Here is a 72,089-nt window from a genome sequence, read left to right as displayed (position 1 = left end):
TGTGAAAGACTAATACTGACTTAGAGAACCCAAAGATTCATTGGGATGCTGCAAACAACAACTCCAGCATGCACAGGCAGGACTGAAACCTCCTACCATCACCCGGGTACAACGACATACTAATGTACAAGCCAGTTTAACACTAAGGTAATGACAGAGCACCCTCTATTGGTGGAGGTTCTGCTTACACTGATCCCCACAAGATGGTGAGGTGTAACAGGGACAGAGACGGGTTCTAATTCTCCACACCATTACCTCAGCAGAGTTATGCTAGCATAAAAGTGGTGTAATCAGAGGTGAAAGTGGGCTGGTATGGGCCAGTATGGGATATCGGTAAGAAGTGGCCACCAGTATCGGCCCCTACACAGCCCATGTTAAAGTGCTGCTGAGGTAGTGCTTTAACATCACTGCCCCTTTTGCCCCCCGCACCCCAAGGACTGCTGACGGGAGGGCAAACGGGGCAGCTGCCCTGGGGCCTAGTGATTTAAAAGGGCCTGGGGCTTCTGGCTGCCGCTGCTGCCCCGGGCCCTTTAAAAAGCTGCTGGAGCCCTAGGTGGCGTGGGCCAGGCAGCCTGGAAGGGCTGGCTGGGGGAGGCTTACCACACGTCCTGGTTTTCCAGGACATTGCCTCTCTTTTGAGCCTCCGTCCTCTGTCTTGGAGGATTTTTCAAATAACAGGAAACATCCTGGAGCTTTGCAGAGCAGATGCTGTAACTCAGAAAGAGCCCTGATTGATCTGCTTCCTGACTGGTCCATTCCCCTGCAGCCACAGCTGCCAAATCCCACACACCCATATCCCAGGCTCTCAGCCCTGGGGTGGGGGTTCCCGCAGGAAGGTGCTAACTGATGGCTGGCGCTGTGTCTTGGGCTTGTGCCAGCCACGCTGCCACTGTAACAAGGAGCAACACTGCCCCTCAACTCAAGAGTGAGGTCCCAGGTACCACCTCCCACTACACACACAGCCCTCCAGCATTCCCACCCCCCATATCCCCACCAGCTCTCCCTCTGTCAGGGTTCCCTCCCCACTCTGAACTCTAGGGTACAGATGTGGGGACCAGCATGAAGGACCCCCTAAGCTTATTTCTACCAGTTTAGGTTAAAAACTCCTCCAGGCACAGATCCTTCCTTGTACTTTGGATTATGTAATGCTGCCATCACCAAGTGATTTAAACAAACGTTTAAGGAAGGGCACTTGGAGCCCTACCTTCCCCAACTATCCTCCCAAGCCCCTCCCCGCTTTTCCTGGGCTGGCTTGAGAACAATCCCCCTTTCCTGGGGAGGCTTGAGAATATATCCTCACTAATTGGTACAGGTGAACACAGTCCCAAACCTTTGGATCTTAAAACAATGAAAAATCAATCAGGTTCTCAAAAGAAGAATTTTAATTAAAGAAAAAAGGTGAAAGGAGTACCTCTGTAAGATTAGAATGGAAGATAATCTCACAGGCAATCAGATTCAAAACACAGATGGTTTCCCTCTACGTAAAACTTTAAAGTTACAAAAAGAAAACCAGCAAGACCCTCCCTCTCAGCACAGAGAAAATTCACAAGCCAAAATAAAAGTAAATCTAAGACATTTCCTTGCTAAATACTTACTAACTCTATAGGAGTTGGATTGCCTGCTTCAGCCGCCCAGAACCAAAGCCTCCTCCCCCCAAGATTTGAAAGTATCTTGTCCCCTTATTGGTCCTTTGGGTCAGGTGCCAGCCAGGTACTTGAGCTTCTTAACTCTTTACAGGTAAGAGGATTTGGTGCCTCTGGCCAGGAGGGATTTTATACTGTATACAGGAAGGTTGTTACCCTTCCTTTAATATTTATGGCACCCTTCCACTCCCCAGCAGTGTCCTCTTTTGGGGAACCCTAGGCCTAAGTAATTATACCTTTCGAAGTCTGTGGGTGTTGCAGTGGCTGATAGGATGCAGGAACTTTGTTGCAATTTGGGGATGGCAAAGTTCTAGGCTACAAAGGATTTAACTGATGCTTAAATCTCTCTGAAAATGACTTCCAGCACAGCTGCATATAAAACTGTCTTCATTTCAGCAATAAGCATGCCAGCCCAATGAAATCTCTCATTTCTCCTCCTTTTAGCTCATTTTATACCAGACCACCTACTAGCAAAATTATTGTTAGGAACCAACTTCCATCTACCAGAAAGAGCTGCTTTATGCAGTGGCAGATTAGCCACTGGGCCAAGGGGGTCTCTGCCCAAGGGCTCCAGCCCATTGGGGGACCCCTGGAAAAATGGGTGCCCTGCCCCCCAACCCACTCCCCCCACCTGGCACTCCTGCTGGGGAGTGGAGTTGGGGCCACTTGCTCTGGCCCACAAACCCCTAATCTGCCTCTGTGCTACTCATGCCAATCAATAGCCCTTGCTCCTACTGTTGCAGAATCACTCTAAGGTTGTTTGACACTTTGTTCATTACAGCTAGAACCCAGCCCCAACAGATGCCTCAGCTGCTATTTGAAATTCACTTTTTCCTGTTGGAGTGAGATAAATCTGTCAGTGTAGGGAGTGGAGCCCATGGAAATGTATAATGCTGAATAGCTTTTTCAGTTGTGCTGTAGGATTTCCAACTCATTAATCTTCCTCTTTGGACATCTTTAAGAGCGATTCAAAATAATTCTTTAATATAAGTACTTTCATATCTAATAGTAACAAGGAATATGGACACAGAACTAAAATGCCTCCTGGTAATATTCATCCCCTCTCTGCTTTCATGTGCTCCTACTTGATAATTAGCTTCAAGGACTCAGGTAAGATGATTGTGTATGAGATTAAAATATGCTCAGTTGAATTTATTATAATTTCAAATGGTTTGTAGGCATCATGTTATGTTGCAAATATAATGCAATGGACCCCCCCCCCCCGACTAATTTGTTTGTGTTTGCATAGTGCTTTGAAAACATAAATCAACAAGTAAGGGCCAAGTACATAAACACACTCTCCCCTTATAGCCTAGCCTGACACTACCCAAATCAGCAATAATAACTTAGGCCTTTACAATGTATGATACACACCCAGAATGAGGAACATGAGAAAAACGGATGTAGTATAACATGAAATAACAGGTGGTGCTATTTCTTTAAACATAAGGACTTTAGTGGTTGCACTATGCAGGCTCAGGATTCTCTGTGACAATATGTTGCACAGTATTGAAAACGAGGTCTTGTGTGGCATAGCAGGAAATCTGGGTCTAATAAGAGTGATCTGTTAAATTGGGGAATTGCTGTGGGGAATGGCCCTACCACCCTTCCAAAAAGTACCCAAAGCTGTGGTTAAAATGTAGCAATGCCAAAAATAGATGCAGTGGTTATAGTTAGAATGTATACTATGTAAAAATGGCACCTTCTTCCTAAGTAGATCTGGGGCCACATTCCATGCTCCTGTCATGCAGCCAGCCATGGAGGGTCACCTCCAGGAAAAAGAAGGAAAGAATTAATATATAGGTACAAAAAGAGGTGTAGGAGAAGAGGTGAAACTATAGGGCTAAATTCATCCAGGGGTTCCAGCAGCAAAGAATCCTCTAAGGGGCAGTTTTTTTGATAAAGCAGCTTCACTTCCCCTCGCCTGCTTAAAGTGAGTGGTGCTGGGCAGGGACGGGTCATAGAGGCCAGTCAAGATGCACTGATTCAGCCCATCCCCATAGCAACTTTTCCCAGTGGGGTTCCTAGGAAGCCCTGGATGTAATTTAAACCATCCACAAAGCAGCAACAAGGAAAGATGTGGCTGGTGTGTGAGACACTGTCAGCCTAAAAAATTACACTGCTCTCTGGATTTTATTTTTTAACATACCTTTGTTACAAGTGACACCTAAGATTCCTATAACTAAAGCAGGGGTCAGCAACCCTTGAGAAGGAGTGTGCCAAGTCTTCATTAATTTAAGGTTTCGTGTTCCAGTAAAAAGTTTCACGTGCCAGACCAGCAGTGTGGGCGGCAGACGGAACCCCAGACCGGCAGCAGGCTGAGCCACTCATCCATGCTGGCAGCAGGCTGAGTGGGACCGGCGGCCAGGACCCCAGACTGGCAGCGGGCTGAGCGACTCATCCTACTGCTGGTGTGGGGTTCTGTAATCCAGGCCGGCAGCGGGCTGAGTGGGGCTGGCGGCCAGGACCCCACACTGGCAGTGGGCTGAGCGACTCATCATACTGCTTGTGTGGGGTTCCGTAATCCAAGCCGGCAGCGGGCTGAGCGGGGCTGGCAGCTGGGACCCTGGCTGGCAGCAGCGTGCCACTAAAAATCAGCCCACGTGCAGCCTTTGGCACGCGTGCTGCAGATTGTCGACCCCTGAACTAAAGGAAGGACATTAGAGAAAAAATAGTCCTGCTCTTTATCTCAGTTGTGTATTTGACAGAGCTTTGTGTATAGTCAGTTTCATTGTTTCCTCTATATATTCTGTTAGGCCCTGCTCCAGCAAACACTTAAGCAATATGTAGCTTTACTCATCACCAGAGTAGTCCTATTGACTTCAACTATTTACTCAGTGGAATTGTTTCAATACCCCAAACTGTAAAATATTTGCAAGACTGAGGCCTTAGTTTCTCCTGCTGTTTGTGTGGCTTTTCAAACCGCAACAGGGAGAGAAAAACAGGTTAAAAAAATAGAAAAATGTGGTTCCAAAACCACAACAATTGGTAGGGTTGCTCATAGTCAGGTAACTGAAATTACTTTAAACTAATTGTTTTTTATGGCCAAGATTTCAAGTTGATTGTGTCCCTTTCCACTAATCACAGTGTTATAAAGCCTTCCCCTGCATTTACTTTTACCAAGCAGATTGTTTATAGAATGTTTTCTTGGCCAAACTAATGAGACAAGCATAAAGTATTTAAAGTAATCATTCTAAAAAGACTTTAAGGAATTTCCCTCCTTTCAGTTGTACCTTTCTTTTCAGGGTTTTTGTGATGCATTTTACATCTAATTCATTTAGAGGAGAGGGCTGAAGACCATATTTAAGTATGCTCGGTGGGATGGGATATAAATTCAGGACTTCATACTCACCTCAGTCCTTACCAGATTTCCCAGTTGTGTCACTGGGAGGTTTGCATAGGGATTAATAAGTGAATACAGCCATTATGTAGTAACTACTCTTTTATTAGTTATTCAGTATGTTACTGTCATGCTTAATACTCTGTGTAAACATAGGCCTCTGCTACTTCTGTCCTTTGTTTCTCTTTGTTTCTCTCCTTTTTTTCTATTTTTGTAAATCTCTTCAGTCCTTCCCTTTATATTTGCTTCCCTGCAGCAACTTCCAATTCCCATCCCTGTTCCTGTTCCATTCCCAAAAATGATCAGCAATGATCAGGGGCAGCTCTAGGTATTTTGCCACCCCAAGCATGGCAGACAGGCTGCCTTCAGCGGCTTGCCTGTGGGAGGTCCCTGGTCCCGCGGATTCGGCAGCGCACCTGCAGGAGGTCGGGCGAAGCTATGGGACCAGCGGACCTTCCACAGGCATGCCACCGAAGGCAACCTGCCTGCCGCCCTCCTGGCGACTGGCAGAGTGCCCCCCTTGTGGCTTGCTGCCCTAGGCACACACTTGGCATGCTGGTGCCTGGAGCTGCCTCTGGCAATGATACCAGTAATGGTGACAATGAAGTGTCCTCACTGCGCTTTAACGTTGCCTCAGGATTGAGATCAACAGGGTAAGGGTGGTTCACCCTCTGAATCACTATTTCAGGTGTCTGGACTCAAGCAGACACCATGACACTAGTAAGAAGAACAGAAGTACTTCTGGCACCTTAGAGACTGACAAATTTGTTTGAGCATGAGCTTTTGTGTACATGTTCTCCATTCTTGAAAGAGTCACTCTGCAGCCCTAGGGGCCTAGAAAGGTACTTTTCTTTTTTATAAGAAAGCTTAGATTCTGCAGAAGCTGAGTTCCAGTGTAGCCACATGATGCTAAGACCTTATGTACTGTTTGCCTCTTCAGAGCCACACTTGTAACCACAGCTGTGCCAGAATCCAAATACTTGCTGCCCATCCTCCCTCGCTGTCCTTCTGTAGTATTGTGACTTACTCACTAATCATTTCATCTGAATGAACACCCACCTCACTATTTTCTGGACCAGTATGTATATATTTTTAAAAACATCTCCATTTTTACATTTCTAAAGAGTTGTAAAGCATTCTGCTATCTCTAAAACCATCGTTCCCTCATCCCAAATCACAGTTGTTGTAATGCTGTGTGCCTCATGTGAGGGAAAGGACAGGGTTAGGGTTAGGGCATTCACAAAAGGTAAAACCAAGGGCAGCAATTTTCTCTTCCAAACAGCAAGGCAGATCTGTACTGAATACGCAAATCTTCTCATGGACATCTTTGGACCTTGTGTTTGCAGGCTGAAAGAAAAACACTCAGATCGAAGACCGGCAACGTGAGGAATTAGAGCACAGGATTAGGAGACAGGACAGTTGGTCTCTGTTTGGGATCATGTAACTGATTTACTCTCTGCCTCAGTTTACCCACCTGTGAAATAAAATACTGATTCATAAGCACTTTTTTGAAGCGTGCTGACACCTCTGGATGAAAAATAAGCGAAGCGTTATTACCGTATTGCCATTGTTTGTGAAACACTTCCTGTAGGACTGCACAGCCCTCAGTCTCCATACAGCCCCCCTCTCTCCTTATTCAGCAGGTCTCCATGATTCTGAAATGTGTAGTACTGCACTGTGGATAAATCAGATTGGAGAGAAGGCGTGTTAAGTGCTTTATAGCTATAAAGGACAAATTCCTTCCCTAAGGAATAGTTGTGACATTCCTGACTGGGGGGGAGGGGTGAGAGAGACAAAGCCTCGGCAGAGTCTCAGACACGGAGACCAAGGTGCAGAGTGTGTAACTGCCGTGGAGTGAGCAGACAACAAGGCGGGTCACTAAGGGCCCTGGGGCGGTGGGATACAGTGGAGAGAGAAGGGGATTTCCCGGCAAGTGACTAGCGCTGCACTGCAGCTACTGAAGGCGCTAATGGCCAGGGGGTGGCTGGCTGGCTGGGGTAACTATAACCCGCCTGGCTCGGTAGTTCCCCGCCTGCCGGGAAGGAGGCTGCGGAGGGGCCCGCGCGGTGCGATCAGCTGCCGGGGCAGGCTGGGGTCGGCTCCCCGCAGCAGCAGAGCGTCGCGCAGAGTCACCCCCCTCCGGCTGCTCCACTTCCCCTGCGCCCCCATTGTCTTGCCGAGCCCCGTTCTCCCCCCATGGACCCCTTCTGTTGCCATGGCGTCGCCTGCTTCTCCCATTCCTGGGGCGCCCCCTCACCCCGGTCCCGTGCACCCGCACAGCAGCCCCCCCCCCCCCCGCTGCACCCCGGCTCCCCGCTCCGCCGCAGGAGCGCCCCCAGCATCGCTCAGCGCCCCGAGCTCGCGCTCACCGCCCAGCCGGGGGCGCCCCTCACTACCCCTCACACGGGCTGTTTTCTCGCCTTGGTCTCTGTGGCGCAATCGGTTAGCGCGTTCGGCTGTTAACCGAAAGGTTGGTGGTTCGAGCCCACCCAGGGACGGCGGGTGGGGAGCGTTTTATTCTCGGGGGCTGCTACCCGCCGCGGTGCTGATTGCACGCGGGGAGGCTCGCTCTGCTCCCGGCCGGGCACTTTTTAGTGTAGCGGCTGGGCCGGGCTGGGAGCGCGACCGGACAGTGCCCCTCTGGCGGGCGCTGCGCTGCGCTCCCCCCACGGGGGAGGGGGGATCAATGCACACCCGGAGCTGGCACCCGCAGAGCCCCCCGCCCCCTCCCTGAACAGGCGGGGGGACCTTTGCTCAACAGCGAAAGTTTCCTGCCTCGCTAGCGAGCCTGTCCCAGCCGGGTCGCGGTGTCCTGTGTGCTCGGCGCTGTCAGCCTGGGGCGGGGCTGGGCGCTGTGGGAGCAGGAAGGCCACAGATACAGACACCGCATTAGGTAGCGTCTGTAGCCAGAGACCATATTCCTGCGCCTTCGGCAAACTCTGTCAAAAAAATAGAAGCCCCGAAACGCTAAGTCGTTTCTGCATCCAGCACTGAACAAACCTACACACCAAAGTATTAATAAGGCACAACCAGGCATGTAGGTAACGTGTAATAGAGACCACGGGAATGACTGAAGCCAGTCGGGTTTCCGTAGTGTAGTGGTTATCACGTTCGCCTAACACGCGAAAGGTCCCCGGTTCGAAACCGGGCGGAAACAGGTCGCTTTGTTTATTTTTTTTCTGACTCCCCTCCTGCATTTTCAGACTTAGAACACACCGCGCTGTGAAGTTCTCCTTTGAATTGTATCAATGATGAACTAAACATATGGCAGCTCTCCCTAAATTATAGTCCCAGGTTCCTTACCCTTGCAGCTGCTATGATAAATTCACATTTTTGTTAGGGTTTGGGGGCGGTAGGGAGTTTTCATTAAGCCTTTAATAGGGACTAAATTTTATCTACTACTCTGAAATGATCTTAATGTGGCCTATAGAGGGAAACCCTTTCGTTTTGGATTTGTCTTTCCACAAGCTGTCACACAAAAACCAGGCGGTGTTAACCCAATTTTAAAAAGAATTAAGTCAAGTTATTTAGTATGAATTGTAGGGTTTTTTCCAAATGGCATCAAACAGCAAAGAAACTTGAGCACAAAATTGAGCGGTCGTGCACCAAGTTTTCCCATTGCACAGGGCCCAGTCTTGTAGCAGATCATCCCGTAACAGTGGCATAGGCCTCTCACCATTTATAAGCATCGGGTTTCTTTGTTGTTACTTGAACAATCACTGATTTCATTTAAGCAAAATGTTGAAATGCAGCAAGGTGTGTTATATATCAGTTGCACAACTAGCTTTGCTGGAATCCCAAACATGTAACTTTCCCCATATACGACCATGGTTAAGCTAGGACCAAAAAATGTTCTTTTTAATTGTTTTGTTAAAAGTCATTTCAAAAACAGCTGAGATTGAAATGGTACTAGTATGGGTCTCCTTTTTAAAAAGACAAAAGCAAATACCAGCTCTACAGTCATTCTATGGTGCTTGGCATAATTTTCTGTAGTTGATTAATCTCTGCAGTGGAGGAAATGCTGCTCAGCTACACCCCAGGAGCCCAGTATAATGGAATTACCTGACCAGCTAATTGCTCTTGTACATTTTGAATTTGCCTATCTCCAGGCTGTGAACTTTCACTTAAAAAATTAAATCTCTGCTCTTATCATTAGGAAGATAACACACACAAGAAGAAATTAGTGTAAATTTAAGTAGTAATGTCTGCCTGACTCAGCAGACATTTTGGAATAACAGCCTTCAGAGAGAGAAACTCTCCCTAGCAGCAATTGTGTTTTAATCTGAAGCCTAATGTCAGTATTGACCATTTTATGGCAATTATTTCAGCAGATTCCCAGCCAATTAACTTAATTCCAGCTGGGTGTAGTGGAAGATACTGGAACTGAGGACAAAGGGAAAAATTGTTGCTACTGTATTATAGTTTACGGGGGAAAGCAGGGGGTAGGTATGAAAAACAAAAACAACTTTTCCTTAAATTTCAAGTCATCGCTTCAGGGGGAAGAGACAGACAACCAAAAATGTCAGCTGTTTCTAGGGTGCCAAAATCCACAGTTTACTTCCATTTATTTTGGGTACTGAGAATCCCAATTGTTCTCCCTCCCCCTCCCCCCCCAACCCACAGTACTGGCTACCTGAACAGAGAATTGAATAATTGAAAATTTGGAGATGATAAAAAATAAGTTGATTTTAATACAAAATCACACACAAAGGGATGCTGTACTGGGTAGGGGAGGAGAAAAGTATAGAGTAGTAGGAAGAATTGATACATACAGTATTGACAACCACACAGATTATACAATTATGAGGCAGGTGGGTCCCCCAACATCATGAGATTGGCTTCAGTAGCTATTTTAAATGTTGGGTTATTTTATTCTTCTGACATTTGAGCCTTTGGGTTACATTTGGGTCCTGTTTTCCAGCGTTCTCTGAAAGCATGAGCACTGGAAAGGCACTTTCTTAAAAGACAAAAACGGATAGTCTCACCAAACCCCAGGATTCCACAAACCAGTGCTTTAAGAAAAACACCAACTCTCACACTAAAACTGCAAGACATGGCAACATGTTGTAGGTACCTATAGATTATTAAATTTATGTTTGGTTCCCCTATCCCATTCTTCTTACACTACTAAGATGGGGGCAGGATTGTATCACTCCTCTCACCCTACCCTGCAGCACCATGCAAGACCTAGTTCCTCCAAGTTTTCACTACCATCAAGCCATTCCCTAAATAGGGGTGGGATTAGTAAACTCATCCTGAGCCTCTTGCTAGAGAAGGAAGAGAATTACACTAGGTGCATTTATTCTAAGCAGCCCCACTTACACTACTAGCACTAGCCTTCTGGGTATAACCCTTAAAAGGCCTCAGTGCACCTGGAATAACAGCCAGCCTATCTCAAGCCATCAAGCCAAGGGGGTAAATTGGGGGTCACCTGCCTCCATCAAAGCCAGTGAGTAAACTCCTGCTCTTTTATGTTCCCTCCCTATCATTTCACCTCCTCGTGACCAGCCCTTGGAACCTGCTATATGCACATGTATTGACTAGTCTCCATCCATACCCCACACAGGATAGTTTTAAAAAGTTAAATCTGTATGAAAAAACATGGAATGAGCTTGTTACACACACTGCAGACTTAAGCAGCCTTACGATTTTGGCAAACATATCCTCCCTTCTCTCTCCGAGTGTGTTGTCTCCCATGTTTAAACGTAACTTGTAAGCTCTTCAGAGCAGGGACTGAGTCTTAGTTGACTTTAAAACACCCTGTATGCGTTTGCAGTGCTTAATTTGTAATGAAATAAGTGCTGGGTCTTGAGCAATTTTGTTACATTCATAACTGATACAGCAAGCCCTGTGGGGCTGGGACTATGAACTGCCTAAACCTAGAGGTGCCGGGGCTCAGCCCTGGCAAAAATTAAGCACTGTAGAATTTATGGAACTGCGTACGTAATAATCGGCTTGGAAGGTAACCCGCTGTGCCCTTTTGGCACAACTGATTTACTGTGGGAACAGTGGCTAAGAGAATAGGGCCAGAGAGAGAGTGACTTTAAAGGCTGTGGGTTAGGGTACAGGCCTGGGAAGTGGAGGACCCAAGATTCAGTCCCCCTTCTCTCCTATTTAATTATTTATACCCAGTTGAGCAGCTTCACCAGAAGAGATTGAGACAGCCTCACATCACAATATCCCAGTAGTTACAGCACTCTTCTGCGAGTGGGGAGCCCCCTGTTCAACCCCTCCCCCAGCAGAGGGTGGAATTGAACCTGAGTCTCCCACATCCCAGGTGAGTGCTTGAGCCCTTGGGCTAAAAGCATAAAGTCAGAAGTGTTATTTGTGGATTTGTCCTGAAGGAGGTGGGTGCTTTCCTCGGTCTCACAAGAAACAAGAGTGCCTAAACCACCTGACTCCTTGAGAGAGATTGCCATCTATGGATCATAAGTAGCCTAGGCTTAGGCCAGGGATGAGCAAAATACAGCCCATGAGCTGGATCTGGGCTACCTACCATTTCTGTCCAGCCCACCAGGCTTTTTGGCTGCCCCCTCATGAGCTCTGGGCGGCTAAAAGTCCTGCTGCACAGCGGGGCGCTGCCATGGCCACACCCCCTCCTGAAGGCAGCCGGCTGCTGCTGGCATGGCTCTGTGCAGCCCTGGCGGCAGGAGGGAGGCCACGGCTCCATGCGATGCCCTCATCCCCAGCATCATCCTCACAGCTCCCAGTGGCCGGAAACCGGCAGTACTTGCGGATACAGGCAGCACATGGAGATTCATTGCCTCCCTCCTCCTAAGGGGTGCACAGAGATGTGCCAGCAGCAGTCGGCTGCTTCTGGGAGCAGCATGGGGCCACAGCTTGCAGGCAGCCTGCCTGAGCTCTGCTATGCTGCTGCCCAGTTGCCTGTGGTAAGCACCTCCTAGCCAGAGCCTGCACCTCACACCTCACCTCCCTGCCCCAGGTCAGAACCCCCTCCTGCAGCCAAACTCTCTCCTATATCCTGTACCAGCCTGGAGCTCCCTCCTGCACCCAAACTCCCTCCCAGAGCCTCACACCCCCTCCATTAATATAGTAGAAATATGTGGCCAGTAATGACTTAACCAAAATTTGTGGATTGGCCCCCCTGCAAAAATTATTGCCCACCCCTGGCTTAGGCACTTAACTCCGTGAAACAGGCAGGGCTTAAAATACACCCCTCTCAGCACTATCTCCCGTGGGTAGGTTAAGTGGGTCCCCTTGTAGCCTGCTGGCTTTTGTGCACTGCATTCTAAAGCACCTCTCCCCCCCGCATTCAAGCTGTGGGGACTGCAGTGTTGTTCCTGTGAGTTTCTAGGAGCCTAACTTTTAAGCAATGCAAGATTCACCCTGGCACAGCCTAGGTCCCTGACAAATCACAGACAGAAAATGTGGGTTCTCACTGGTGTCATACAGGGAGAACATTTGCTTCAAAATCCCAAATCACGATTATTTATTGTTCCACATATAGCATTAAGTGCTTGTGTAGAAAAGGTGGCTACGTGTCTGTTTCACAGTGATTGTTTTACACACCAATACATTTGAAGTTGTTTTGGAAGAACATGTTGTCTGTGATAATAATCAAAGGGCCCTCAATTGCAGAAAACTAGAAAAAAAACTAACCTGAAACAAAAAGGAGTGCAGCAACTACTGGACTCTAAGGTGGGGTTTTTTTGGGGGCGGGGGAGAAGATAGGGAAAAGAATGTTGTGTTTTTTTAACTTCAGAGCTTGTTCTCATCCTCTGTTGGAAAATTTGTCCAAAGGGGGTAAAATAGATACAGAGAACTCAGAACAGGTTTGTTAGTGCAGCTTTGCCATGCTTCAGTTTAGGAAAAATTGTCTTCTATAAGGTTGGCCACCACTTTTGGGAAGATGCGGTTAAAATGGCTCTATGAACTTGCCCTGGTCTCAGCTATAATTTAATTTTATATGTTTGAGTTTAATTTAACCCTGCTACCTTTAATTATTCTTTCATACCCTTTATAATTCCTTTCCAGATGTATTGTTGACACCCTTGCACATAGCCAGCTGCACCCCTGCATTGTCTTTTATTAGTAAATAAGGTGTAGTTTCTCTAAGACACCCTATTTACTAACCACTCTAGTTGTGATTAGTACCATTTTTCTCAACAGCACAATTCAGACAGATGAACACTGCACCAGATGTATTCATGCTACTTTACATTTAGTCATTGGTGCTTGTTTTTTTCCTTATTCTGAGACATTAGTAAAGACACCTAAAACCAAGGAGAAGCTCAGACCCTTGACAGGAACTGACTTTTGGTTAAAAGACAAAGGCCCCTGCATGGAGCGCTACTTTGATGTACATAGCCATATTTGTTACAGAAACAGTTTAAGACTGAGTCCCTTCAAGGTTGCTGGCCTGATTTTTCAAAGGCTGCATGGAATTGGTCCAAGCGATCCAAGACCATCTCTCGTTTTGTAGTCATGTCCTGTGATGAAACTTACATTCCATTGTAACTACAAGAACTATGGGGAGGCTTGAAATAGCAGGGGACAGATTTAGAGTATGCAACTCTGGTAGCTGAAAGATGAATGACCATTAATGTCACAACATAATTTACCGTCACTCAGGCTTGTGCACAACACTACCCTCATGGTCATTCTTATATGTCCAAAATCAACCATATCAGCCTTTTAAGAGCACAGAAAGAGAAATATCATTATGACCTTTTACTTGTGGGAGAGGCCATGAGAAGCTGAATGGATAGATAGGAAATGGAATACCAAGGGATAACTGCAGAAAAAAGATCAGGCTTTTCTCATTAAAAAATGACTAAATTCATAACAACAATGAAATCAAATAATCTTCATTTCTTTCACTTCTGCTTTAAGGGCTTGACTACACACAAAACTGTACTGCTTTAACTGTACTTGGATAGTTAAAGTGGTACAACCTCCTATTAGGGATGCAGTTATACTGGTGTAATGCTGCTTAGAGCTATAGAGTCTATTCTGAAAAGGAAGGGAAAGGAAATGTTATACTTGTGACAAAACACCCCCGAAGTTCATACTTCCTTATACACTATTATAGTAACTTATAAGGCATACCTTGTACAAAGATTATCATTTGACAACTCAATTTGCTGGTCAGTAGTGTCTTGGTAAAATATGCAAAGAGTGATGCATGCATCCGACGAAGTGGGTATTCACCCATGAAAGCTCATGTTCCAATACGTCTGTTAGTCTATAAGGTGCCACGGGACTCTTTGCTGCTTTTACAGATCCAGACTAACATGGCTACCCCTCTGATACTTGGTAAAATATGTGTGGCAACATAATATGTGGCATTTAAGATTCCCTCATATGATGTTAACACACGCCAAGCCCCATAGCTCAGCCCAGGCAGAAATCCCGTTTTGTCTTTAACAGAAGCAATGTGTGCTTGCCTTAAGTTGCATGTAAGCAGTAAATAGAGTTATTATGCAGGGAGGTAAAACAAAGGAAGTTCAAACAGGTGAGGGAAAAAACCCAACAACCCAGGAGGAAACGTCTTTCCACATAGACTCTGTCTCCTGGATCTCATCTGGAAATGGGTTTTCAAGAGGGGGGCTATAAAAAGGAGGGACAAACACCCCAAGGTACCCCTCTCTCTCTACCCCTGCCAGCCTCATTCTCTGCACCTGAAGAGACAAAGGAAGCAGCTGTTGGACTCTGAGGAATGAGTCCTTGCTGCTGTAGCCTGAGGAGTTTGGTCAGTAAGGCTGCTGAAAGCACATGGTGAGAAAACTGCAATTTGAATTTAATATCGTTAAGCACCAGTAAGCATTTTCATCTTTATTTTTCTTGTGATCGTTTCTAATTTTTATGCTACCTTGCTGGTATTCACTTAAACTTGTTTTATTGTTTTGAGAGATTCCATTAACTATATCTAATCCAGTATGTTCAAGTTGAAGTGTCTGGGTAACTCCATTCGGAGTGACAAATTGTGTGCACATTATTCTTTGAAATGAACAATCTATTTGTGCTGTCCAGATGAGGGCTGGATAATGCAGGACATAGGTTTATGGGGGAAGAATCTGGGATAGGAGCATGTTGGTGTAAGCTGTGGGAGTCTTTAAGGCTGGTAAGAGCAAAGGCGTGGCTGGCTGGCTGCAGGACACACAGACATAGCTGGGAGTGACTTACATGCTGGAGGCTGTTTGGGAGCAGTACAGTTTGGAGGCTACAGCAGCAAGGCATTGTAAAGGGCATGCCAGGTTACATGGCAGGGGTGACCCAGCTACGCTTTGGTCTGGATTGTACCCGGATATGTCACATTAGTATAAGGCAACTTTATACCAGTATAACTGCCCACAATGTAGTTATTTTGGTGAGGGATGTGATTATTTTTTTAAAATAAAAGTTACACCACTATAAAAAGTGTATAGACCAGACACTGGTTTTTGTAATTTTAGTGTACTGTGTTCGTTCATCTTCCTTTTTACAGTGGAATAAGCAGGATCTCGAGCTCTAATAGAAAAGGCAGTCAGAGAATGGTCTGAAACCATTCAAACAAAGTTGTCTGTGTTTTAGTACAGCCCAATGCAAAGTTATACATGTAGGAAAAGGAAAGCAGGCCATACCTACTCACCGGGAAACATGAAGAGGATTTAGGGGGCATAGTAGACAAAAAACTCAATGTAAGCTGCCACTGTAATGCAAAAAATGCTACCACACAGCTAGGACGTATAAATAGGAGTAGTGAGGTGTAGGAGCATGAGGTGATTCTACCTCTGTATACAGCACTGGCAAGATGTTTACAGATGATACTGCAATAGTGCAAACAGTTCTGGTGTCTGCATTTCAACAAGTACATTGAAAACTTGGGGGGTGTATGAAAGAGCCACAAAAAAAAGCTTAATCTGGAGAAAATGCTTTACACTAAGACTTAAAAACGCTCAATGTTTAGTTTAGCAAAAAAATTGAGAGGTGATTTGAATGCCTCATAAGTATCTTCATGGGGAAAAAATACCAGATACTACTAACAGGCTCCTTAATCTAGTGGAGAAAGGCAAAACAAGAACCAGTGGCTAAAAGCTGAAGTCAGCTTTCACATTAGATGCAATATAGCAGTGAGTGTGATTAACATTAGAACAACATGCCACGGGAAGTAGGGATAGATTCTCTCTTTCGTTGGAAACTGGATGCCTTTCTAGGGAACATGCTTTAGCTAAACAGGTTACTCTTTAATCAGACAAGTTATTGGGCTCAGTACTGGGGTAACTGGGTAAAATTTAAGGGCTTGAGATATTCTAGTCTGAGCTCCTGTATATAAAATGGGCCCTTCTTCCCTTAAATGCTATGAATCTGTGTTCAGGAATACAATGAATGTAGTATTTAGGGTATTACTAAAAAATTGTTAAATATTTTTTTATTTTTCAGGTCTGAAAAACATACAGCTGACCAAATTAGGGAATGGAATAGCCTCAGATCAGTGTGTAAGAATGTATGACTCCCATTAGTGGCAATAAGAATCAAACAAATCAAAACGAAAAAAACAAACAAACAAAAAAAAAAACTTATCTTCCTCTACTCTCTCTCTCTCTCTCCCAACTAACCTCCTCTCTTCCTCATCCTGTTTTCTCTCCTGTACATGCAGAAGCATGCAGATCCAGCCAGGAAAAGTCAGTGATGAGAGAAGTGATTCCTCATTTAAAAGATAATTCCTTAGAAAGCATAATTATCTGGTAAGTAGATTGGCAGAAGTGAAGATTTTTTTTTATATTAACTCACAAGGATATTTTAAGTGTTATATACAACCATTAAAATTTGATACTATGTGTTAAATCTTATTTGGTGCTGCAAATTCATGGCCAAACCCTATCTACTTTAATTGCCCCAAATAAGGTGTGCACTATTATGCTCTTGTTTACCCAGAAGGTAAGCCCTAGGATCCACTATCACCTTATAAGGGGAAGTTTCTGCTTTCAAATCCCCCTTTCCAGCTGAATTTGAGTAGTATTTACATAGGCAGATCTTGTCAAAACAGCAGCTGTGAAAATGATAAAGGAACTCTGCACAACACCCTTGAAATGTTACATTAATTTTGCCTACTATTTAAAACAGACAACAGGAATCTGGATAGTTTGAAAAATAATCCAGTAATTTATAGGTATTACTCCTGTGGTCCAGAAAACAATGTATTTTATTTTCACCTTTCTAAAATTAAACACAAAAATACACATTGAACCAGGTGAAAAAAAGATTAACGTTCACTAAAAGATTGTGAAAGATCAACTTTCTCAGTTATTTAATTGGAAAAGTTAAAGACTAAAAATCTTATTCAACAGCTACAATGAAATGTAAGAGACAAATACTTCAGATTTTCAATGTTCAAGTACAGCCAGCGTGCAAATAAACTAGTTTGAAAATATAATTTAATAATACTTTGTGTGAAAGCTGATATACAAAATTCTCAAGTGTTAAAAACGAATATTACAGCAATTCAAGTTTCAAACAGAGTTTCATCAAAATGAGGTAAATCTATGTCGCTTGCTATTGAGTTCAACACTGCAGGGGAGAACAGGTCTTCAAGGATATCCTCCTTTGTGGGGCTTTCAAAGGAAAGTCTTTTCAAGCAGGATTTGTTTATTAGTGAGTCTGTGTTACCTTCATATTTGCTTTCTTTTACAGGACTGTAATAATTATGGTCTTTGCTTGCCACAGTGACGCATGTGAGGTTGGTTCTCTCACTGTGCACTGGTGCTGCAGTATTGCTGTCCACCATTTCCAAATATGTACACTCATCTTTTGGAAGCTCCGAAGAAGCAACAATGGAAGTAGGCGACAATAAGTCTGCTAAAAACTCTGCATTACTCTGGCTACTGCATAATGACATGTTGGAGTTTGTACTATATACAGATTCACTATCTGCAGCATCAATCTGATACTGCAGTTCCTTCAGTAAGTTCTGTACTGATTCACTTTCATGAGGAGATCCAAATTGTAAGAGATCTTCTACATCTCTGTTTGGAGAGCTTCCATTATGCATCTGAGTTTTTGCCAGCCTATCAAGTGAGGCCAACTTGTTCTTTTTAGCCTTCAGTTTTTTAAGCAGTTTTAAACGAAGTTTGTGAGTTTTGGCATTTGATTCTTGATCCTTCACATCAGATTTGTGATGTCCATTTTCCCCATGGCTAGGTTTGGAATTAAAGATAGGAGTGTTAGGCTGAATTACTTTACTCCAGGTGCCCAATGAGCTTCCAGACTTATTCAAAGTTGGACCATCAACTACAGGGATTACTACAGGTAGACGAGCATTTGCAGAAGGACCAGTGATGTTTGTTAACAAAGGAGGAAGATTTCCATCTTGACAAACAGAAGATTTAGGCGCCCCCTCAGTTGTTTTGCATGTACCCTTGGCTTCAAAGCCACCAAAATTAGCTGCCCCCTTATTAGGGAGATGTAAGTCAGTTGCTCTTAGTAAAGAAGGATTTTTGTAACTTTTCTTATGATGGGTTAAGGCACTTGAAGGCATGAAGGTATTATGTTTGCTTAATAACCCCTTTACCCAACTTCCTACAAATCCTCTCTTTTGATCTTTATGCAAAGACTGGGAGGAATTATTGGTAGCAGACAAAGTTGCAGCCTGCGAGTCTGCTCCAGTTTTGCTTCTGTTTCTGGTGTTAGATGATTTCTGCATAACGTTCTCCATTAACGGTAATTTCTTATTCTGCAAGAGTTCTGGATTAAACAGGATATTTTCAGTGTTGACTGAGCTAGCTTTGGCCTCTGCCTCTTGAGCGTGTGATGGTGTGGACGAGTCACTACAATGGTTTGCAGGAACAGCAGATGGAGTATGCACTAGATCCAACTGTCCGAGATGTGAGGAAATACAGGCATTTTCAGACGGTGTGCACACGTTGCTGGAGGTAGTCTGACTACAAACATCGTCTGTACGTGCAGTTTTATCTGAACAAGCTAACCCCTGCTCTTTCAGCAAGCCTGTTTCAGCAGTTAGGTTATTTCCCACTATCTGTCCATTGTCCAGTGGTTTACCTTCAGAATCAACTTGAATTTCTACAAGTGTCAGAGTTATAATATCATCATCTGCCAAATTTTCTAAGCCAGAAAGCAAGCTATTTTCATTCTCTCTGGCCACTTTTTGTTGTTCATTAGCAGGAATGCCCACAATCTCCTTTTCGTAGCATATTGAAGTTATTTTGTCTACGGCATTATCACCATCACAATTTGACACTAGAGAAGAACTTGACTGTGCATCGTTAAGAGGAAGATTTTCAGATTTTACATTTTGGACTTGTGAGCAAATTTTATCTGGCACTTGGGATGCTTTCCTTTCCCAGATGACAATGTGAATCTCTGAAACAGGAACTTCAAATCTCTCATGTCTTTTACAATATGGACCTTTGATGTCATCGCATTCAAGCCAAGTTTCTGGAAAAAAAAATAGTTTAGAGGATCAAAGATGCACAGTGGCCATTCTTTTTGGGTCTCAAAAAACCCATTTTATGTGACGGTTATGTGACAATGCCTCATACACTCTGGAGAACAAAGCTGATTTCTTTGTTCCATCACTTTCCCCAAAGAAAAATTAAGGGTCTTTCACTCTGCAACTAGGCCAGTTGCAACAACAGAATTCACTATTAGGTCCTAGTAACATGACCAAGACGGTCCTTTTCCTTAGCCACAATGATGCTCTTGGCCTAGATAGTGATACTGACATCCTGTTTGAGATTATATGGACAGACCTGACATACAGACCTCTCTTATTAAGAGTTACTTTTGGGAATTATTTTTCATAAAGATGTGGGGAAGGGGCTTAAGGGAGAAACTGATCATATAGATAATTCCCTCCCAACCATCCCAACAGTTATAAAATTATTACAATGTTGTTTTTAGTAAGGATTCTAAAGATACCCTAGGTGTACATGTTGCGTAGCGTACATAGCAAAAGCTGTGCACAAGCTAGCTGGTTTGAATCCAGCTAGCGTGGATAACAGCAGCACTGGAGAAAGCACAACATGAGCTTCAGGGTGGGTTAGTGAGTGGAGTACGTACCCAAGGGCTATGCCCAACTTGTACAACCTGCACTGAAGTGCACACTGAGGCCTGGTCTACGCTGGGGGGGTGTCGATGTAAGATACGCAACTTTAGCTAAGGGAATACCGTAGCTGAAGTTGAAGTATCTTATCCCAACTTACCTCCCATCCTCACCACGGGGGATCGACGTCCACGGCTCCCCCGCCGACTCTGCTACCACTGCTCGCTCTGGTGGAGTTCTGGAGTCGTGGAGCGTGTTTGGGGATCGATATATCGCATCTAGATGAGACGCGATATATCGATCCCTGATAAATCGATCGCTACCCGCTGATATGACAGCTAGTCTGGACATACCCTGAGCTGCCTTCATCGTTACTGTTACCCACACTAGCTGGATTCAAGCTAGCTTAGGCAGGCTAGCCTGTGGACAGCTTTTGTTATGCAGACATATCCTACATTTATGGACTGTTAGTGGGATGTTTCTCATCCTCTTTTCTTCAAGCAACTCTAGCAGTTAAATTTAAATAGACAACTTCTCAGCTCACCAGGATGTTTTGATTAAAATGCTGATCGCTTCTCTCTCCTCCCTCCGTGGAAGCAGGTTTCCATGAAGACCAAAATAATCTCAACTATTTTTTCTCTTTGAATTTTGGGAGTTCCTTCTGGGTTGTACTCCATAGTTCAACAAATCAAAACAGCAATTTTCTAGTTACTCTTAAGAGAATTGCAAAATTCAGGAGGAGGAAGAAACTGAGCATTGACAGCACTTGCTTTTCCCATGAAGAGACACATCTGGTATCTGTAACAGGGTAGTTTGCCCCTTAAGGGCTGGAGGCCTAGGGTCAGCCAACCTTGATTACTGAAAGAGCCACACCTGGGAGAGATCACGTGACTGCCCTATAAAACACAGAAGGGGGAAGCTCAGGAAGCTGCATCAGACTATAGCCAACTGAAAGAGGTTTTGGCATTGAAGACCCTGACACTGAGGAAGTTGAGACGTCAAAGCCAGGAAGCTGAACTCCAGCCAGGTAAAGCCTGGGAATGACTGCTGACTGAGGACCCATCTCCAGGAAGGAGAGCTGGGGACTCCCTACCTAAGATGGGGGAAAGAGACAGACACTCAACTGGGGGTGGGCCTGGAGGACCAGTGTGTACCCAGAGGACTGAATAAATTTTACCTCCAGAAGGGGAGTGTTTGGGTTCTTTTGAGTTTGAGGAACCAATGAGAGAAATTAAGGCAGGGCACCTGCACAGCAAACTCTTGTCACAAGGGGGCGTTCAGGAGGCAGCCGACCCTACTACCCATGTAATCTGCCCAAAAGAACTGTGTGCGCCCAGATTATGTTTCTTGTAATTTCACCAAAGTTTGATGAGAAAATGATCATGTCCAATTGACTTTTTCTAGTGAAGTTATCACTAAGTATGGCAGCAAATTACTGAGTTAGTCAAATCAGTTTTTTTTTTAAAAAGACCAAAGAATGTAAACACATTTGCAAATATTTAATACCTAATTTAGATCATACACAAAAGAAAACCTTACAATAGTTCAGTGATTATGATAACCCCAAAATTAGTAACAGAGGAAGTTTAATCTAGGATGACGATAATAAAGTTGTAATAGTTACCATCAGAATTCAAAACCCAGGTTTTGAAGTGTTCTGGATCTTGTTGATACTGAACAACAGCTGTTATTTGGTAGAAATCGCTTTCAAATTGAAACGAATAGTTCTTCAGCTTGTTATGTGGCAAACCTTCTACGAAATGTATCATGAATATTGAGGGTACTCTATGATAAAGATACAAAGCATCTTTATTGGAATAAAACAATGGCTCAAGCTATGAAAATTACAAGCAATACATTTTGAGAATAGTAGTTAGCTCAGTGCATTACTGTTCTACCGCTGTTTATTAATCTAAGATTGCTTTACAAATTATATGCAAATGGCTGGGACTCATAGGAACAGGGCACTCCAATTTTAATACACAATTCCACTTTGAAATAAGCTTTTAGAGAAATAGAGGTGTCATCTTATACTTAATTTGCTATGGGGGGAAAAAACCTACACAGAAAATGTTGTTTTGGGACAAAGACAGAAGAAGACAGTTCTGCCAAACCTGGAAGGCTGACTACAACAATTCAGACTAAAACATCGAACATTATAAAGGTGGTAGTTTTATCATCCCTCAATACTAGATGCTCTGCAAAGACTGATATTCAGTGTTGAGCGTTACAACTTGGCTCAAATGAAATGTCTGCTTAGTGTGTTAAGATGAACAAAAATACTCCACATATATTAAAAGATTTCTAACAACAACATCCCTGAGAATTTTCAGAACGATCTCAAAGCTGGGTACTTAAACATTTAGTGGAAACTTGCTGAACACATTAAAAAGGTGACAGAACGTTGACATTAAGTTTAGTATTTAAATCTACACATGATAATGCTCTATTTTATATTCAAGATCTCAAGTGGCTCAAACTTACTTTTCCAAAATCATTTTTCTTCTTTGAGATTTATCATTACAATTATTACATGGAGCAATATGAATAGCATTAAGTGGGTGCCAGTCAGGGATTATATTTGTAAATGTTGTTAGCGTCTTCCTACACCTGGAAGGAAGGAAAATAAAATTTGATCAGTTGTCTACCTGAGATACTCAAAAAAAGCACTAGCATTTACCAGAAAGAAGTCACAAATTAACAGGCGACATGCAGTGTCGACTTACACCTGGCACAATCCCACTGACATCCCTGGCACTGCCAGTGGCTTAATATAAACTAATTTGCCTGAATCTGCCAATCAATATCAATCAGTAATAGTTTATACAGACGATAACAAAATGGAACAATGTATTTTCTGCCACTCATCTGTTCGCCACTTTGAATGTCAATTTTTTATACTCAGACGAAACATGCCTTTAAAGAATTCCTGAACATGTTTTTCATAGTGCATAACCGTTCAGGACACTCTGATGTGTAACACTAAATACAATTGCCATTCAGATGACCTGGAGGAACCTCACCACACCTGCCTTCTAACATTTTAAAACACCAAGGAGTAGGACACTTGCACATTTTCCAATTATTTGAATAAGGATCAGATTTACATTTCTGACTTTATGCAATTTAGATGAATTTATTCTATTTAACCCTGAAAGACATACCTATTTATTGGTCAGTTCTGGCATGCTATTCATTAGAGCAGCACCAGCGTGTGTGATTTACAGTGGTCAACACCAAAACGTCAGCATTTGACAACAGAATTACCAGTTATTTCTCTTTTTTACACAGAGGATACTATTGTGTCATTAGCCATTACACCATACACCACCTGGAAACTGTTGACAAATGCTGGCTTTTTAAAATGACGACTAGATAACTTTATCATCACAACTCTTCCTCTCCTACCAAATAGACACACTTTGTGCACAACAGTGGTTTGAAGAAAATATGTATTAAGTGAAGACTGAAAATACAATACATGCAAATAAATGCGGCTTAGGTAAAAACCTAACCTGTCTTGGTGGCTGTAGCCACAATGTAAACATTCAAACATCCATGAAAAAGAATGCAGGAAAAGTGTCTCGACTTGGGGATCCTTTCGTAAAAGCAGAGGGAATGCAAATACTGGACTTTCCTTCTTACCTTCAAAGAAGAAAAAAAAAGTTAATGTTTGCAACTACACAAAAAAAGAGGGAAGACAGGATTATACTTTAGAATACTATGTCAACTGGCAAGGCTATAATCTCATCCCCACAGTAAATGAGATATGACTGGAATAGCTGTATCCATGAAGTTATGGTTACCAAAAGAATAATACAACCCCCTTAAATTTTAAACTCTGAAGAAAATAGAGATCAGCTGAATGGAGAAAAATGAGAATCTGCACAAGTCTGAATTATGCTCTTCACATGTAACACACAGCCTTAACTCTGAATTTTATTTCCAACTTTATGAAAAAATAATGAACACATGCAATTGTTGACAATTTGCTAATTTAAGCCAAGTTGTTGCAAGCACTTTCTGGAGGATAGGAGGCTGTGAAGCCACACGAAGCATAGAATGGGGAGAACTTTGCTGCTCTGCCTCCTTTCTGCTGCAGAGCACCCTAAAGAGCATTCATCAACAGTTCTGTACAACTGGAGAATCAGGGAAAAGGATCTAGCAGCCTCTATGCACATGCTGTTCTGCTGTAGCTGTGGCTCTCATGAAACCATTGCAGTTTTTTTTGGGTTTTTTTTTTTTGCAGTAAATTACTTTTACTAGGTTTCCATGTCTTATGGAAAGTTCCATGCTCTATCACCAGATCTCCCAGGGACCCTACGTTATCCGAGGGTCTGTTCTCATATTTTAATCTGCTTGTTTAAATTTATGTGCCCATCTTGTATCACGTCACCTGTATTTGTCACCCTCATCACACTTCTTCCCCACCCCATTTCTTTCCAGTTTTTTCCCCCAGTAAAAAGCTCTAAAATTACTGTAACTAAAATATCAGAGGAAAAGATTTCGCTGCTTCTCAGCCTGATTACTTCATGAATTTGACAGTACTATGTATAGTCAATTTCAGTGCTTTTCTTGACAGTCTGCTGCACTTTCAGTCTCAAGCACTAATAGAATTACCATTCCCAATCAGCGGCAGTCACTGTCATTAAGTATAATTAACCCTACAGTGAGTCCCTGGAGGCCATTCCACTGAAGCAGAGTACATTGCAGAATGACAACCGCCAGTCTCAATGAAAAAGCATTTTTAAGATCTTTAAGTTATAATTGTCTTCTACATATATACAAGTCTGTATGTTATATACTATTCTCACTTTTTCCCCACTGCCTAAAATTACATTTGTAGGAACTTAAGATCTCCCCACTCCCGAAAGATGCATAAGTGTTCTAGTCATACAAGAAACAGGCTTTGCCTTTTGCAAATTAAATTTCTGCTGCCCTTTGCACACCCACAAGTGTTTTTCACCTCTGCATGCACTTAGCAGAATGATTCCTGTGGGCCTGTAGGTATAAGCACTATAGGAAAGAAGGGAACATGAGACAAGATATCAAACAGCTGCTCATTAAGTGATGGAGTGTGAAAGATACCAACAATTAACTACATCATCAAGTTGGTTGTATTGACTTTCTTATGGAATGCATTTAAAGTACTGACAACAGCAATCTTTGCATTTATAGAACTGGAAAATAAAGACTAAATCGCTTAGTAATTACTTACCCAATTCACACTTAAGCTGGGGTTGAAGTTGAGCAAATACCGTATTTCTGATTTCATTCAGATGTGACTCAGCTTTTGGAAGAACATCTAAAGAAAAAAATTCAGCAAAAAGTCTAATTCACATTGTATACAACGTACACAAATCAATTCTCTGCAAACCAAGGCATTTTCTATTAACATTTGTTTACCCACAACATTTGGAGGACACTTAACAGTTCTTTCACTTAGGTGATTTGCAAAATTTATGTCAGAATATGTAAAAGCTACCTAACTACTTAAAGGAACCAAATTGTTACTATGATCTACTCAATGGAATATCTTAAATGAATTCTGTCTATAGCATGTGTAAAAACATAAATTCATGTGTAACCTAAACAATCAAGCAAAAAACAATGTTAAGATTAAGGCTATGTCTACATTAGCACTTTTGTCAGTATAATTTACATAGCTCGCAGTGTGAAAAAAACCAACACCTCTCTGAGCTACATAAGTTACACCAGCAGAAGCGCCGGCGTGGACAGTGCTACACCAGTGGGAGATGCTCAGCTTACCATAAAGCAATGAAGACATGTTAATGCTCCTGGCCTCAGATTAAGTGGTAGATTTCTTGAAGAACATAGTTTTCAAATTGTTGCTCTGTTTTTTTTTTAAACTCAAAACCAGATTTTCTTGTAGGTTCTCATGAAATTAATTCTGTACTCCAAGTGCTGCAGATTTGAGACGGGCATGCTATATTTGTTATACAGAACAAATACTGCTTTAAGTGCAAAACAGAACTCAACCTTAACTTTGGAGTCAAGACCACAGCCTCCATAATTAAAGTGAGGACTTCAAACAGTCTTAGAATCTATTTCTTCATTAAAATCTTAATATACATAAATATATAGCTAAACTGAAATATAGCTAAAATCCTCCCCCATGCTCTAGGCACTTCTGACAGATCTTTAAAAACACAGTCAATAAAAAGTAATAGACACAGCTTTCCTTCTCCACCAAAGTCAAAGTAAATTGATGGGTTTTGCAGTGTTTCCCAGAAACCAAGAGATTCAAGTTATTACAGACATGGGAGCAGGGGAGACAGTAAATTCAGAGACAAGGGAAGAAGATGCTGGCTGGACAATCCTTCTTTTAAACCAAAGGGGCTCCTACTCTAAGGCCTGCTTTACACTTGAGGCGGGGGTAATCAATCTAAGGGTATGTCTACACTACGGGATTATTCCGATTTTACAGAAACCGGTTTTGTAAAACAGATTGTATAAACTCGAGTGCATGCGGCCACACTAAGCACATTAATTCAGCAGTGTGCGTCCATGTACCGAGGCTAGCGGCGATTTCCAGAGCGTTGCACTGTGGGTAGCTATCCCATAGCTATCCCATAGTTCCTGCAGCAGTCTCCCCCACCCACTGGAATTCTGGGTTGAGATCCCAATGCATGATGGGGCAAAAACAGTGTCACGAGTGTTTCTGGGTAAATGTCATCATTCAGTCCTTCCTCCATGAAAGCAACGGCAGACAATCATTTCGCACCCTTTTTCCCCTGGATTGCCCTGGCAGATGCCAGAGCATGGCAACCATGGAGCCCGTTTTGCCTTTTGTCACTGTATGTGTACTGGATGCTGCTGACAGACACGGTACTGCAGTGCTACACAGCAGCATTCATTTGCCTTTGCAAGGTAGCAGAGACAGTTACCATTCCTATTGCACTGTCTGCCATTGTAAATTGGCGATGAGATGATGGTTATCAGTCATTCTGTACCATTTGCATTTGGAAATTGGTGATGACAGTTATCAATCCTTTTGTGCCGTCTGCTGCTCTCATAGGTGCGCCTGGCTGGCCTCGGTGAGGTTGGCCGGGGTCCATGGACAAAAATGGGAATGACTCCCCGGATCATTCCCTTTATGTTTTGTCTAAAATTAGAGTCAGTCCTGCCTAGAATATGGGGCAAGTGTACTAGAGAACCAGAGAGCACAGCTGCTCTGTGTCAGATCCCACAGAAATGATGAGCTGAATGCCATTCTAGGGGATGCCCCTGCAACAACCCCACCCGTTGCTTCCTTCCTCCCCCAGCCCTCCTGGGCTACCATGGCAGTGTCCCCCCATTTCTGAGATGAAGTAATAAAGAACGCAGGAATAAGAAACACTGACTTTTTAGTGAGATGAGGGGGAGGCAGCCTCCAGCTGCAATGGTAGTCCAGGCCATATAGAATCTTTTCTTTAGACATGAAAAGCGGGGACTGATGGAGCTCAGCCTCCAGCTGCCATGATGAGGACGGTTACCAAGCCTTTTGTACCATCTGCCGGGAATGACCAGAAGTCATTCCCATTTTTACCCAGGTGCCCCCGGCTGACCTCACTGAGGCCAGCCAGGAGCACTCACAGGATGATGAGGATGGTTTTCCGCCATTTTGTACCCTCTGCCATCAGGAAAGGAAGGAGAGGGGATGCTGCTGTTCAGCGCTGCAGCATCGTGTCTGCCAGCAGCATGCAGTAGACATATGGGTGACACTGAAAAAAGGCGAGAAACAATTTTCCCCCCTTTTCTTTCACGGGTGGGAGGAAGGGGGTAAATTAACGAGATATACCCTGAACCACCCCGGACAATGTTTTTGACACTTCAAGCACTGGGAGCTCAGCCAAGAATGCAAATGCTTTTTGGAGACTATGGGGACTGTGGGATAGCTGGAGTCCTCAGTACCCCCTCCCTCCCTCCATAAGCGTCCATTTGATTCTTTGGCTTTCCGTTACGCTTGTCACACAGCACTGTGCTGAGTCCCTGCTGTGGCCTCTATCATAGCCTAGAGATTTTTTCAAATGCTTTGTCATTTTGTCTTCTGTAACGGAGCTCTGATAGAACAGATTTGTCTTCCCATACAGCCATCAGATCTAGTATCTCCCGTATGGTCTATGCTGGAGCTCATTTTGGATTTGGGACTGTATCGCCACCCGTGCTGATCAGAGCTCCACGCTGGGCAAACAGGAAATGAAATTCAAAAGTTCACGGGGCTTTTCCTGTCAACCTGGCGAGTGCATCTGAGTTCAGATTGCTTTCCAGAGCGATCGCAATGGTGCACTGTGGGATACCGCCCGGAGGCCAATACCGTCAAATTGCGGCCACACTAACCCTAATCCGACATGGCAATACCGATTTCAGCGCTACTCCCCTTGTCGGGGAGGAGTAAAGAAATCGGTTTAAAGAGCCCTTTATACTGATATAAAGTGCTTCGTTGTGTGGACGGATGCAGGGTTAATTTGGTTTAACGCTGCTAAATTCGGTTTAAACGCGTAGCGTAGACCAGGCCTAAGATATGCAACTTCAGCTACGAAAATAGCATAGCTGAAGTCGACGTATCTTAGATCGAATTAAAATTACTTACTTTGCGTCCTCGCGGTGCTCTGTGGCTCCCCCGTCGACCTTGCTTCCACCTCTCGCCAAGCTGGAGTTCAGCAGTCGACGGGAGAGCGATCGGGGATTGATTTATCGCATCTAAAGTAGATGTGATAAATCAATCCCCGATAGATCGATCGCTACCGGCCAATCTGGCGGGTAGTGTAGACGTACCCTAATACTTCCCTGCAAATGCAGTAGTATATCACACATGTAGAGAGTATGTCAAGTAGGAAGGTCTCATTTTATCAGCCTTTACAGGTTAACACCAACCAACACTTAAGATGTCCACCCAGAAACCAATAAGCAATCAATGTAATCCTGGTGATTTCAGTGCAATTAGTGTATCATTTTTCATCTAAGAGAAACAACAGGCGTTAATACAAAATCATCATTAATGCTATTTCATTCTTTCAAGCAATTTCTCTCAAAACTACTAAGTTTTTCCTGGGTTGTCTTTCTGACAAAGACTGTCAATAACTGTTGTCCATTTTAAACACAGGGTCCATGAAAGGGTTGACAGGCTCTAAGTTATTTCGGGCCTGATTAGTTCTAATCAGAAATTACAATCTTTCTCAGGACCACTTACCAAAAAGCAGATTTTAGCTAGTTACAGATCTGCATTAGTTCCCTGCAGGAACATCTCTTTTTTTGGTGCAGACTGCCTTTGATTGTTTCCCACTAGCTGATGACTTTTTCATTAGTTGCTCACCAGGGATAGGAAAGAAAGTCCCTGCTAATTTACAACCTCTTAAGCTGAATCAAGAACTCACAAAATGCTTAAGGCCATACTAGTATTGGCATGATAGGCCAACTGTTCATTTATACTGCAATATAAGCCATGTTAGAATCCAACTTTTTGGAGGTGAAAAGCTAGTACGGATCTCAATATGCTAACCAGGAAAAAACAAGACTCAGATTTACATCAACGATGCACAGTTGACTTTCTGCTCTTACTATGATGAAGTAATCCACAAGTGAAATCTTAACACTAAGGGCTTGTCTCCACTTATCAGGAGATCGAGGGGTGGCGATCGATCCACCAGGATCGATTTAGCAGGTCTAGTGAAGACTCGTTAAATCAAGTGCCAATCCCTCTCCCATCAACCTAGCATGGTGCAAACACCACAGAAGTCGATCTAAGGTATGTCAATTTCAGCTATGTTATTCATATAGCTGGAGTTACGTAACTTAGGTCAATTTAGCCCCATAGTGTAGACCTGCCCCAAGGGTATGTCTACACTACAAGTGCTACAGCAGCAGCTATGCCACCATAGACACTTACTCCAGTGACCACAGGTGCCGACTTTCCAGTGTGCTGGGAGGTGCTCAACCCATGGCTCTGCCCGAGGGCCCAGGCCCTACCCCACTGCTTCCCACCCCCATTCCACCCCCTCCCCCGAGTGCACCGTGTCCTAATTTCCTCTCCCCCGCCCAAGCTGCCTACGTGGCGGGCGGGAGCCATGGGGAGGAAGGGGGAGATTTGTTAAGGTTTATCTGCTGTGCCAAGTTTAAAAAATGCTTACATGTATCAGTCATACCATTTTACTATTATAAGGCTTTTTAGCATATAGTGTGTTTTCAGGTTTCACTTCTAATACGTTCAGAGGATTTTCACATGAACCTTGTATCTTTTTTACCAGGGTTGACATCAAAATCAAATACATCAGAAGGTTCAACATTAACACCAAATTTGTAAACATTAACTTACAAGTATCATGGTCATACCATGCCTCTTTTTTCCACTGAATCCCTTGGCTGGCCAGGTTATCTGTGTTAACAGCTATCGGGCAAATCTTCCCCCTCCTTTGTCAGCCAGGTAGATTGTATCAACCCAGACACTAACTTTCAAATTCTTATCTGCTACCAATTTCAAGACTGGACACTCATTCTTCCCCTCAGCAGGACTGGGTCCTGCCTTTCTCCTAGAAGGTTGAAAATGGAACCTCACTAGCCAGCAAAGGATTTCTGTGAGCAGGTGTGTTCACCAACTGCAGCCTCTCTGTGCTATGAACATATACACAGACACTCTCCTGCATGCTTGCTTGTGGATCCACCAGCAGCTTAGAGACTGGACTCTGTTTTAAAGAGATAGCAAACAAATCCCAAGTATCTAAGGGTGAGAGTTTGCCTGCGGTCCCCTGCATCCTTTTGGGTTCAGCCATAAGGCTTTTCTGCTCTGAAAAGCCAGTAACCAATCTTTCCTCAGACCCTGAGTTACAGGCTGCTTAACTCAAAGAATCAGCATGGAGAACATGCTGGCAAAGACCAGCTGTTTTTCTAAATTTTTTCCCCATCCAAAACCTTCTCTAGTGGATTTCCACCCCTCAGAAAGACTCTGGCAGCTAGGAACTGAGCGCTTGGCTAGACTGGAGAGCTGCAGCACTGGAGCTGGGGTTACAGCGCTGCAACTCAGTGTCCACACTTGCAAAGCACAGCCAGCGCTGCAACTCCCTGGCTGCAGAGCTGGCTGTACACCTGGTCTGCTTGGGGTGTAGCAATTCCAGCGCTGGTCATCAAGTGTGGCCACCAAAAGCACTTTTATTGGCCTCCAGGGTATTAGGAGGTATCCCAGCATACCTTTTCAGCCACTCTGCTCATCGTTTCGCACTCCACTGCCCTGGGCTGAGGTGACCCATGCTTTAAATACCCCGGGAATTTAAAAAATCCCCTTCCTGTTTGCTCAGCCAGGTGTGGAGTGCAATCACTGACCATGCCTCCATGCCCCAAACGAGCCCCAGCATGGAACACTTGCGAGCTGCAGGACATCATCAGTGTTTGGGGTGAGGAAGCTGTGCAGTCACAGCTGCGCTCCAGCTATAGAAATTATGATACCTATGGGCAGATATCAAAGTCCTTGCTGCAAAGGGGCCATGAACGGGACGCATTGCAGTGCAGGGTTAAAGTAAAGGAGCTGCGGAGTGCGTATTGCAAAGCCCATGAGGGAAACCGCCGCTCAGGAGCTGCCCTCACGACCTTCCGTTTTTACAAGAAGCTGGATGTGATACTTGGGTGTGACCCCATTGCCAATCCGAGGACCATGATGGAGAGTTCAGAGCAGGGAGAAGAGGGGGAGGGTGTAGAGGAAACCGAGAGTGAGGCTACTGCAGTGGGGGGAGACACCCCGGAGTCCCAGGAAGCATGCAGCCAGGAGCTCTTCTCAAGCCAGGAGGAAGCTAGCCAGTCGCAGCAGCTGGAACTTGTTGGTGAAGAAGAAGCAGAAGAGCAGGTTCATGGTAAGCAGCTTTTATTTTAAGGATGGAAATGGTTTTTTTTTGGGGGGGGGGAGGGGTGTTCTGGCTGCCTGCATGCATGCCTAGATGTGGAATAGCCCATTGATTTGGACTATCATGTCTTGGTAATCCGCCTCGGTAATCTCTTCAAAAGTTTCAGCCAGAGCGTGGGCAATGCGTTTGCGCAAGTTTATAGGGAGAGCCACTGTGGTCCTTGTCCCAGTCAGGCTAACGCATCCGCGCCACTGTGCCGCGAGGGGTGGGGGGACTATTGCTGCACACAGGCAAGCTGCATAGGGACCAAGGTGGAATCCACATTGCTGTAGAAGACCCTCCCGCTCTTCCCAGGTAACACGCAGCAGTGATATACCTGGCAGTGGAAAATTCTGTTAAAAATGTAGGGATAGTGTTCGGTGCAGGTCCCCCCAGCTGCTCTCTGCTTTCCCCAATGCAGAGAAACCCTAGTGAGCCCTGACTCAAGCAGCTCCCCTTCCCAGGTGAGTTGCGGCTGAAAAACTCACCCCATTACTCATCATGTCTTCGCTGCTGTGGCCTCTCTGTGCTATGTTTGCTATGTGTAAATGATGCTACAAGTAGTCTACAAACTCCTTCATTGTGATTATAAACAATGCAGCCTCTGTATTAAATGTTTCTATTTCTGTTTTTTTTAAGTGTCCTTGAATCCTCCGGCCCTGTCACAGCCTGCTGAAAGATTACAGAACTTAAGGTGTAAACCAAGGAAAAGCAAAGAAGATTTGGTGAAAGCAGTTATGAATGCATATGCCAGAGAGAATAAGAGGCTGCAGGACTGGAGAGAGAAAATGCATCAGTGGAGGGAAACACAAAGCAGGAGAAAGGAATTGGCTACCAAGAAAAGCACAAAGCAGCTGATAAGTCTCCTGGCATGCCAAACGGACTCTATGTAGTCTCTCATAGCCATGCAGGTAGATCAGTACCGAGCTAACCCCCCAGCCCTCTCCCAAAGCTCTCTCCCTTGTGCCCCACTATTTGCTCCAAACCCCTTTCTCCAGCAGGCTGGTTCTTACCACCACCAGCTGCCCCCAACACCTGTACGTTCACCTACCAGCCCTAAGAACTATGACCCTTACCCTATACACTCAACCCCCATCATCATGCAGCATATTAATCCTGAAGTACAGCAGGCATTGCACAGCACTCCAGGCAGGACATATTCAAACCTCTGAATGTACAGTTCACCACCCTACCCCCCTGCCCTTTTATGTACTGTATTTTGAATAAATGATTTCTTGGCTTTTAAAAGTTTTTATTATTGCAGAAAGTGAAAAATACTGTACCCCAAGGGAAAAACGGCACTGCAAATCATTGTAACCACTGCACTTCACACCCGTGCAAGGCACCAAACATTACTGTTGGCTTTCAGCCTCAAATTGCTCCCTTAAGGCATCCCTAATCCTTGAAGCCCTGTGCTGGGCCTCTCTAGTAGCCCTGCTCTCTGGCTGTGCAAATTCGGTCTCTAGGCGTTGAACCTCAGAGGTCCATTCCTCACTGAATGTTTCACCCTTCCCTTCACAAATATTATGGAGGGTACAGCACGTGGATATAACAGCGGGGATGCTGCTTTCCCCCAAGTCTAGCGTCCCATATAGACACCTCCAGCGTCCCTTTAAACGGCCGAAAGCGCACTCCAGTCATTCGGCACTGGCTCATCCTGTAGTTGAACCCGTCCTTGCTCCTGTCAAGCTTCCCTGTATACGGTTTCATGAGCCATGGCATTAAGGGGTAAGCAGGGTCTCCAAGGATCACAAAAGGCATTTCGACGTCCCCTACTGTGATCTTGTGGTCTGGGAAAAAAAGTCCCGGCCTGCAGCTTCCTGAACAGGGCACTGTTCCGAAAGATGCGTGCATCATGCACCTTTCCAGGCCATCCTGAGTAAATGTCAGTGAAATGCCCACGGTGATCCACAAGCGTTTGGAGAACCACAGAGAAATACCCCTTCCGATTAATGTACTCGAATGCCAGGTGGGGTGGTGGCAGAATAGGAATGTGTGTCCGATATATCGCCCCCCCACAGTTAGGGAAACCCATTTGTGCAAAGCCATCCACAATGTCCTGCACGTTCCCCAGAGTCACGGTTCTTCTTAGCAGGATGTGATTAATGGCCCTGCAAACTTGCATCAACACTATCCCAACGGTCGACTTTCCCACTCCAAACTGGTTCACGACCGATCGGTAACTGTCTGGAGTTGCCAGCTTCCAGATTGCAATAGCCACCCGCTTCTCCACTGGCAGGGCAGCTCTCAATGTCGTGTCCTTGCGCCACAGGGTGGGGGCAAGCTCCTCACACAGTCCCATGAAAGTGGCTTTTCTCATCCGAAAGTTCTGCAGCCACTGCTCATCATCCCAGGCTTGCAGGACGATGTGATCCCACCACTCAGTGCTTGTTTCCCGAGCCCAAAGGTGGCGTTTCACGGTGCTGAGCACGTCCGTTACTGCCACAAGCAATTTAGTGTCTTGCGTGGCAGGCGAATCAATATCATCATCTGACTCCTCACTGTCACTTTGCAGTTGAAGGAATAGCTCCACTGCCAAACGTGATGTGCTGGCAACATTCATCAGCAAGGTCCTCAGCAGCTCGGGCTCCATTTCTAACAGAAATCGTGCTGCAGACTCACAATGGCACCAAACTGCTGGGATCTGTAGCGATGCACCACGGGGCGTTGGGACAGGAAGCGGAATGACCCGCACCCTTCCGTCCCCTTCCCACAACCCACAGCACCAAAATGGGACGAGGTGCTCTGTGGGATAGCTACCCACAATGCACCACTCCCAACAGCGCTGCAAATGCTGCAACGGTGGCCACACTGCAGCGCTGGTAGCTGTCAGTGTGGCCACACTGCAGCGCTGTCCCTACACAGCTGTACGAACACAGCGGTAACTCCCAGCACTGCACAAATGTAAGTGTAGCCATACCCTGAAACAAGTCTCCCAAACAAACTGTTGCTTTCTCTATACTGTGATTCACCTTGAGTTAACTCAATCAACTCACTTCCACACCCACTAGTTACAGCAAACTGCTTGCAAAAATTTCTAAGGGCTAGTCTATACTGACAATGCTAAATCGCGCTTTAACGTGCCTTGTGTGGTCATGGCACAATGCTCCCAGTGCTCTTAGAACAAACACCTACCTCAACAAGGGGAACAGCTCCCAGCACTGGGGCACTGTTTATACTGCGCTCAGGGAGGGTGTTTTTTCACACTTGAGCCAGAAAGTTGTAGCACTGTCAATTGCCAGTGTAGACAAGCCCTCAGCAAAAATCCATCTTTTATCTGCTCTACAAAATCTGTGGAGCCACAACAAACTCCTTCCAAGTTTTGCTTACACCCAGAATCAACTCTGGCACATTAGATGATTTTCACATAACCCCCTTTCAGGCAAGTTGCTAAACTCCATGGTTAAAGGGTTGGACACACACACTCTTTCCCTCTGCCGCTTTCCTCACCAGCAATATGCAGGTTATCACACACAAGCTTAGGAACACTTCCTTTTTGGGTTTCAGTTAAGTCTAGAACCACCTCTGGGACAACTGAAATATCCTCAGCCATCATAGGCTGAGAGGCACCTTCTATCTGCTCCATTCTCCTTCATTAGGCACACTGCTATTTGTAATGTCACTATTCTCCACACTGATAACAGGTAAGGCATAGGGATACTCATCTTCCACTAACCTTGCCTTCCCAAACTGCTGATTAGACAAAGCCATCAGCTCACAAGGCTGCCTATGCTCATCTAAATTTTCCTTGCCTCTCTCTCCCTTATCCCAGCACCCACGGCTGTTTGCAGACAAATGCTGGGGGAGTTGGGCACTTCCTTAACAGGCAGGCTGCCACTCCAAATGGACAGACAATTGGAGACAGTTTCTCCCTTAACAGATAAACTGCTGTTTTCCACAAGCAGTGGCTCATCATACTGAGCTACTTCAAGCAAAACACTTCTGCTTGGTTCAGGCTTACTTCTAAAAACTTCACTTGCCAGCAGTCCATCAACCACCAAAAATCTACCCTTACCTTCCTCAGTCAGGGTTTCAAACTGATCATCGACATTAATCTGCTCTAAAGAAATGTTTTCCTGAGATTCTCTCTGTGCTTCATCTAATCCCAAACTCACTTCTGAGATATTAGACAGATATTCAGAAATTTCTTCACCATATAAACTGCTTTTCTGACTGGACAAACAGCTATTTTCCACAATCCCCAAGGCCAGAGAAACGCTCTTCCTTATTATAGCATACCTAGTTAAATACAACTGTTTAGAGTCATATACCCGCTCTTCACAAATCTCCCTAATAGTTACAGATGATACAGTGGATTTACCTTCATACTTTTCCTGGGCCTGGGTTATGACATTACCCTAATTAAACAGTTACCACATCATTAGAAACTGGGCTTTCAGCATGATACAGTTTCTGCTGTGCTTTTATCACTTCAGTTTGGAGTTTAAGTCTGGCACTTCAGTCTCAGCTTGCAGCAGCTCCATTTGCCTCCCATGAGATTCTCTCTCTCTCTCCAGCTCACCTGGCTCTCTCCTCAGTTTCTTTTTCCAGCTGGGCCAAAGCTTGCTTCTCTTGCTCCTGAAGTTCTACCATTTCTCTCTCATGCTGAAGATGCCAGCTCTCTCACAGCTTGCAGCTTTGATTGTGGATCACTCACTGTGACTAACTTTAACCTTTAACACTGAGTTTTTAATTCCAATTTTGGAATAGTGTGGGGTTCTGATCCAAAACACAACTGATCTGGTTCTGTGGCTCCTGGCCAGACTAAGCCAACATGATCTGATGATGCCTGGGGCACCCCTCACTAGAAATGCCAAGGTCAGGGCAGGCTGCAAAAGGGAGAGTGGTGGGTAACACTGAAGTTAAATTCCCCAACCAGTTAAACTGTGCTTCTGATCCCCCACACTGGTTATCAGGAATCAAGAAAAGAAATCACATAGCCCTCTTATTGCAGTCCAGTTCTCTGGCTCCCAGTCAGCACCTAGATCCAGTACAGTGAGAAGTTATTTTAAACTCTGCTCACATATACCAAAAATGTTCTTCTGACCCCAGAGTGTCAGCTGCTTTACCAGGCCAGTATAGGTTTGGACCTCACCCAAAATACCACACTGCCAGCCAATCCTTTAGTGTCTAAAACTAAAGGTTTATTATAAAGAAAAAGGAAATAAGACAAGAGATGTTAAATGGTAAAGCAGTCACATACAAAGACTTCAAAGTCCTTATATCAGGTTCCTAGCAGTATTGGTGAGTTTGCTGGCTTGAAAGTCACCCTGGAGTACATCAACAGCTTGGATGGGTCATTCAGGGTATGGCTACACTTGAAATGTGAGTGTGGTCAGAGTGCCAGTGCTGGGAGAGAGCTCTCCCAGCGCTGCATGTAAACCACATCCCTTACGGGTGTAGCTTGCAGCGCTGGGAGCTCCCAGCGCTGCGGCACTGATTACACCGAGGCTTTACAGCACGGTATCTTGCAGCGCTAGGGTTTTTTTTTTTCACACCCCTGAGCGCGGAAGTTGCAGCGCTGTAAAGTGCCAGTGTAACCAAGCCCTCAGTCCTTTGTTCAGAGCTTCAGTTTGCAGCAAAGTTCCTCCAGCAATAGGAAGTAGGATTGAAGACAAAATGGAGAAGATGCAGCGGCCTTTGATAGTCTTCTGCCATGCAGCTCGTGCTTCCTTTATTTCAAACACAAGCTGTCCAGCACATGGCTTGGAAGCCTTTTCTGTCCATAGGAATGCCCATGCATGCCTTGCTAAGTCATGAGGTGTATCCCTTGCCTTCTGTCAATGGGTCAATAGTATAGCTGATGGTCCCTAAGGGGCTATCAAGCAGGCTAGGCAATGCTGATGCCAAACTGTCTGGGAGTGTCACCCAAAAGCATAGCACAAGTTTAAAATACATACATATCTATAATTCATAATATAAAGGTGATACAAACATATTAAGATCATATATGGCAAATTATAACTTTTTCAGATATCTTACATGGTATATCTTGCATAACTCATTGCAATTTTTCAATATTGGTATTCATAAGTGTCCCCTAGATTTCAAACAGTGTCACAGCAAGGTTGATGGAAGAATTCCTCCATCAACATAGCTGCATTGACACTGAATGTGAGTGAGAGAGAGAGAGAGAGATCAACCTAATTAAATCACACAGGGCATGAAATTATTCACAGCCCTGAGCAATGTAGCTAAGATGACCTAACTTGGAGGTGCAGACCAGGCCTCAAGTATCTGCTTTGTGAGAGGGTGCATATTCACCCTTATGTAACGGGCAGAGATGCCATCGCATAGCTTCACTAGTTACTGAGGACCAAGAAAATTACATCTTTATCTTGAATTCTGTAACAATAAATTGCAGCTCACCCGTGGCAATCTTGAAATAGAAGGGAATGAAAACTTCTGCATACACTATTAAATTCCACTGCATACTTGTATTCCTGTACATTCAAACTATTTTGAAATAGAAAGAAATAGCAACAAAGTTACTCACCTTTTAGCTTATTTATTTGGCAGGCATTCAAGAGTGCAATCGCTTGGTTATATTTTGTAAACAGCCTCTGGATTAGAGATTCTTCAGTGCAAGCTTCAGTCACAGCAATCCTTAAAGTTTTTAAGTGTACCAGTGCTGACAAAATACAGTCTAACCAACACAGAGCATGTATGTTCCTCCACTGGAGACACAAATGCCCTGTGAACAATGAAGGTTTACTTTCTGTATGCAAGATTTCAGATTTTATTGAACAAAGTTCAGAATTTGGGAAAAGTTCTGTTTTGGAATTAGAGTCAGGACTTTCACCAACAGTAATAGCAGTTGCCAAGTCCACATTATGCTCCAGAGACTCAGTCGTACGATTATATTTCTGCTGATCATCCGGTGATAAATCAGGTAGGCATGGCCGGGTCTCACACAAATTATATCCATTACACTTGACAACAAGATCAGTATTTAAAGTATGCTCAGCATCTATCAAATTGTTGTTTGTCCTAGCTTGTTTTGAACATGATTCAATGGGGGAAGCTGTAGGACTGATTTCAAAAATCTTCCTTTTTCTCTCAGTACCCTGAGTTTGATGATTTTCTGAATCAGCAGGAATTATTATGCTGTTTAATGGTTTATAGCCCAGAGGGTAGATGCACTGAAGGGAAGAAAAACAGATTACAGTGATGTCTATAAAGCATTTCTGGGTGAAAAATTTGGAAGTTAATGCAAAGGGTGCAGTTCAAATAGAACACAGAACGTTTATTGACATTAAAAATCATATAAAAATTCAACATACGCATTAAGGACTACAAGTGCATTTTGTCTGATAGCGTTCTTATAAAGTCATTGCTTACTAACAGAAGGTACCTTGATTAATGGCAATAACCAATATAAGACTCTCTATATCCCTAGTTCTCTTCATTTCACCCTCTTCCCTACAGACCTCATAATATTCCCAGGAAAGGATCCCATCTCCTATATCCCAGCTAATTCGTAAGGAGAAGAACTCTATTCCTGCAAACCTTCAGAAGCTGAAAATTGACTCTCAAGCCCTTTGCTCTTCTAGTCCCATCTTATGGGTATTTAAAAAGAAAACGAGAATTTACAATTTTAATGTGAAATTATATTTGAGGGTACATTCAATTAACTTATGGGTAACAATCCTCACAAGACCACTGTAGCTTGTGAACAAAAAAACAACTCCCGCCCCCACAACTCCAACCATACCCAGCTATTAAAAAATGAGAATTCAGCTAAACTTAAAAGAAAGAAAAATATTTGGAAGAATGGACATCTACAGTTGTTTCCAAATTATTTGCAATCCACCCCCTGCAGATACAAGCCTCCCATCTTCCCTCCTGTATGTTGGAATACTGGAAATGTGGAACACAAAACAACAGCCTTGTAATTTGTTTCAAACATACATCTTTAGTACTAAACAGGATGCTTTGTCTCACAAAGTACCCTTTGCTCTTTTCATGCAATTCCTGTAGTTTCAAGAACTTGTGCCTAAATAGTTAGTACATAAAAGATACACTAGCTCTGTCTAATCACATGTGGATAATTGTCTAGCATATGAACTCATAGAGACCTGATTCTAAGATGTATTGGGCTGTGGGCATCATTTGAAAGATAGGGAGTGCTCAGATTTAGAGGATGGGGTTGCTAAAAGATAAAGGTCTATATACAATCAACAACATAGAAAAAATGATATAATACCTGTGGATTTTCACAAAGGAAAATAGACTCTTGAAAGCTAATGCGGTAAGTCCGTAAAGCTTGTATCTGGCCTCTCTCTTTGCAGGCTGGGCAGCACTCATCTGACGTTACTTCAGCAGAATTACAGTTCTAAAAAATAAAGTGCATACAGTAATATGCTGTTCCTAAAGAGTAAGGTATAAATGACAGCACTGAAAAACAATATTTTTTTTCCATAATGAAGAAGCTATGTATTTAAAAGTTAAACTTGATGGTTTAGGATTTGATCATAGCAAATAAAATATACAGAGGAGATGGAGTGTTCCAAATTAATTTGCCTCCTGGCTAGCATTTTAAGTAAAAGCTTTCATAAGGTATTTTGTGTAAAAAGCTTAAGTATTGAAATGGTGCTCATTTTATTTGCACTGAACAAAAAGCTATTCACTGCCAGTGAATATAAACTCTGAACTCTCAAAGACAAATCACAAATCAAATGCTTTGGAAAATAATGCCAGTAAACAAATTCAAAGAGATAAGTGTATTTAAAACAGAATAATCTTTCGCCATTGCTATAAGATTTCCGTGGAAAAATAATTTTGTAAATTAATTTGCAAAATTAAGACCAAATTTAAAATCTCTCAAAAATAGAGAAAAATGAACTTTGCACACATGAAAAATAAGTTTCAACTGACTTTTCCCGAATACCCCACCATGTGGAGTGCAGATATCCCTATACCAGTCCCATGTCCAATCACTTGCAAACCATTTCCAGTCTTCTGGGAATCCATCATGCTGTGCCATTGGCTAATTTATGTCACTTGTAACATTGTCAAGACCACTAAGGATTTTTCAAAGAACTCTGAAAAATAAGAAGCGAATACAAACAGTTAAATGAAAATTGTATTTATTTGGATTTAAAATCTGAATTAAGATTAAAGCATATTTTATATTTTCTTTGAGAAATCATGGTGCTTTTCCTGATTAAGATGAACTGTTGTGGGTTTATAACTGAAATTGGAAAATAAAACAGCACCTAAATGTGATGTTCATATTCATTGCAAAATAGATGAATAATTTTATGCCGTGCTCCTGCAACCGTCTCCACGTGGCTAACCCTGAGACCCATGCAGTGCCCTACTTATTTCAAAAGTGCAGTGCTCTGCCCAAACATAAGGGTCTGCCTGTGGAGAGCAATTTGCAGGATCAAGTCCTAAGTGGGAAAGGAGGACTATTTTCTAAAGGTGCAGACTGACATCAGAATTAGCAGATGTAAAGAATTCACATTGCTGTTGCTCATCATCCCAAGTAACTTTACAAAACCTTAGGCCTTGGTTACACTGACGCTTTACAGCGTCACAACTTTCTCACTCAAGGGTGTGAAAAAACACCCTTTTGAGCGCAGCAAGTTACAGCACTGTAAAGCATGAGTGTAAATAGTGCCCCAGTGCTTACGCAATCTAGCCCTTATGCTGACACATTTGCACAAAAATCACTTCATCCAGCAGTGAAATTCATCCGTATCTATGATGAAAGGTAGCAGAACACAGCAATTTAGACAATAAAGTCCCAGTACTGCACCCACAAAAGTTAACTGAAAATTCCCTGAGTTCAGCAGGTACAGGACTAGACCAAATGTGAACAATATCATATCCCTTTAAACTTTCCCTAAAAGTTCAGGTAGGTGTAATGTAACTACCTACTTTGGATTTTGTCCAGGTCAATGAGGTTAACACCCTCTCTCATTCCAGGGTTATTTTTCTTTTTTTAATGTCACATCTGAAACACAACTTTCCAGCAGCACAGTGCCCCCCACAGCTACCATGCTGCGCCACTCATTTATTTCTGACTTAGAGGAAAAGGTGCTACCTACTAAATCACCAACTCCACTTCCTGCAGCACATAAGGGTTCTTTTGAGTTTCATTCAAATACCAAACCAGCCCAAAATCGTTTAGTTTGTGAGGTGAGAGCTGTCAGGATGACCACTTAAAAAAAGTACAACTACAGGCCATAAAAGCATTTATTCTCTACTTTAACTCCACAACAGCAGTTCTGAAGACCACCACCATCAGTTATATGAAATTAAAGCATATGCATGTTGTGGAGAATGTTGGGACCAAAAATAAACTATGATCAGAAAAGTATAAGAAATAACACATTGTTGGACTCACTCAAGGTAATATCTTAATGAATCAACAAGAGAGCATCTCTACTGGACTACAAAGCAAGCCAAGCCAAGCTCTCCATCCAATGGCATAGTATTACCAAGGTACATGCTTTCACGGATTTATCATTGTTACATACAGGGAAAAAAAAGTCATGTCAGTAATTTTCAACTCTTTACCTCCCAAGATCAATATCAAAGCCTGGAAAAATGTTAAGCAGAGCATTTACACCAATAAAAGCTTCCTGACTGGCTCAGAGATCTAAATTATTTAGTCACACTCCCCAACCAATAGCATTATCGTCTTTCTAGAACATCTTTAAAAAACCCTCCAAATCTTGTAATTCTTATGAAATTCTTTACCAGACTGACAGACATCTAGATATTTCTGATTAATAATTCAAAAATACGTATTACCTCTTGGTTTTCATCAATATTTACCCGTAGCTTAATAAACGCTGAAGTCTACCTCAGTGGAAGTCCTTATATAATCAGTGTTCCACTTTTCTCAAAAAGCAATTTCAGGTTCAAAAGTTTCCTGTGTACCTCCTCACTCAGTACTATCACACACTCCCCTTTAAAAACAAAAAAGGCACTGAAATGCTTTTTTCTAACCTACACTCAAGCAAATCACAACAACCCATCTACAGCAATGATACACTAAAATGTGAGCGCCAAGGTTATTTATTGCACATTTAAGAGTGGGTACAATATATTTTAATTACAAATATCCTTTTAGGATGGAGCAGAACTGAGTGAGCTCTGCAACTGTTTTTCTCTTCAATGTGTGCAAAACAAAATAAAACAGTGTAACATCAGCTGAGCTGCTCATGCATTTCACATGGCCTCCTCATAAGATATTGGCAATGCCATGTGAGAGGCTGGTACACTGGATAAAGATTGGCTGCCGCTGACATGATGCACAGTGGAAAAGAATACTTGGCCATCGTTACACTTAATGTTGTCCTAGTCTCACCATCACCTCAAGATCACAAAGACAGAACTAGAGGGCACCTACATGATGTATTTTCAAACTCACGAGGCCTCATTTTTAATCCCCTGTTCTCTTTTCTTTCCTGTTCAGCACCGGCACAGACCACTTGCCAAACACAGTACTAGAGTTATACCTGGTTCTTCCTACACTGATATAAGCAGACTCTGCATTTAAAAAACAAAAAAACACACACCAATAAGGATAGGAACACACTTTAAAGACTCTTTTTAAAAACAACCAGTAATTCATAAGTCATAGTTTACATCTCAATATATATCAAATATATCTGCAAATAGTAACACAAGCATTGTAAACTGAAATAAAAATTTAAACACAAATACACTCTTTGCATTTTAAAACTATTACCCCAGTTTCTTTGTTTTAGAAGCAAGATGAGTTTATTCCACAATGTACTGAAGCTCAGGGTATGTCTACATCTAAAATTTTGCAGCGCTGGTTGTTACAGCTGTATTAATACAGCTGTATAGGGCCAGCGCTGCAGAGTGGCCATACTTACAGCAACCAGCGCTGCAAGTGGTGTTAGATGTGGCCATACTGCAGCGCTGTTGGGCGGCTTCAAGGGGGGTTCGGGGAACGCAAGAGCAAACCGGGGAAGGAGACCAGCTTCGCCGCGGTTTGCTCTCGCGTTCCCCAAACCACCCTGCAAACCGCAGGGAAGGAGACCTGCTTGCACGGAGGTTCGGGGAACGCGAGAGCAAACCGGGGAAGGAGACCAGCTTCACCGCGGTTTGCTCTCGCGTTCCCCGAACCCCCCTGCAAACCGCAGGGAAGGAGACCTGCTTGCACGGAGGTTCGGGGAACGCGAGAGCAAACCGGGGAAGGAGACCAGCTTCGCCGCGGTTTGCTTTCGCGTTCCCCGAACAAGCAGGTCTCCTTCCCTGCGGTTTGCAGGGTGGTTCGGGGAACGCGAGAGCAAACCGCGGCGAAGCTGGTCTCCTTCCCCGGTTTGCTCTTGCGTTCCCCGAACAAGCAGGTCTCCTTCCCTGCGGTTTGCAGGGTGGTTCGGGGAACGCGAGAGCAAACCGGGGAAGGAGACCAGCTTTGCCGCGGTTTGCTCTCGCGTTCCCCGAACCACCCTGCAAACCGCAGGGAAGGAGACCTGCTTGCACAGGGGTTCGGGGAACGCGAGAGCAAACCGGGGAAGGAGACCAGCTTGATTACCAGAGGCTTCCTCAGGTATGCTGGGATACCTGCTTATTCCACGGAGGTCAAGAAAAGCACTGGTAAGTGTCTACACTTGATTACCAGCGCTGGATCACCAGCGCTGGATCCTCTACACCCGAGACAAAACGGGAGTACGGCCAGCGCTGCAAACAGGGAGTTGCAGCGCTGGTGATGCCCTGCAGATGTGTACACCTCCTAAGTTGCAGCGCTGTAACCCCCTCACCAGCGCTGCAACTTTGTGATGTAGACAAGCCCTGTGTCTATACTACTTAAGCTGCCTTAGGTCAGTCTATGTCAACCTAATAATGTCAGTGTCTACACTAAAATGCTATTTCCACCGAAGTAACCCATTACACTGAAATAACTCCACCTCCACAAGAGGAGTAGCGCTTAAGTCAATGTAGTTAGGGTGATGCAATGTCTGTGTAAACAATGCATTACTTACATCTGCTGTTGGAGCCCCCATGCTGACAACCTGAGCTGTCAGTGGGGCAATCCCTTGACTGGGAGGTAGCAGCAGGGCTCATGATGTCAGTCCCAGAAGTGGAAGCTCTCCCTCCAAGCCCCAGCAATGACCATCTGAAGCTCCGCTGCTGTCTCCCAGTGATGGATTGGGGGAGAGGAAAGCCCAAGCCTGGCCACCATCTGGGCTCTTCTCTCCCTCCCCCGCCAATCCCACACTGGGAGGCAGCAGCAGGGCTCCCAGCTGCAGCTCAGTTTCACAGTAGGGAGCCTACTATCTGTGAAACTGACATTCTTGTTAGTTTCACAGCTGCTATTATTTCACATTTTGGTTCTGGCTGTCAGCCCTGGAGTCTGGGGGAGGGAGGAGCACACTCCACCTGTCAGCCCCACATGGGTCTAACAGCTCAGAATGTCAGCCCTGGGGTGGAGAGGGGGGCTCCTTCTGTGAGCCCCCACAGGTTGACAGCTGAAGCCAGAGCCCAAATATGTAATAGCAGCCGTGAAACTGACAAAAATGTAAATTTCACCACTGGTAGGCTCCCTGCTGTGAAACTGAGCCCAGTGCTGGCTCAGTTTCAGCTGTCTGCATGGGGGCAGCTCACAGCTGTGAGCCCCATGCCTACAGCTGAGGTTGTCAGCCACAGGACTGCCTAGTTTCAGCTATCTGTGTCTCACAATGCCCCATTTCAGAGGAAGCACTTCTGGTGAGGACATGCACCACCAACAGAAGGAACAAGTGTGGACATGAACCATCGCTTTAATTACCAGTGGCTGTGTATCAACTCAAGTTTAATTTTGTAGCATAGACATGCCCTTAGCTGGAATGTTTCAGCCTCAGATTAAAAATTAAGAGTCCCTTGCAGGCAAAGTACAAACCTAGGCCAAGAATCTCCATCAAAGATCCCAATGACCATTTCATCAAATACCTGTGATACTCTCCTCTCTGCTGTCTCAAGGTTTAAAGAATACCAAGAATAAATTTCCTGCACATGATCTTGTTATTCTTCCTCCCCCCTCCCCCACTTTACTTTTAAAGTAATCTCAATTGGAAGGTATGGGTGAAAGAGGTACAGAAAGAAAAGTAAAACCACAATTAAAGCCCCAATGGAAAAAATTCAACACTTATACTGACCATATTAACAACTAGGAGTCCAGTTGCACCTTAAAGACTAGTGGATATATCTGGGCATAAGCTTTCGTGGGTTAAAAACAAAAAAAAAAATCACTTTTTCCGATGCAACTGGACTCCTTGTTGTTTTTGTGGATACAGACCAACACGGCTATCCCCAATACTGACCATATTAGCTATATATTCAGTTTTTATGCAAAAGGAAACTGGATAATTCATATTTTTCCCCTTTGCTTGGAACACACAAGAAATCACTCATCAACTAACATATTATGATTTGAACAAACAATATTTTAAAATATGGTCACTTCAGGAACATAACCACAATCTACCTAAAGTGCCAAACGAATGAGACTGTTATTGTTGATATTGCATAAGGTATAACACAGGGCCTGTCCTATCCTGTCTACATTACAGTTCAACTAGCCTGCCACAATCAAGATTCTTTCTAGGAAAAGGCAAACACAGGCTTTGATCCTGCAAGCTATTTCCTAGATTCACACAGATTTGGGATGGCGGAGGGGTAGGGAACTGTAATGAACTGCAGTATAAACTAGCTCACAACACCATGCAATAGTCTAAGGCAGGCCTGCACAACACGTGGCCCGTGTGGCCTCACTGTGTGGCCCACAGGGGGTGAGTAGGTAAGCGGCAGGGTGCGGCAAGCCAACGGCTGGCCGGTGGGCAGGGTGGTGAAGAGGCCAGTGGCAAGCTGGGGAGGGTGTGCCAGCAGCAGGGGCAGAAGGTAAGAGGCCAACGGCAAGGGAAGCAGGCAAGCTGAGCAGGTGAGCCCGGGGTGGGGTGGGGCGGGGGGATGACGAACCAAGTGGGCTGGCAATGGCGGGGGGAAGGAGGCCTGAGGAGGTGAGTAGGCAAGCTGGGGTGGGAGGATGACGAGCTGATGGCCGTGCAGTGGGAGGGGGCCTTTATACTTGGGGTGCCAGGGGTGAGGAGGCAAGCAGTGAGTCCGTGACTGACCTGTTCTGCTGATTTTGTCTCATAAAAATTGGTCCTTTTTTTTCTGTGCTGGGGGTTGTCCCAATGCTGCAAAGAGGGTGTCCCCAAAGGAAGGTGCTTGCTTCTAACCACCCCCCACCCCACCCTACCCTCTAGCCATCAGTATGTCTGTTCTTCTCTGGTCAGCCCACTTGACAAGTTTGATTGCCCTTGGTCTGGCTCCCATCCCCTCTCCAAGGGTTGCAGCTGTCTGGAGGTGCTGCCTTTCACGCCTTCCTCATTCAAACTTCATTCATTCAACAGGGCAATTGATTGCAAAGTGGGGGGGAAGGTCTTATTCTACTTCTAGCAAAAAGACATCTTTCGGCAGGGTGGTGCTGGGGAAGGAGGGTTTGTTTCTGCGGGATGGGTGGGTTTCGGCCCTCAGCTGTTTTCTTTGGAGTAATATGGCCCTTGCTGCTTTAGGAGTTGTGCAGGCCTGGGCTAAGGGCTTGTCTACACTGGGAAGTTCTGTTGGCAACAAAACAGCAAGAGCACACACACTACAATGGGACTTTTGTCGCAAAAAACACCCAGCTTTGGCAACAAAAATCTTCCACCCCTACAAGAGACTTTTATCTTTTTCCCCTCCCTTTCTTGTCGACAAAGAGAAAGTGCAAGATACTGCTGATTGTTTTATCGACAGAATTGGCTTCTGCCAGTATCCTGCAATGCCTGCCCTGATCTCCTGATCTCTCTGCTCAGTGTTTTGATCTCTGCTGCCCTGCAGGAATGCGCCCCTCCCCTTTCAAAGCTCTGGGAAGTATCCGTGTGCTCGCTCCCCCAAAGGAGCAGCAAAGACCAAATCATTGGAATACTCCTCTTGTGCCCTGCACTAGGAACACAGCAGCAGGCAGACTGCTGTTGCAGGGGAAGGGGGACAGACTGCTGTGCTGCTTTGCCATTCCTCAGCACTGAGAGCTCACAGAGCTACTCATGATGCTGCTCTCAGCAGCTGAGGGGGCTCTGGGAGAGAATCCCAAGATGCACAGCAATCAGCTCTTCCTTCCCACAACACTGTACTGTGGGATACATACGCCAGGAGCATTGTTCACCGTTGATGATGGTGTCCCCAATGTGGACATGATCTGTTGACAGAGGGAGCAAGTGTGAACACCCCTTGGAGATTTTTGTTTTGTCAACTTTTGGGTGTCAACATAAATTTTGTCAACAAAACTTGGTAGTGTAGACAAGCCCTAAGTGTGCCCAGAAGCTCCATCCACACTGCTAAAATTGCTTATAACATGGGAAATTATGGGATTGCTAGGACAGGCAAGGATTGAGCCTTTTATTGCCATGTCATCTAGACCTGGTCTAAGCAGGATTAGTTCACAGTGGTAAAAACAGCCCAGTCAATACCAGTGTATGCAACTGCAGCTGGAGAGAAGAAAGGTGGGTGATTTTGGAAAAAGGTATAGTGCAGGCACCCCCATATTTTAGGACCCTCAATCCATGAGGTTAACAAAGAGCATCTGCACAGAATTCTAGCTAGTGGGGCATCGAATACATTTTATGGCAAAACTGTTACAGTCAACGTATTCTAGACTCTACCCCATCTACAAAAGCCAGTGAGAGTGTGAGGCTGTGTCTACACTGCAAGCACTACAGCAGCACTGCTATAGTACAGATACTTGCTACAGCAGCAGAAGGGGTTATTCTGTTGCTGTTGTAAATCCACCCTCTTGAGAGGTAGTAACAGACTTCAGTACTGGTGATCCCTTTCACATAGCAAGTCTCCGAGTGTGAACCCCCTTATACATTAAAAGCACTTTTTAATATATTTAATACCATTATAAATGCTGGAGGTAAAGCGGGGTTTGGGGTAGAGGCTGACAGTTGACAACCCTCCATGTAATAACTTCACGACCCCCTAAGAGGTCCCAACCCACAGTTTGAGAACCCCTGAGTTAGGCTGATGGAAGAATTCTTCTGTCAATGTAGTGGTGTCTATACTCTGGCTGAGGTCAGCTTAACTGTCTCTCAGCAAATGTGACTTTTTAACACCCTTGAGCAACAGAGCTAGGTGGGCCTAGATTTTAAGTACAGACCAGTCCTTAGAAACTGATTTTGATGGGATTATGTTGAACAAGTTCCCTGACTGGACTTCTAGCCCAGTGTAGACTTGTCCAGAGACAAGGGAAGGATTCTAGGGGAGAAGAATCCCCTAATGTTGTAAACTGATGAGCACATAACCGAGCCTCTACACATTAATGACAGAAACTACCAGCACCAGGATTAAACACTGTTTCAGATGACACAGTTTGAACAGTAAAAGCAAGACCTTAAATGTGACGTGGCTATTGGCAAGAAATATACAGTCGGCATTTGAAAATATGTAGAAGTAAATAGTCACATTTCAGCAGTACCCTATATAGCATTAGTCTCCTGGAGCCAGGGCTGGTAATGAGCCGAAATGAGTTTATACTGGCACCAGGACGTGTGCTGTAACCCAAGGCAGAGTTCCCACGCGTTCAGCAAGCCCCAGCCTGGCCTGGGACGCTTTACCACGAGGCGCACTAGACGCGGCCGGTATTTGCGGGAGGTCCCAATCTAGCCGCGATCTCCCCACCGTAGGGGGCTGTGAACACGGGGAGGCCCGGCAGCGGCTCCAGCTCACCTGCTCACGCCAGCACAGCGGGTCCCGGCTTCTCTCCTTCAGCGGGCGCGGCCCGCCCCGCACTCCGCGTGGCCGCAGGCGCCCATGGAGCCTGCAAGCGACGACAAAGCTCGGCCTGAGCGGCTGGGAGGCAGGGCCCCGCCCCGGCACGGCCCCCGGCAGACACGGCGCGCCGGGGCCGGCTCACCACAGGCCGCGCGGGGCAGTTCAGGGAGCTGGCGCGGGCCCGGCCCCCCTCCGCGCGCACCGGCAGCAGGCGCACGTCGGACCCCAGCGGCTCCTTAGGGGGGTCGCTCGCGCCCCTCACTTACCGGCCGCTGCAGCGCGAGGCCCCGATACCCCCGCCCCCTGCAACGTCCAGTCGCGTCCCCGGCTGAGGCCGGCCTGTGCCACTGCGCAACTTCCGGCGCGTCAGCTCCGGCACGTGGGAAACAGCGGTCCCCAGGGAGCGAGTGGCCAAGGTCAGGGGCAGTTAAGCCGGGAGATGCGTGGGGGACGGTCACGGGCAGCTCCGAGGGTGTGACGTCACAAACCACGCCCCTCCGCGGGTCGTGGCGCCCTACTACCCCCCTGCTGCGGCGGGGAAGTAAGTGGAGATTCCTGCTCCTCCTCTGGGAGAGCCCCCGCCCTCCGGGGAGTGACCCCCCCCCGCCGCGGGAAGAGACAGAGCGACACCCCCTCGCGGGGGACAGAAATTCTGCTCCCACGTGGGCACAGCTGGGCGGGGAGGACATGGGGAAACTCGCCCCCCCCCCCCCGCGCCTGGAGCAGGGAGCGAAGCGCTCCCCTCCCCTCCCCTCTGCACAGTTCGGGTCAATGGCGCATTATTGGCTTGGCAAACTGTACAGATTGAAAGGCTGGAAAGGTCTGGTCTCTGCTGGGGGGGAGGGGATATATCAGCATTTGCCCCGGGGACCGTGTGTTTTGGGTTTAACCCCAGACCCATTGAACATCTGCTTGGGACAGCCCCCGGGATAGGACTTCCCTCGTGGTTTTAATACCTTGTGTTCTTTGTCATTCCTTCCCATTACTGATTTAATGGCAGCTGAGAGGCTGCTTCTGCCAATCCTCCCTCTCTCCCAGACTTCTGCAGTTTTTCTTCATCTCTGTTTAACCGAAAGTGTACATCATAGCAGATATTTTAAGGAAATCTTTCTCACACACTTCAGATTTTGGAGACTGTAGGAGAAAATGCTGCTCAGTCTCAATCTGGTCCCTGGAATTGGTGTTTGGAATTGGTTGGAAAGCTGTTCCAGTGTCACTGTGCACAGAATTGTTTCTCTCAGTTTCTATCTGTAGTTTATGGACACTACTTCTGTATTTGATAAGTCTGCTTTAGCTTTGCGTACTGTTGTGAGAATATTTGCTACTGTGATGATTCTGGTGGGGATTTATAGGTTGTGGGTTTTTTTTGTTTTTTATTTTAAAATTTGTATTTCTTCTTCTCAATAACTCACATATTAGTGTTTTAAAGTTTGGTTCCATGGCCTAAACTGTGTTCTGTTTCAAAGGAGGTTGTATGCTTCATTTGTCAGAAGGGTAGTGTTTAGACTTGATAGTAATGTTATACAGTATTAGCTTTTTATTTGGATTTGGTTTTTGAGCTTCAGTGCTTTGTGGTGGAGGAATGGACAATATGTTGGCACCAGAGCTCAATGCATGTTCCTGTAAGTAGATTAGGACAGGGAAATGACTCAGTTCTGCTCTGAAGCTATTGATGTTGGAGTTTCAGTGTGTATGGAGGATTTGTTTGCAGAGCTTTAGATACAGAGTTTGTATCTGTATTTTGTCTCACTTGGTGTAGTTGGATCTTAAAGTTTGGCCCCGTATGTAGAATGATTTGAATAACTTTGTTGAATAGTTTCACTGGTATTTATGTAGTGCTATTACATTATTTTAATGTTTTTGTAGCATATCTGTTATGCTGCCTTGTCACTTTATTATGAGGTCTAGATATGTACAATTTAAGGTGTATTCAGTTTCTTTATCTCTGTAATAAAATTTTAGTTATGATTATGATTTGAGCTTTTAATCTTTTCCGGAGTGACCAATGGAGCCCATGTTTTTGCTTTAAGTTTCTGGCAAGCATAAACTCTTTTTCAGGGACTTTCTGAGTGAGAAGTCATAGAGTAGACATTATGTGCCATCTTTCTAGGACAGAACATAGATACGATAGACATTTTTTTCAGTTATTGTGGCTTTGTTTAATAAATGCTTTAGTAGAGGCATTTTGTAGGTCATTGATATTTATGATGACAAAAAGTAGGATTAAGGTTGCATCCTTTTTTAGCCTTTCTTGTCTGAAAGTCTGTTTGCAAGGGTTTTTTTGTTTTGTTTTTTAATTTACATTTTGTAGATTTGTACATGGATTTGATTGTCATATCTTTTCCCATCATTTCTATTTTGTAACCATTTACAGCTCATGGCTATAAAGTCTATAAAGCAGGTAAATATGGGCGACCTCCGTGATCTACGGAATTGGCGTCCCGTCTCGCTCCTCAGCACAGACTACAAAATCGTCGCCAAGGCCATCTCGCTGCGGCTGGGGACCGTGCTGGAGGACGTGATCCACCCAGACCAGACCTACACTGTCCCGGGCCGTAGCATCTTCGATAACCTCTATCTGGTCCGGGATCTCTTGGAGCTTGGGTGCAGGGATGGTCTGTCGTTTGCCCTCCTGTCCCTGGATCAGGAGAAGGCGTTCGACAGGGTGGACCACAGGTATCTCCTGGGCACTCTGCGAGCGTTTGGCTTCGGGTCCCAGTTTGTGGGTTTTCTCCAGGTGCTGTACGCTTCCGCAGAGTGTCTGGTCAGGCTCAACTGGACCCTGACTGAGCCGGTCAGCTTCGGGTGGGGAGTGCAGCAGGGGTGCCCCCTCTCGGGCCAGCTGTACGTTCTGGCGATCGAGCCCTTCCTCTGTCTCCTCCGCCGGAGGTTGATGGGGTTGGTGCTTCGGGAGCTGGAGCTGCGGCTGGTCCTGTCGGCGTACGCCGACGATATGCTCCTTGTGGTCCAGGACCCGGGCGACCTGGCGCGGGTGGAGGCTTGCCAGGCGGTATACTCGGCGGCCTCCTCCGCCCGGGTCAACTGGGTCAAGAGCTCTGGCCTGGTGGTCGGGGACGGGTGGCAGGCTGGCTCCCTCCCACCCGCGCTTCAGGCCATCCGGTGGAGCACGGGTCCGCTGCTCTATCTCGGCGTTTACCTTTCCGCCACGCATCCGTCTCCGCCGGAGAACTGGCAAGGTTTGCAGGGCAGGGTGGCGGAGCGGCTCCGGAAGTGGACAGGACTACTCCGGTGCCTTTCTCTTTGAGGGAGGGCACTGGTGCTCAACCAGCTAGTCCTGTCCATGCTCTGGTACCAGCTCAACACACTGGTCCCGGCCACGAGCTTCCTGGCTGACCTCCGGAGGGCGGTGCTGGAGTTCTTTTGGCCAGGACTGCACTGGGTCCCTGCAGGGGTACTCCACCTGCCCCTGGAGGAGGGAGGGCAGGGCCCGAAGTGCCTGCACACTCAGGTTCACGTCTTCCGCCTCCAGGCACTGCAGAGGCTTCTTTATGGTGCAAGTAGTCCAGCGTGGAGAGCACTGGCGCACGCCTTCCTGCGCCGCTTCCGAGGGCTCCGATACGACTGGCAGCTCCTTTATCTCGATCCGAGGGGTCTTCCGCGAGACCTCTCCGGGCTGCCGGTCTTCTACCAGGACCTCCTCCGGACCTAGAGGCTGTTCTCTGCCACCAGGTCCGTGGCGGCCACCGAGGGGGCAGATCTCCTCGCGGAGCCCCTGCTACACAATCCCCAGCTCCGTGTGCAGGTGGTGGAGTCCCCCGCGGTGCGCCAGAGGTTGGTCCTGGCAGAAGCTACCAGGGTCGGAGACCTCCTGGACTATGACCAGGGAGGCTGGCTGGATCCTCTGATGCTTGCTCAACGCATGGGGCTCTCCAGACCTTGTACTCCCCGGCGTGTACTCCAGGAGGTGGAGGCCGCTTTGCCGCTCGCTGCTCAGGCGTACCTCGACCAGGTCCTGTGGGAGGGCACGCCCTGCCCACCCCAAGCCCTCCGGACCTTTTCATCGGGCCCCTGCCCCGTAGACCCGGCCCCCTCGCCCCTTCTCCGCAAGCCAGCTGCACGATCTGCAGCCGATCCGTTTTCAAACTGCGCCAAGGAAACAACTCTACACACTTGTGCTCCACACCCTTCACTTCCTCACTCTCGTATCTCGCCCTGATACAAAGTGGCGGGACCTCCTGCCACCTCTGGAGGGTGAGGAGCCCCGGTGGGCCAGCCTATACCCTACCCTGGTCCCGAGGCCCGCCGGGGATATGAGTTGGCGGCTCCTTCATGGGGCCGTAAGCACAGGTGTATACTTGGCGCGGTTTACCCCTGTCCCGGACACCTGCCCTTTCTGTGGCATGAGAGAGACCCTGGCGCACGTTTACTTAGAGTGCGCCAGGTTGCAGCCCCTACACCGGCTCCTCATTAACATCCTATTACATTTCTGGCTGCACTTTTCCCCTCACCTCCTTCTCTATGCACTCCCTATCCGTGGCCCCACGAAGTCCCGGGACCTCCTGGTCAACCTCCTCCTCGCCCTGGCTAAAAAGGCCATCTACACGACCAGGGAGAGGAGGTTGGCCGATGGAGACTCCAGTGACTGTGGGGCTTGTTTCCGCTCCATGGTCCATTCACGAATCCGGGCGGAGTTCCTTTGGGCGGCGTCCACTGGCTCCCTTGTCGCCTTTGAGGAGCAGTGGGCGCTGTCCGGGATTCTCTGCTCGGTGTCCCCGTCAGGTTCCCTTCTTATGACCCTTTGACCGCACTCCTGTCCCTGTTCTTTTATTAGTTGTCCCCCGTAATCAGTGGGTTCTGTGGTCCTGTGGGTCCTCCCCTTAGGCTGGGGGAGGATCCTTTAGCAGTGGGCGGGCTTTGCCCACCCACTTCCCGGAAACCCAATAGATACTCTCAGTTTTTCACTTGTAGGTTTATTGTCTTCTGTTTGAAGATGTAGTCAGCAACTTGTTTCTCAGGGAGGAATCCAATCTGTCTCTGTGTCGGTGCTCAAGTATCTGTCGCATTGTTTTATTGGAGATGTCACCGGATAATTTGCAAATGTTCTTACGCAGATGTCTTTGTTTGTTTGGCTTGAAAAAATGTTAACTTTTGTGCATTAAAGTAAATAGTGTGTGATTAGAGACAGTCTGTCCCCATGTAGGTATGTCAGAAGAGAAGGGAAAACAAGAGTTGAGAGAGAGGGGAATGTTTGGGAAGAAATTCTTTCCCCTCTTCCCAAACACATAGGTGGGAGATGAGCAAAAGTTTGGGTTAGAAGGAGGGAGACTTCACATTGCACATACATATATATAGAGAGAACTCTTGCCCTGCCCTCCAGAGGGAAAGTTGATGTGAGAGGTAGACCCTTCTGTATGCAAGGTGGGAGTACAATCCAGAGATGAGGGCAAACGGCCATTGCTCTTCCTCCTTTTTTTTTAAACAGGCCCCTGACCAGAGCTGTCCGGTGTAAAGGCAAAGCTCCTTCCCTGCTGGCATGATAGAGGAGTTGCTGGGTCAAATTTGAGTGTGTGGCATTGTGACCCCATGCCTAGTGCATGAGGTTGCAGCAGGCATCTATTCCACCTTCTTTTAATGTATGCTTTAGTCACTCAACAATTACAACTATAGTTCAGTTTCAGTAAAAATCTATTTCCACATCCTCATACATTTCTTTTGGGGCTGAAACTTTCCATTCCTGAAGTATAATCAAAGGTGAACGTTTTGTGCATGTGAGATATTTGAAAAAAATCCCTTTCATCCTTTTATTTGCAAGTATGGGGAAAATTTTGTCACACTTTTTTTTTTTTTTTTTAAACGTACAGAGCACTCTAAAATAACTGGACCTTGAAGCTTGGTTTGTAAATAGTCCTTGGCGAGGAGCATGTTCACGACCAAGTTGGAAAATAATTGGCTGGAAAATAGTAACAAATGTTTGGAAATAGCATACTGGAATGGAGTTAAAAAAAATTCACACAAACTGAGATTATGCTCTGTTCATTTGTGCCTTTCACAAGTATGCACCCATCAATGCAAGGTAAATAGCCATTGGCTGGTGCCTCCTACCTAGACTCAGGGGTTCTCAGGACAAAATTTTTGGTGGCCTCAGAGTGTGGCCACCAACTCTTGCTGGTGGCCACTCTCACACTTTTCCCTGAAATACTAAATTAGCTTTAGAAAAAAAAATATGCACATGTACATGTCCAAATCATCGTAATATTTATTGCTAGCTAATAAGCCTGTTGTGAAAAGTGATATTAACAAACATGCAAGTATCACTTTTCACAGCAGACTTACTCAGCACCGGCAAGCCTGGGGACAAATTAAGCCCTGAATGGTGGAGGAGGAGGGCTGAGGGAGGCAGCAGGAGGCTGCAGCCTGAAGCCCTGTGGCTGGAGGATGGAGCCTGAAGCTGCACAGGCAGGAGCAGAGAGCTGGAGCCTGAAGCCCCGCAACCAGAGCCTGCCCCCCTGCAACCTCAGGGCTGAAGTCCAAACTGCTCCTGGGAAACTGACTGGCTGCCTGCTTCTCCAGCATTGTGTCTCGGGAGTGGGGAGGGGTCAGGGGAAGGTGGAAGGAGAAGGGACTCTTGCTGGCGGCCCCCGCAACCAACACCAAAGTGGTACACCCAGGAGCACTAGGGAGGGGAAGGGGCCTCTGCTTTGCTCTCTTCCCACCCACAACAGTCCAGGAGGCTGTGGCTACAAGAAAAGCCCCTGGTGGCTGCATTTGAGAAACGCTGAGCTAGATGGCCATTGCATGCTGTGCTCTGACAGGTTGAATATGAAGAGCAGTCACTGATGTTTCTATGACTCAGGGCCTCCGGGGGGGGGGGGGGAGTAGGGCAATTTGCCCCAGGCTGTACAGGGGACTCCTTGATGATATAGTATTGCAACTTTTTTTATGGACAGGGCCCCCAAAATTGCTTTGCCCCTGAATCCTCTGGGCAGCCCTGCTATGACTTACGTTGTTAAATATATCCCATAAAATATGTCTGAGTCTATACTGCTGGGGGTGAATTCTTTATTGCATTTCTTGACTAATTTTAACTACAACTTTGAGTGTTGCATGAACACTGAGGGTTTTTTGCATTTAATTTGTGTATGCAATATCTTTTGTATAAAGTATCACGCAATGTTTCCAAAGAAAAGGAGAATCTGTCATAAATTTGAGACATTGTTACGCCAAACAGAAGCAAAAATCACTAGCTAAAAAGTGTGATAACACAACAGTTCATGTCAGATTTATTTTCCTTACCTGGTGAAATACTGCGTCTAAACTTTTTCTTCTGAGGATAGGGGATTGATTTTGTTGTCTTTTCAATGAGACATTTTAAAACTTTATTTAGGATACCTTTAAATCTCTCCCATTGTTTTACTGAGCAGCTTGGCAGATGTATTTTCCTAACTTCCAAAAATAAATTGTTACTTTTCTCCCAACTTACATATTTTTAAATGTTTCTATAATCTTGTCACTCGCATTGCTCCTATAGTACAGAAGGGAAATCTTTTTACTGCTTCAGCAGGTGACTGGCAGATCTTTTTGTAAAGAGGGTACACTCTGCTTTTATTAACCTTTATTTTGGTCACACCATGTCCTCTTACATTATATTAACCCAGTCTAAGATATCTGCTCTTATGGGTGGTATAATCATGTCCATGTATTTGGTGTACATTGAAAAGATTGTCAAGGGCACCCAGAGCACTAGATGGAAGCTCTTTCATTATAGTTTGTAAACATCCAAATAAATGTGGACATGATTGAATAATGAAAAATATTATTCAATAATAATTTATTCAGTAGTGGAAGGAAGAAAGATTGAATATATTATTCATCTTTTATTTTACCCATTGTAGAGTTGGTGAAATACTGAAGAGTGTGTTTGGCACTTTTCTTGACCCAAAATATATGCAGAGTTCATCATATAAATTATTTGTACTAAAAAATTGAACTGCAGAGGTAATTGTAGGTTAACAGTATAACTACACAATTGGCCTACATCCTGGTTGAAGTCTGAGGCCATGGCTACACTTACAGTTCTGCAGCGCTGGTAGTTACAGCTGTGTTCGTACAGCTGTGTAGGGCCAGCGCTGCAGTGTGGCCACACTGACAGCTACCAGCGCTGCAGTGTGGCTACATTTGCAGCGCTGTTGGGAGTGGTGCATTGTGGGCACCTATCCCAGCATTCAAGTGGCTGCAACGTGCTTTTCAAAAGAGGGGGGTGGGGTGGAATGTGGCAGGGAGTGTGGAGGAGACAGACAGAATGGATTTTTGGAGTTGACACTGTTCTCAGCTCCCTGCCTTGCAAGTTCTAAGGACTGGAAGACACACAGTGCCTACCTTCAATCATTTTAAAAGTTCTAACTCCCTTCCCCCACTCCTCTCTCATTCACTAAATGCAAATTATGCACTCCTAAATACCCGTCAGACCAGATAAGCAACTGCTCAACATGGACTTCCCCCTCCCCCTCTGCCGTGTGAGAGTGCTGTTTCTCTCTTCAAGCAAACAGCTGTGAACATTCCAAAGTAATTCCCCTGCCTGCCTCCGCTCGCTCAGCAAACAGGAGCTGTGTTTGTTTTTTAAATAAGCAGTTTGGCTGAACTCCGAGCTCTCCCTTTCTTCCGGTTTGTTGTGGACAGGAATTCTGGGATACCTCCTTATACCCCGGAGGTCAATAAAAGCGCTGGTGGGGTCCACACTTGCTGACCAGCGCTGGATCGCCAGCACTGGAATCGCTACACCCGAGGCTCGACCAGGTGTACAGCCAGCGCTGCAACCAGGGAGTTGCAGCACTGGCCGTGCTTTGCAAGTGTGGCCACATCCTAAGTTGCAGCGCTGTAACCCCCTCACCAGCGCTGCAACTCTCTAGTGTAGCCATGGCCTGACACTCTTACTTTTGGGAGAACTGATGTGGGATATTTGCTATCTACAAGTGGGCAGGCTCTCAAGTATCCTGTGAATAGCACATTGCCGCATAATGCAATGCTGTGCACTTGAATCAATACTGATTCAGAGGGAAGAGGGTGGCCTGCTAAGGACATGCTCCAAAGCTTATTGAAGTCAATGAGAGTCTTTCCTTTGGTTTCAATAGGCTTTGCATCAGGTTCCAAACAACCAATATTATTTCTTGAAATGCCTGGAGTTTCCAGCCCTGACTCTACTTTAATGTCTGTAGCTTGTTCAATAAGGAAACTAGATTAAACTAGCACTTTTAGGAAGGTTGTTTCCCCATAAAAATCTAATTTACAGGTTAAATTGCCCCCAGACTTCCCACTCCACTTTTCAAACTCTTCAGTAATATACTTCTGTGCTCACAGACTTTCCTTTAATTAGCAACTCCACCACCCAGTCAGAACCTCAGAATTTTCACTTGCTATAGTAAATCCTGTCAGAACTTAACTGATTACAAGTGGTTCCTCACATATTTAGTGCTGTATGTCAGATGTTGCAGTCTTAGCAGAAAACAGAAGACAGTTGCCAGTGTTGCTACTTAAACTGCAAGCTAGTCCATATTTTAATTTAATTCCGCCCCCATGCTTAGGTGACCTTCCAGCTGAATTTCTGTTGTTCTCTATAAATGTCTTTCCTGAGGCCTTCCCTCAGATGTGATTAAAGATACCAGCCTTTTGCAGAATTAAAATGAAGATGGTCACAAAGCTTGTTTTTTGGGGGGTAGTAAGCCTGCACTATACCAGCTAAAGTCAATGGTTTTAAGCACTTAGGAAAATCAGGCCTTTAAGCATTTCACTGTATGAGAAATTTTGGAGCCTGTGGTAATCCTGGATAGGGCCTGTCACTTGCTAGCTGTGCTGTAAACAGGAGTACCCATAAATGGGATTTAGTAGATTATCAGTTTCTAAAATGATAGAATAATCCAGCTGGATATTAAAAAGTAACTAAAATATTTAGTAGGAGAGTCCATCCAGTTTTGGTCATCAGAAATCAGGCAGAGAAAACTGATGCAATTATAAAGGAAAGAAATCAAGGTTTAAGCTTGAAATTTTGCTATTGAAGAGGCACTGTAAATAATTAAATTCAATGTACCTTTCTTTTAAATCAATTTTCTGAGAGGACACCATGTAAAGTAGAATGTCCTTCTAATCTTAAAAAATCTGTTGTTTAATAGTGTCTTTTGGATAGGCTCAAAAAAGCAACTCTATCAAACATGCTCAGATCTCCCTTTTCTTTCTGTGTATGCTCTAGCGTGTTGCTGTTTCAGTTTTGCTGCTACTGTTATTGTTAAACAACCTTTTGCAGAGCCTGGGCAAGCCCAGCAAAACAGTTGTGGGGTATAAACAAAGTGCTGCTGCCAAATACACTAAGCACGCTAAATGTTTTTCTTTAATCTTTCAATTACATTAGCATTTAAAGTGACTTGTAACAATAATACGTATAAAATGTTTGGATGGAAATGTGATTTTTCCAGTTGATTTTCTTAACTGATCCTGGGATATGTAATCATTTGCTCCACTTTGTGCCACATAATATATAGCCATTACTGAGTGAATTAAGGACAGAGTTTAATTTATAACTGTGTATTATTGGGTTAAATCAGAGCCTTACAACAGACTTTCACATTTTTTTTTTCCTTTTCTATATTTTTATGATACAATGATTTTTCTTCTAGTAATGCTATATTATGTTAAAATGGACTTTTCTTATGTTTAAAAAAAAAAAAGGGAGGAAGTTCTTTCAAGATCCAAAATATAAAACCCTCTTGTGGAAACAGAGTTGAAAAAGCAAAGTAATGCCCTAATCCTGTGAACGCTTGGGCACATGCTTATCTTTATACATGTGAGTAGTCCCCTGACTAAGTTTTTGAAGGATCTGGATCTAAGAATTTCTTTGAAGTCATCAGAGGCGTGACCTCACAAATCCTTACTCTCATGAGTAGTCCATTGAGGTCAGTTCAACTTCTTGTTCGAGTAAGGATTACATGTAAATATTGGTTTGCAGGTTTAGTTTCATGGTCTGTATCATTACTGAGCATTGAAGCATTAACTATTTTGTGCAAACTGCATACTATTCTGTCATACAAGTAGATAATTAGAGAGTTTTGAAAATACATATTAGTTTAGTATCCTGTTGTAGCACAACTTGTAACCTTGTAACCTGTTGTATCATTTTGTAGTATGGAGATGCTCAGACTTATTGTTTAAATCTACATGCTCCCTTTAAGAGAGAGAGAAATTACTGGGAAATATTTAGCTTTTGTAATACTAAATTGAGTTCATTCATGTCCTGTAGAATAAAACTGACTCAGAGATTGGAAACAGAGTGGAATAACTGGCTACTCTCACTGTTGGAACTGACTAATAATGGGATGCTTCTGAAATTGGCACTAAGACGAGTGCTGGTCAGTGTGTTTGGTGTTTTACTGATCTGGAAGATGTGATCAGTGACATACAAAAATGTTAGATTAGTCAACACTAGGGGGCTGTGGAGAACTCTAGAAAGATTTAGCAAAATTAGTTATTTAGAAAACATGATGTAGATGAAATACATTATTTTGCAGTAACCCAAACTGCATGTTAAAAAAGACATCTTAAGTGACTAAAAATGTCATTTTGAAGTTCCAAGTTTATTTTTCAGTTACATACAGATATAATGTGCACAGGAGTATTTCAGGTTTTTCCCGGTCAGCGAACAATTTGAGTTTACCCTTTATAAGCTTTATACAGAGTAAAACAGATTTATTTGGAGTTTGGATCCCATTGGGACCTGGGTGTCTGGGTGCTGGAGATAGGTGACCTGCTGAGCAGTTTTTGGTTAAAGTCTGCAGCTTTGGGGGCGTGGACCAGACCAGGGTCTGTGCTGCAGCAGGCTACCATGTCTGGCTCAATAAGGCAGGGTTCTGGAGCCTCAAGTTGGCAGGGAAAACAGGCTCTTCCTGATTGACTGCAGACTATATAGTAAAACCTGAGTTTTGCTTAGCTATATCTTAACCAATCACTTTACTGAAATTTAACTAACCAATCCTAACATACTTTAACATCGTTATTTAACCAATTATAACCCACCAACTCAATTGGTTTACACCCTACAAAATTAATTATACAGTAGACAGAAACAATCACAGAACCAGACAGAGACCATGCAAATAAACATACAAAACAATACAGAAGTGAGGATTTCACAGCTACATCTATACAGACATAAGGGTTTTCCAGCTGTGTCTATTGATAAGTGAGTTCTTGCCAGACAGGATGCGATCAAACTATGTGTCCTTTTACATCTTCTAGGCTCTTCCCTTTCTCTGGAGGTGATAGGAATATCAGGACAGGATTGTATTCCTAATAGCCCAGTAGCACCTTATTTCAATGTGACTAGTTTGGAATGTGAAGATGTGACCATACACTTCCCAGCTTATGGCTGCCTAACTACATCTTAGCCTGTCACAGTAAGAGAAGGCCATTACACAGACAGTGATCTTTGATTCTTTCTTTTATACCTCTATAACTAGCTAAGTAATAAGAATGCACCTGTATTCTTAAAGTATAGGCCTTTGCAGACAGGCCTGAATATCTATATCCTAACACACCCTTGTAATATGCTTGTGCCTGACTCTAAGGTGTAGTGGCTCTAGTGATCTCCAGTATAGTAAAGTAAATGAAGAAGATGCGAAAGAATCCTTCTTCAATTTAATCTAATTTAAATGATTATTTTTCCTGTACAGATGAGCTGTTTTTAATTCAGTTGAATACTTTGAAATACTAACTATATGGTACTGTTATTGAGACAGTCCTTGGTATTCTTCCATTCAGAACTCTTTTCTGCCTTGATGAACATTTCAGTTATTAAATGAGATAATCCTGGATGATGTAACAATAGACTGACCACCATAATTACCGGAGTTTATCAGAAAATCCAAGATTAGACTCCTGAATGGCTTGAAAAATGGAAAATGTTACTTACACAGGAAGGCAGAAAGATTTCCCAAAACAATACCACAGGGTGCAGGAGAGAGAACTTCTGTTAAGAAAGATCTCTAGAACACTACACTTTATGGGCTGCATACACATACATGTTGTCACAACCAGATCAGATTAATGAACAAATGAATATGAAAATGAATAAACATTTTAAAATATTCTTTCAAAGATAAATTTTCTGCAACAATGCTGTGGCCATACTTGTCGAGGTGTGTAAGATTTCTGTGCATTTCCTTCCCCTATTTGGATGAGAATATATAGCTTCTATACATGTTTAATTGTTTTCTGTTATTACTAGTGATAATTAATTCTTTTAACTAACAGTTGAAAGGAGAAAAAAACCACAAATTATTGGCTGTAAGATGTCAGCCATTTTCAAATAAGTACATATAATAATCTTTATTTTTTGTCCTTCTAAGTATACAAACTCACCAAAATAGTAGCTGATGGACATAGTCTTCATGTTGTGTACTTTAGGTTTGAGTGTACTACTTAAAACTTACTGTGCTGTACCCTTAATGACTAGCTCCTCAAAGATTTTGCTGTTAATATACTTTGATAAGACGAATTTATAATTACTATATTTTATCAGCATTTGCTAATTACATACTTTTAAAACTGCTGTCTCTGATCTTTTTAAAACAATGTATTTAAACTGATTATTGTTCCTCTGGGTACTAAGCTGCTGTCAGCTCCAGCTCCCCCTCCGCCTCAGGCTCCTCTAGTTCCTGTGGGTACTCAGCAGCGGGCAGTCCTGGTAGCCCCAGTCCTTCCTCCAGGTCAGGTTTCTCGTGGTCCAGGGCCTCCCTGGACCAGCAGCAGGGTCTGAAGGGAACAGCCAGTGGCCTGCATCTGACTTGGTTAAAAATGCAAAAGTAAAGGCATTGGGATCAATTCAAAGGTGAAGCCAATGATGTGGCAATGCAGTTTGGAGATGGAGATCACTCTGAAACCTGGTGGAGATTGAGACCATGTGAGAACATGAACGAGCCTTCCAGCACAAGCTGGCTATGGACATATTAAGCTGGATATAGGAGCAAAGCAAGGAATTCCATTCATCAAGAAGTTTTGAATGTATCTAATATTCATGATATAGTTAATTTGTTTAAGAAAGTACAGCCTGAAGTGAATGAAATAACCAACCAAACCAATGAGGATCATCAACAAGAGACAATAGCCAGGGCCATGGTGTGCTATGAATGGAAGGTATGCACCAGACAAAATCAAAGCCACTCTCACTGATTCAGAGCAAGATAAATTGCCTTCTTTTATCACTACAGAGAAACTGAAAACTTGGTATGGCAAAGAGAATATTGATTGGTGTAAAACAAAACCAAAAACCTCACAAGAGTCCGATACCATGGGGTAAACTGTGAAAAGGATATGGAACTCCTTATCCCTCTCATGCTATCCATCCCAGTAGTTACAGAACACCAGGCTCATTCAAACCATTGTTAAAGCACTACCAGTAGGAGTACTGGAAGACACTGCAACTTGTAAGGTTTGAAAAAAGTTTGTTTTTCCTCTTCAAATACTGAGGCAAGATAATTACAAGGTCTGGAAAACCCCAGACTTGTCCCGTTGCTCGCACCCAAGGGACACCTACAGTGCAGATGTAATGTTTTACAGAGTTGCTGGCATGCAGGTTCACTTTGGGGGAGCAGTCTCCAAACTACACAGTCTGGTTGAGGTTGAGATGCTGGGGGTACTGGTGAAGTAAAAACTGCTTATGCTGGGAATGATACATATTGTGTGGTGGGAAGAAGTAACTATTTTTGGTATGGATCCAAAGACTCTTATTTTGATTGTATTTCACACTGAAATTCACTGTAGTGATAAACGGAAAGACTTTATATCACATGTCCATTTTTTGTAATGTAACTGAATTACAGGCTGAATGCAGATGACAGGAGGAGGCTGCAAAAGCCGTACCGAAGGTGGGGCCTAGTATTTTCCCCTTGAGCCTGGATGTTAAAAACTTAATAGGTAGGAAGAGGGAATTCAGTAGTTAACTAGCCCTTCTGATGGGAATAAGCATACAACATGGGATTACATCCACGGTAAAAATTGTCATTCAGAGTTTTGGTAGTTGTCAATACAATTGTGGTAATTGTAATTTTGATTTTGTATTGTCAAGTTTATTAGTTGTACCAAATGCTGCAAAAAAAAACAAACAAAAAAAAGTAAAGTATGTTAAAACGCTTAATGTAGTAAACCTGATGTAGTATGTAGGTTTTTAAGGTGGGGAAAGTAGGATAACTCTAATTCTTTAATTTCATATTTATCTTAAGGAAATATGTGTTATAAAGAAAGGCCTTGACTAGCAGATAGAAGGAAGGCCTTGAAAATAAGTTATAAAGCCAGAAGGAATGTAGTAGGGAGGATATCTGGCTCAAAGAATAACTAATGAGATAAGGGAAAGTTTCTGAAAAGAAGGCTTTTACTGATAGGGGTGACTGCAGATGGTTTTAAGTAAGAAAAGAAAATGTGTCTTAAAACGAGCCAAAGTGGCCCTTCCCATCCCACATACCACTGTTAATCTCCTGTGTGAATTCAGGTGCAATGGAAAAACTTGGTCAGTGAGAAGGAGGGAAGGAAAGGCTTTGGGGAGAAAGGAGGTTGTAAATCTTATCTGGATGAAGACTGGAAATAAGGGTGAACTGTCTGAGACACTCTATGTCTCGAGGAAACACCCTGCTCCACATGTTCATCCTTATAATATGATTGTGTGGTATCAAATGCTAAGTTTGTCATGTCAAGTGTCTTTGGAAGGCTCATGATGCACTGAGCATTGTTGTTATAGTGATGTTATAGGTTGTAGTTTCATGTATATAGTTATGAGGCTGAAAATGTGTCCTCATGGCTTAAAGCAAGCCCAGGCAAAACTCTCCAGGAGCAGAGGTGCAGTTCACACCTCATCAGGACATGTATGGGAAAAATCCAGCCCAGCCTCACAGGAACAAAGGACACGGGCCTAGGCAGCAACAAAAGATCTGTTGGACTCTCGAGTTACCCCCTTTCCCTTGGTCAGTTTTGGACTAAGAAGAGGTAATGCTCACCTGACTCTGAAGGGGGTGGGGGGAAGCCAAGAAGGAAGAAAGAAAATGATAAAAGGGAGAGAGACGTTTGCCGTGCCCTTTCTCTCTCTCTCTCTCCCATCTCCATCCACAGACACCACCACCAAGCTAGTGAAGCGCTGATTAAAGGGGAGAGCCTGGCTGAAGTGCAACCAGCTAGCCTGTGGTGAGAAGCATCTAAGTTTGCAGGGGCACTGAAAGTGTTAAGATCACCTTAGAATGATTGTAGAATCTTTTGATTTTATTTCTTTTGACCAAATCTGCCTTGTTATGCTTTGACTTATAATCACTTAACATCTATCTTTTGTAGTTAATAAATTTGTTTGTTTGTTCTACCTGAAGCAGTGTGTTTGGTTTGAAGCATGTCAGAGACTCCCCTTGGGATAACAAGCCTGGTACATTTCAATTTCTTTTTTAAATTGACGAACTCATATAAGTTTGCAGCATCCAGTAGGCATAGTAGACACTGCAAGATGGAGGTTCCTAGAGTTGTCTGTTGTAGGAGCAGTAGTGATCGATATTCTGTGTATAACTATGCTATGTATAACCTGTATACTCAAAAGGTCTGTTATACTTCCCCCACCTCCTTTTGTCTCCTCTCCCTCTCTGAATACCTGTGAAGTGACTTTACCCCTCCCCCTCCCTCCTGGAATGCTTGTGGGATGAATGGGCAAGTTGAACAGCTGGAAGATCAGAAAAGCTCCCAGGTAGACAAGATGTCTGGGACTCTAATTAGGCAGCTCTCTCACACCCAATGCATGGATGCTGCATGGACACTGGCCAAGGTGGAGTGTGACCAACTAGATGTGGCCAAGTCATGACTAGTCGCAGGCCATGAGGAGCAGGTCCTTAAAAGGGGAAAGGGCCATGTGCTCAAAAGGGCACTCACAAACTTGTACCTCCTGTGAAGGCCCTTCCCCCGGACTGCCTGGCCACTGGTTCACTGCATTGCATTCCATCGTGCCTCGAAAAGATTTACCTTCATCGCACCGTCCATCGCTGTGCTGTGGGACACTTACCTTCAAGGATCCTGGCATCTCCAGTGCTGTGCCTGTCATGGAAGCTTGAGTATGTGCGTGTGACACTCCACCCCTTCTTTTGAGCTTAGCTATCAGTATAATAAATGTGCTGCTTTCTGCCAAACTCTGGTAGGTCATTAGTCTTCCCTAAGCTTACTAGCTGACCCAATTTTGGGTAACAGTGTCTGGGACCGGAGATGTTGGCTAGATGTTGGTTGCACAATCCAAGCAGTGGCTGGCCAAAAGTACTCACTCACGTAGCTGGGAGCAGCTTACATGCTAGAGGCTGTGCATGAACAGCCTGGGTATGGGGGTTCTCACAGCGGAACAGGGTAAGGCTGGCTCCCAGAGTCGAGGATTGGAGTGACCTAGCAGATCACTGGTCCAGATAACACTAGGGGAAGGTCACACTGTCTCAAATTGGTTTTTAGCTGAAGTCAGTACTCAGAAATGACATCACTTGCTTCTTGATGGTTATAAAAAGTAAACTCTGTTAGAGTTCATTGCTCATACCTGCCTGACCACATTGGAGCGAATCAACATAGGTTTAATCACCCCTGGGATTAGTCTGTTTGTAAGTATCTTGATCAAATGCTTATAAATGTTTTGTTACTTTTCAGATGTAGTAAATTGCTTATTTCTGAGGCTTTTAGGCGTGTTTAGAGCAACTATATTAGTACACTGGGAATTAATAAAGGAATTTATGGTTAAATTAGTCTTTGGTTTCCCATATTAATAATTTCAAATATTATTAATAATTCCAACACATAGCAGAAGGGCAGGAGCTGGACTCCCAGGGGGGGAGTCTGAGAGGCATTGAAGTGAGAGGGATGTAAAGGCAGGTCCAAGGGAGTCAGAAGTGGGCTTTTGTTTATACTTTTAAGCTGGGATTTTGTTAGTGGATTCCAGGGGTGGGTCTTGAGAGTCCCAACCCTGAGAGAAGAGAGAGTTTAAAGAGGCTGTGAGGGGAAGGACTGAGTAGGAAGAAACCCAGGGAAGCAGCAGCAAGGAGTTGGACTGAGCATTACTTTGCTGCTGGTATAAGGTCACTGGGCTGAAACCTGGTTGTAGTGAGAGGGCCTGGGTTTCCCTACCAGCAGTGGTATGGTGGTGTGAGGCTGGAGAAGGGCACAAGAATGACAGCCCTCAGAAGAGAGAGTCAGGACCATGGGGCCCAGAGGCATGGCCAAAGATCTGATAGAAGGTATTAGACATTGTTTCTTTGGAATTCTTCTTGCCCTGAAAAGAGCGGATTAAATTGTGACCTGGCCAGAGTGCCAACTCATAGGAAGATGGACCACTGGAAGACCAGAGCAGCCATCAGAATGGGGTGCTGCTGGAAGGGAAGAGAGTTGCTACACCACCTCTGGCCATCAGGAGGCACTGCGGCAGTAAGTCTACTCCTTCCCAGTGAGAATAAGGACATTGAAAAGAAACAAAATGATTTCTTTGTATTGGGTTTTCACTGGAATGGATGTTGTGGAGATTAATAATCTTTTCATGTAATACAGCTTAGGCACTGTCAGACTGAGGTGTCAAAAATTAGGTGTAAGAATAAAGTAATAAAGATCAGTAAGTCACCAGGAACTGATGGTATTGAATTTGAGAATTCTGAGGAATTAATTGCTGAGCAGCTAACAAAAAATATGAAATACCATTAAAATCAGCTACTATATCAAAAGATTGGAAGCTTGCAAATGTTGTATTTTGAAAATTCACTAGGAATTATCCTGGCACTTACAGACCCATGATCCATACTTCAGTAAAAGAGAAATTGGTTGAAGAAATAATTAGATTTTTTAAAAGTACATACCAGCATGGCTCTGCAAAAGAAAATCTCTCTAGCTCACTAGAATTTTTTTGACAATGTCAACAAAATAGTGGACAAAGGAGAAGACAAAGAGTTGGCATAATTTATTTGGACTTTCAATAAGCTTTTGAAAAAATTCCTAAGAAGCTGTTAGGCAAACTAATAAGTCATGGGTCTGGAGGTAAAGTTTTGCCATAGATTAGTAACTGGATAAGAGAAAGAAAACAGAGTATCAATAAATGGTTACTTTTCAATATTGTGAGTGGTTAATATCAGGGTTCCTAAAAATCTGCTCTGAGGCTGGTTTTAATGTGTTAATGAATGATCTATAAATGAAAGTAAGGAGGCTAAATTTATAGATGACAAAGATTATTTATGTTTTTCAAGATTAGGGACTATTGTGAGGAACTCCAAAGGGACCTACTAAATCAGGTGAATGGGCAGCATGATGGCAGATGTCATTCAGTATTCACAAATGGAAGGTAAAGTTAGTTGCAAGGAATGACTTGTAACTACTTAGATATATTTCTGAGTTTTAAATTTAACTGTAATCACTCATGAAAAAGATATGAGTGTCATTGTGAATAGCTCATTGAAAACTTCCTCCCAATGTGCAGTGATTAAACCCATCCCCCTCAATGCTAAGTTTTCTGTTAGTAGTGCTGAAAGGCAGCAAAAGTGAAAGTTCACTAAATTTTCTGGCCAAAATCGTATTAAGCAACCACCAGTTTTAATTGCCAAAATAATTTGGAGCCACTTTATCAAGCAATATTATAAGTTTCCTTGTATAAGATTTAAAATGTTTTTATAAAGTAATAAAGACCTATTTGAAATACTTAGAGGTTTTTAAAGTACGAACATAGCTAAAAACAGATCAGCCGTTTTTAGTTTCAGTTCTGTTTTCTTTAGATGAGCTGTAAGATGAGCTGTTTCCCTAATTGCAATACATTGACTCTACCATTCGGAGGAGCCTGTGCCACAGAATGATAAACTGAAGTTATCAGGCAAAGAGGAGTCTTCACTTGTGAAACAGTCGGAACACAGCCCAGAGGTCCTTGGTCAGTTCAGGTAAATACTAGATCCTGATTAGATGTATTATGTTTTTAGCATTTAACATAAGTTAGTGTGACTTTTTGGACTTTGTGCTGGTTAGTTGAACACCACCTATTCTTCAAATGAAGTGCCAGTCACGTTTTCGCAGTAGAATGCATAGTTGCTGAATATTTGAGGAGGAAATTGTAGCATTAGAAAATTAGTTCTGCGACGCTTCAAGCCGTCACACTTTTTGAAAGAGATGGAGTTTATTATCTTTTTGTGATGAGAGTTCTGCTTTTTTGGTAAGTCTATTCAGTGTTTTCATATCTGCTTTTTCCATTTCTCTGTTCAGGGCTAATATTTTTAATGCAGCAGCTCCCATACATCTGTCTTTCTGAGTCATTAGGACTCAATTCTGTTTTTTAAAAAAACAAACATAAAGTTTCCATAACTTGGAAAGTTGCAGAAGCCCTGAGAAAAAATCTGCTTCTGCAGCTTTCTGTGACATGGAAGCCAGACAGGTTTTGTGCTTAACAGGATCCTTACGTTTTTAGATAATAGTGTTGGGTCATAGTTTCTGTATATCTAGTGAAACTATATTTCCATAATAGTAATCTTGATTTGATGTTTTCCACAATGGCAGCTTATTGCTTTTACACTGCAAATATTGTCATTAACCTATGTGGGTACTGTACCTAGTTTAAATCTGCACAAATAAATGTTATTTTACTCTTCTGTTACTAAGTCTTTTTATTTAAAACACAATATTTAAACAGGTACTTTTTAACTATTTTACTTTCCTTTGCTTCCATTTACACTTTAACTCCCCCTCCCAGTCCCCTGCATTGTGGGAATTTTCTGTCTGACCAACCCAGGTTGGGTGCTCTGAGCATAAGTCAAATAGAGAGAGGCTCACTTTAAAGAGAATGAACTCCTTTCAGAAGAGTTGAGGTAGTGTTGCTACTGTTGCCTGCTAACCTGTTCAATGGGGCACCCAGATTTGGAACCCTGTGTGGCAGCATTCTGCTTTGTCACTTAGAGCATTGGGTCAGTTATGTATATAAAAATATATTTGTGGACACACACACATGCATGTTTCTTAAACCTGAAAAATCTTGGAAGTAGTAGAAGGTTTCTCTGAGAATTCTACTATTGAATATAAAGTATTTGTAATTTTAATACATGAACAGCTGTTGCATTTCTTTCCACAGTCTCTGTAAATGTGGGCTCCAATTCATCAAATGTTTATACACATGCTTAGCTTTACTTGTATATGTAGTCCCATTGACTTCAATGGTATTACTCACGTGAATACTGTTAAGCAGGAAGGGGCGGCTTTGTGTATTTTGCCACCCCAAGCACAGCAGTCAGGCAGCTTTCGGTGGCACGCCTGCGGGAGGGCCGTTGGTAATGCGGCTTTCGGCGGCATGCCTATGAGAGGTCTGCCAGTCCCACGCCTTCGATGTACCCGCCGCCGAACTGGGGATGGCTGCATCGCTTGGCTGCCCGGAACACCAGGGTTGGGAGCGCTGCTGCCTGGCACATCCCCCTTTAGCTACCCCATCCCTGCACCCTGAGCTACCCCCCCTGCCTGCACACAGCCCCTAGCTACCTCTTCCCTGCACCCTGAGCTACCCCCTCCCTGCACACAGCCCCTAGTTACCCCCTCCCTGCACACAGCCCCTAGCTACCCCCTCTCTGCATCCTCAGCTACCCCTTCCCTGCACACAGCCCCTAACTACCCCTTCTCTGCACCCTGAGCTATCCCCCTGCCTGCACACATCCCCTAGCTATCCCCTCCCTGCATCCTGAGCTACCCCTGTGCCTGCGCACAGCCCCTAGCTGCCCACTGCCTGCACTCTGAGCGGTTTTCAAATTTTTTTGAGCTGAACCACCACCACACACAACCCAGACAGCTGGGTGGCCTGCTAAGATGAGTTGGGGTGGAGGTGACACTGCCTTCCTGGACCCTGCTGTGTGGAGCTGACTCAAGTCTCGTTGGCCCCTACCCCCCAAAATAGAAGTCAAACTATAACTATGCCTGAGGGCCTGGCCCTGAGCCCCGAGTCCCGCCCTCCCCTTTCCTGCTGGGCCCTGGAGTTTGTATAGCCTGTTGAGGGGGGCTTCAGAAAGAAAAAGGTTGAGAACCCCTGCTTTAGAAATCACACCCTCACAGAGTGCATTACCCCACCATGCAAAGAAGCCCTTAGTTTAATTCTGACCCTTTTCCTACAGAGGAGGATGGGACAGCCTGGCTCCCATCTAATTGTTTAAGTACTTCCACTGCTTAAAAATAAAAAATGAAGGAACTTTCTATGGAACATCCATTCAAAGGTGTGAAACATCAGCCAGCTACACTGGACAAGTGCATTTGCTGAATTTACTTAATATATTGTGAAACTGTTAATGCTGTGAGGCCTGGTCCAAATTACAAAGTTAGGCCAACATAAGTCTCCTTGTGTCAACCTATCTGTGCATATGTGTCTACATTCCAATTTGTCTCTGGCTGATATAAGCACCCTGTAATGGTGACACAGTAAAACCACCTTCCCCAAACAGTGTGGAGCTGTGGTAACTTACTGAGCT

General features: G+C 44.4%; 1 protein-coding gene, 1 long non-coding RNA gene and 2 other non-coding genes across 4 annotated transcripts in view; 3 read left to right on the top strand and 1 right to left on the bottom strand.

Annotated features, from left to right (window-relative positions):
* The first annotated feature begins 7,407 nt into the window (after positions 1-7,407).
* On the top strand, positions 7,408-7,481 carry TRNAN-GUU. Its single transcript has one exon. It is a non-coding gene; the product is annotated as a tRNA-Asn (tRNA).
* Positions 7,482-8,067: 586 nt separating this feature from the next.
* Positions 8,068-8,140, top strand: TRNAV-AAC. Its single transcript has one exon. It is a non-coding gene; the product is annotated as a tRNA-Val (tRNA).
* Positions 8,141-17,110: 8,970 nt separating this feature from the next.
* On the bottom strand, positions 17,111-50,041 carry USPL1 (ubiquitin specific peptidase like 1; the record flags this gene model as incomplete). The annotated part of the gene is made up of 9 exons (XM_030571132.1): positions 17,111-19,377; positions 21,609-21,769; positions 22,469-22,594; positions 23,500-23,629; positions 25,203-25,289; positions 38,351-38,996; positions 40,061-40,189; positions 49,588-49,678; positions 49,899-50,041. Coding segments are annotated over 9 exons (3,462 nt in total), but the record flags the coding sequence as incomplete, so codon positions are not given.
* Positions 50,042-66,979: 16,938 nt separating this feature from the next.
* The window catches only part of LOC115651715, a 23,952-nt gene continuing 18,842 nt past the window's right edge, over positions 66,980-72,089 (top strand). Inside the window, exons 1-3 of the long non-coding RNA XR_004000417.1 lie at positions 66,980-68,049; positions 68,856-68,950; positions 69,378-69,536. This is a non-coding gene — a long non-coding RNA (uncharacterized LOC115651715). The remainder of the gene's footprint in view (positions 68,050-68,855; positions 68,951-69,377; positions 69,537-72,089) is intronic.

This window comes from Gopherus evgoodei, chromosome 1 (genome assembly GCF_007399415.2).
Source record: "Gopherus evgoodei ecotype Sinaloan lineage chromosome 1, rGopEvg1_v1.p, whole genome shotgun sequence".
NCBI classification, from domain to species: domain Eukaryota; kingdom Metazoa; phylum Chordata; order Testudines; family Testudinidae; genus Gopherus; species Gopherus evgoodei.
This window is presented reverse-complemented; position numbering and strand designations above follow the sequence as displayed.